At 51.2% G+C, this 70,394-nt stretch overlaps 1 protein-coding gene and 1 long non-coding RNA gene across 4 annotated transcripts in view; both read left to right on the plus strand.

Annotated features, from left to right (window-relative positions):
* The first annotated feature begins 30,482 nt into the window (after nt 1–30,482).
* Nucleotides 30,483–50,104, plus strand: LOC134162808 (uncharacterized). Its single transcript, XR_009964454.1, has 3 exons — nt 30,483–30,705; nt 49,154–49,295; nt 49,888–50,104. It is a non-coding gene; the product is annotated as an uncharacterized LOC134162808 (long non-coding RNA).
* Nucleotides 50,105–51,749: 1,645 nt separating this feature from the next.
* Nucleotides 51,750–70,394, plus strand: part of LOC134162807 (uncharacterized) — a 26,052-nt gene continuing 7,407 nt past the window's right edge. For 2 of the 3 annotated variants that reach the window (XM_062617044.1, XM_062617043.1), the window contains exons 1-2: nt 51,750–52,775; nt 61,090–61,260. In XM_062617044.1, coding sequence (XP_062473028.1) covers nt 52,647–52,775; nt 61,090–61,260 — 300 coding nt within the window. In that variant the 5' untranslated portion in view covers nt 51,750–52,646. The remainder of the gene's footprint in view (nt 52,776–61,089; nt 61,261–70,394) is intronic. The other variant, XM_062617045.1, reaches the window with a different exon arrangement.

Raw genomic sequence — 70,394 nt, forward strand, 5'->3', positions numbered from 1 at the left:
ACCTATGGGCTTCTCCAGCCTTGGCCCCAAACTAAAGGATCAGCTCAACTCCGGGAGCACGTTGCCTCTTGCCTCCCTCATCTTTGTCCTGCTCCTCCAAGGCAAAGCAAGCCAGACAATGGCATAATTAAACCTTCTCCTCACTTCAAGTACTGTTCAGAGCATTTGATTCCCAGCCACTATTTATGGCTATTGATTTCTGCACTACTTATTACCGCAGCAAGTGACCTGTAACCAGAGCGGCGATGGCGGGTTTATCAATCTCTTTCAGGGAATTAGTAACACAGGAAGCTGGAGAAGGAAATAAATGGTGTGGTTGAGGGAAGTTTGCTCGCCCCTCAACGGGGGCTACCACAGCCAGCAGAAGAGGCAATGAAGACCTGCATGTCATCGTGCCCAGCCTGGAGGAGCCAGCTTTAGATGCTGCTCCCAGTGCCCGGTCAGGATTTGGGCAGTGGAGGAGACAGTAGCTGTCCCAGCCTCTTGTCCCATCAGGAGCAGATGTCAGCTCCTGCCTTACAAAGGTCTCCCTGTCTTGGGTGAACCCACCCCCTGATGAAAACCCCCATGCAAATGCTCCATCCCTGGCAGTGTTCAAGGCCGGCTTGGACAGAGCCTTGTGTGACGTGGTCTAGGGTCTAGGTCTAGGTGTATGGTCTAGGGCATCCCTGCCCATGGCAAGAGTTTGGAACTGGATGGGTCCTTTCCAACCCAAACCGTCTCTGATTCTATGCACAGGATTCTAGCCCTGGGATGGAAGGGTTGGGTGAGCGGAGCAAGCACCAGCATCTGTGTGACCATTGGTGGGGAAAGGATGCGATCAATCCCTTTCAGGCAGATCCTGTGTGTTATTCCCTGGAGGCCAAAGCAGCCCTGTTCCAGCGGCCTGCCGAGGCAAGGGCTGGTTGATATGCTCAGAACCAGGGCCAGAGGGATAATTATCTTCTTGGCCTCCTTCCTATTGAAACCTTGCCTGCAATTAACTCCTACCGGAGGAGCCAGGCAGACCCTGGCCCTCATTCAGAGTCACTTGGATCGAGCTGCAGGGCAGGACTGGGTGCAGGGGTGGTTTGGGATCAGGCTGCTTGTGAGTGAATGCCTGCTGTTAGTTACATTGATCTCACACTATTTGTTGTTAAATTGCTGTAAGCAAAGCTGGTAATCTGAAGGTGATTAAATGAACTGGTCCTGCCAGAATAACCCAGGGCTTTTATTGGCAGGATGGAGCAGCGGGTTATCTGCAGGTATGTTTAAAGCCCTCGGCATGGCATACCCTTTATCATTAGAGCTGGGGACAAAGAGATTTCAAGGGTACAGAGGGTGGCTGGAAATGGAGAGTTAAACATGAGAATTAAACCCAGGTCTCCTGGAAGCTGGGGCAGGGCCTTACCCCCAAATAATCGGTTTGCTGCTCCGAGCTGACCTCTTTCCCATGCAAATAGCTTTTCAGTGGAAGGCTAATTCATTCTCGCAGCTAAAAATGATCATTGCGGTGAGAAAGTGTTCTGGGCGTGAATCCTTTTTGCAGCAAATAGCAGCATTAACAGGTTCATTTTCTCCCAGCAATGCTATCAAAATCTCTTTGAGCTGCTTCCAGAGCATACCACAGATGCACTAAACCAAGCCTGCAAAATGGGTGGGAGACGTGATTGCAGTCAGACCTCCTGCCTCAGCCTCCGAACCCGACTCAACCCCATGCTGAGCAGCATCCGTGCCTGTTGGATGCAGGAGCCCGCATTCCCTCCTGAGATGCCCCAGGAGCATGTCCTAGAGGTGGCTCTGCTTCTGAGGAAACGTGCAGAGCATCCCTGCTCTTCTGCAGATGGACATGCAGATCTGCTTGGGACTGGAGCAGTTTCCCCGTGCATTAGAGCTTCATCCTCCTGCCCCAGATGGCTTCAGTTCCTGGATTTCTGGGCATTGGGGCTTCTCTGTGTTCAGTTGCCACTGCTGCTAATTCGTGTGACTTGTCCCACGTGCCCCAGCACACCAGCCTCTGGCTGCTGTGTCTAAACTGCACATCCCACCTCTGTATCCCAAGCTGCATGTGGAGGCCGGGTGTAAGCCTTTATCTCCTGCAGTTTTCCCAGAAACTGAAGGAATAAGTAGTTAAAGCCCTGAAATCATCGCGTGGATCATTGCCAAAACTGGGGAAGACTCATGAGCTGTTGATCCTCTGCTTTATCCATCAAGCAAAGCACGGATCACTGCTGCAGTTACAGGAGCACAGGCTCGTGAGTGTAAGTGCTCCAGCTCAGTTACAGTTTAGGAACCATTTTATAGGCTGTTACAAACTTGATCTGGGGCAAATTCCAGTTGCTTGTTAGACTTCTTGTTCAAATGGGTGTTTTTCCAGGGGCTCAGACACTCCAGCCCCAGCTCTTGAGGGTGATAGAATCCTAGAATCCCAGGCTGGTTTGGGTTGGAAGGCACCTTAAAGCTCATCCAGTTCCAAACCCTACTGCAGGCAGGGACCCCTTCCACTAGAGCAGCTTGCTCCAAGCCCCTGTGTCCAACCTGGCCTTGAACACTGCCAGGGATGGGGCAGCCACAGCTTCTCTGGGCACCCTGTGCCAGCGCCTCAGCACCCTCACAGGGAAGAACTTGTGCCTAAGATCAAATCTGAATCTACCCCATTTAGTTTAAAACCATTACCCCCTGCAATGGCACAGTATGTTATAGTACAGGATGGCATATTGGAGGTTTCTTCTGGCATGGAGATGCAGATCTGAGTCAGGTTTTGAAGCAAGAGGGAGGACAGGGCTGAGCAGCATTTCTCTCAAAGCTGTGGATTCGGGAAGCTCAGGGATGTGCTGAACACAGCAGCTGCCTCCAAGCAAACACTCTCCAAAGGTCATCAGCACTGCTCCCTTTGCAAAAAAGCCCCCACACCTTCCCCATGACAACCTGTTACATGCTCCAAAGGAAAACAATATTGCTCTTTTCTTCTATTTACATTGAGACCGACTTGCCAAAGCTGCTGCTTCTGCCTCCTGAATCCAAACAGTGACTTTTCGGGGTGATGTGAGTCACTCCCTCCCTGGGCTGAACTGGTCCTTTTTATTGACCCTGGGGTGCTCTGCCAGCGTGTGCAGGGGGGAACTGACTTGAGTTTCCTTGACCAGCAAGGGGGGAAATGGAAACAATGGGACCAGACAACCCTCCTCATGCTCCAGTTTCATATCACAGTGATGCAAACCTGCAGTAACATGGTGAGGAAGCAGGAGGTGCAGTTTATATCTATGGGAAAAAAAGAGTGAATGAAGGTGAGATCCTGTCTTTAGAAAGGGATAGCACTCATGGAGCCCTGGAAGAGACTGTGTTTTGCCATGGCTGTGCTCTAAGTGGGGAGAGCCAAAACTACCAGGAGAATCAGGATAACTTAAAATAATGACAAAAGGGCAGAATCCGAGCCAGAATTACAGCACAAAGACTTTGAAGGGGGGGTGATAAGGATGTCACTGTCTCCAGCAGCATCCACCTGGCACCAAAAGCAGCTCTGAGGCAGCGAATAGGAGCTTGAGCACCAGACCGATGCTGCTGTGTGGGACAGCCAGTGCCCAAACCCTTACGGGACTAAACATGGCCCAAGAGGATATTTTATTGCCCCTGATTCCAGAGCATGCCAAGGAAGGGGGGAGAGACCCAGGTCTTATTTCTGGATCCATCACACACTCCCTCAACTACCTTGGGCAAATTGCTCATGCTCTCCTTGCAGCAGAATAGCATTAACATTACTGCAGTGATGTTTCAAAGACAGATTTGTATTTCCCTGGGGAGAGGGACTAGAGGAAAACCTGTTCACCAACCAAAGCAGGGTTTAGCCACCCGGTTTCTAAGTGGCATGCTAAGGAGCCTCAGACTGCCGTCTCCTGGGAGAAGCTTGCTTTCTTTCCCCTTCCTTTCTTTCCCATAGAGGAAAAACTACCGAGCTAAATTCATGGATATAAAATCAGAAGATCTTGGGTAACCTCTTTGACTGTTAAAGCAAAATAATGACAATAATGAGCAGTGCAGGTTCACGCATCTTGGAAGATAACAACAAATAAGCCAGGCCAATTTCTCTTTGCTTGCCAGGAGAGAAGAGCCTGACCCAGACTGGCAGAGCCCTTCTTGGGGGAAGTTTAGTTCTGGCTGTCAGACCCTGAACCTGGAGGTTGCAAACCGCAGGAAGAGCTGCCCGTCACTTGGGGTGGAAGGAGGTGAGGGTGCTGGGGCTGCTTCCCGATGGGGAGCATCACACTTTGCTCTGCCCCGTATCGTGCAGCTGTATGTTTCTGCTCATGTGCCCATCAGGCTCCAGTGAGCTGCTGGGTTCTGAACACACAATCTGGCAATTTATTCAGGTGACGAAAGAAAAGGGAAGGGAGAAAACCCTGCTCAAAGTTGTGAGCGCTGCGCCCTTGGGAATCCAGCCCGAGCTAGAGAGAAAGAGCAGCTAGATGCAGTGGAGGACAGTGTTTGTGCGTCCCTCCTGCAGACACAATGCCTTTGCATTAATTACATTCAGAAGTAATTTCTGCCAAGCCTTATAGTTTAGTATTATAAAAACTTCCTTTTGTTACTTCTTGCCTTTTCTTTCTTGCACTGCAGTGAGTGGCAAGGTCGATGGAACAGGCTAAAATGCGGCGATCCCATTGAAGAGTGAACAAAGATTCATGAATTTTTGCAAACTTAAATGATTACGTGGTAATTGCTTTAATAATATAGAATTATTTTCTGCTACAAACTGTGATTTATGATAGCAGCTGAGGTGTAAATCGTGTACCTTGTTTTCTGTAAATTCTGTGATTTAATAACTCATATAACAGTTGCTGTAGGCAGCGATCATCAGCTCATTGATTCGGACACAAAGGTTGGGCAAACCTATAGATTTATGTATCAAAACTCTTAGTCACTTCTTGACTCCTCAGCAACAAAATGAACAGGAGCAATAGCTGCTTCTCCCCATCATGAACCTGGTCATATTTTAAGGGTAGTGGGTTATCGGTGAGATGTGTAATGGTCCTCATGCTGGGAGCAGAGCGGGGCTCTGATACTAGGATGAGATGGAGAAAGACTGAGCAGTGCCCCATCTCAAACCTGAGGGCCAGGGAAGGGAGGAAGAAGAAAAAGGGATGGTTTTCCCCCATTCTGGGGGGAATCAGTCCCATTTTCTAGATGTTCCATCTCACAAGACCTTCCAGGGCAAGGGGACCTCACCACCTCACATCTCACTTTGGGGCCCCGTTTCAACTATTGGTCTCTTTGGAAGCAGAGACAGATAAATAAGCTGTGGCCACCCCCCCTCTGCAGGATGTTAATGAAGCATTTAATCATTTGGTGTTTCTTTTGCATTGGCTTCTTTTTATTTCAGTTTGCAGGAATCAGAGAAACACTCAAGCATGGAGGAAGGCAGCTATTGAGCGTCTATATCTGGTATTTGCCCCCATGATGAGGAATTAATTGCCTTTTGATTAATGAGCCCTTCAGAGATGTGCCTGAGCTGGGACTGAGGGGAAGGAGGAGAGAGAAAGGAGGAGGAAATCGGCTTCTGTGCTCTACCTGTGGTTGTTTCCTGGGAGGCCAAGAGGAGTTTAAAGAGCCCCGAAGCCGCTGGTGCCATGGGGTGGTGGTGATGGTGGGAAGGCAGAGGGGGAAATGACAGTCTTGGTGTGTATCAGAGGGGAGAGAGAGAGAGAAATGGAAGCAGCAGTTTAATTTGACGAGTGCTTTCACGCCCCTTGAATGGAGAAGGGGAAAATTATTTAATTAAAAAATATATTTACTTTTAATGCAACCATCAATATTTCCATCGGCGCTGATTGTTAAGAGGGTTTGTGTGTTTGCATGTTTAAACACTTCTAGGCTCTGCCTCTCCCTCTCCAGCAGCAGCTGCTCGTGCATGCTCACCCGCATCCCCGTGCACACTCATCCAGCCCCTCTGTGCCTCCCCACCTTTGGGCCTTGGGTAGGTTTCTGGTGGTTCCCCAAAAGGGGAATCTTCGTAGTCTCCCATTTCCCAGATCTCTGACAGCTCTGGATTTCAGGCCCCCTCTGCATTCGCTTTCCTCTGTGATCAGTGCATTTTGCTGTGCAAGACCTTGCTGGGTTTCTTTTGGAGGCCTCAGCCAACACCAAGGTCCCCAATGCATCCCAAACTGCAGATCGTGGGGTGACTGGGGTGTCTGCAGCAGAAGGGGGCTATGGGGCTGCCTGGGTCCCCTGCCAAGGGGAGGTTCTTGCAGAGGCCAAATGAGCAGGTGGGAATGAGGATGCTGGAGCCAGGAGCTGCCCCTATTGCTGTTTCCTAGAGAATTTAGTCAACAGAAAACGGCAGGATTGAGGGATTTTGACAACACCACACCTAGAGTTGTACAGTAAAGCTCCAGCAGCCCTTCTGATTTATATTCCTTCCCAGTGTCAAAACGCTTCCCAGTTACCCATTTGCCTTTCTCTTGTTCCTGCGCTACACGGATGGATTTAAAGGATTTCTCCACAATAGGCTGTTGAAATCTCCTTGCGGGGTGCTGCTGAATGGCAGCCCAGATTGATGCTGTGCTGCTCTCTGGGTCCTCCCCACGTTGCACTGCAGCTGATGGCACAAGGACGTGGCTTTGTGTGAAATATGGCCTGGAGGAAGGTGCGGTTGGGAGACAAAAAGTTTGGCTTCTGAGTGAAACAAATGGCCTTTGTCAGCTTGACCTTGAAGCTCAGCCACCACACCACTAGAAATGGCAGTGCTTGCTCCCTTATCATCTTTCTTCCTCTCTCCAAAGAAGCTTCTGTCTCCCAAGACTGGCAGCATCATTCCTTATTTCCAAGGCTGCATTGGTTTAGTTGGTCTTATTTTGTTATTTGTTGGGTTTATGTGTTATTTGCAAGGCCACCAGGAGCAGGCCTTTCCACAGGGATGAATGGGTTGGTCTGACCATTTTCAGCCCCGTTTTTCCTTTTCCATGGCTGTCGCAGCCTGGGATGAGGCTCTGGGTGCAAGGCCGAGCTATGGCATGGGGTGCACAGGCGACGCCAGCAGGCTCCGAGCTCCCACCAGAGCCAAAGGCAAAGCAGCAGCTCTGCTTCTCTTTAGTGATGCAGCTCACAGCTTCGTTTCCACTCTCATATTTCAAGTGGAAAATTTGGTGAAAACAAAAAATTAGCAGGACATTCTTAGTAGAGTAGCAACAAGCCATCCAATCTATTAGCAACAGCCTGCAGTTAGTGCTCAGAGTGTGTTTACAGCAGAGCTGGTAAAAGATAGAGCCATCAGGGAGATCTGAGAGACCCTGAATCTTCCTTCTGCTGGCAGGTTTGTGGTCACAGCCCATTGGAGTGGCCCCATCACTCTGTGTCTCCCTGAAGGAGAAGCCTGCTCTGGAGCCTGCATCCTCCAGTGAGATGTGAATGCAGGTTGCTGATTTTTCGGAGGATGCTGTTGAAATGATATTAATCCTTGGCTCCACATGAAGGATCAGGGAGGCAGTGTCAGGCGTGGAATGGGAATCATGCTCTGCAGAAAGAAGAAAGGGAATTGGAAACTTCCTGGTGGAAATGGCCATGTATTTAACCCAAACCCAATGGCAGCCAAAGTTGTCTCTGCTGGACCCAAACCACTGAACAGAAACGAGGACAGAAAGCCCCAGAGGGTTTCTGTGTTTCACTCCCCTGTCTGGAGAAGGCTCTTTCTGAGCTATTTCTAGACAAGGCTGCAGTCACCCCTTTGCCTTTATTGCCACGGTCTGTTCCACTTCTCCTCAAATACAGCCCTGCATCTTTCTCCATGAAGCTGCTTCCCAGCCCGTTGGAGCCCACCTGGTGTTTGTGTGAGCTGTGTGCTGGTCCTCTCGGAATGTCGTCAGTTTTATAGGGTATCTCTATTACAGGCCCCTTGTCCAGTTTCCCATCACTCCCAGGGTCTCAAGTCTGGTCTGAATTTGGTTTTGTGTCCCCCAAAGTGTCCATAGCCTTTCCTGGGATGAGCCCTCTGCAGATGTCATAAGCATCTCCCCTCTTCCATCATCCGGGAGGGTAATTGAAATATTGAATCCTACCACGTCAAGAGAGACCCCCTTGGATGCATCCCTCTTTTCTGACAGGGGCCCATTGATAACCCCTCTCTAGGTACAGCCAAATTGCAGTGCGGGGCCATTTCCCAGCGCGCTGATGAGAATGTCATGGGGGACAGCTTGAAAAGCCTTCCTGCAGGAAAGACAGATGACATCTCCTGCATCTTCCCCCAGCACCCGCCCTGTCACTGGAGGGAATTACATTGGTTTGACCCAATTTGGTCTTCCCAGATTCATGTTGGCTGTTATTCCTTTGCCTGTGCTCTCGCAGGTGCTTGCACGGGCTTTGTTTGCTCTCAGCGTGCTTCTGGAAATTGGAAGTAACTCATTCTCCTCCCTCCCCATTGAAAAGGCGGGTGTTGCATCTGCCCTTTTCTACATTTGTGCCTTGTCATATCCTCAGATATCGCTGGGTTGGCTCCAAAATCACTAAGAAATAGCTAAGTACGCTCAAAACTCTTCTGTCCCTTCCTGGCTGGTATCTTACTCCTCAGTGTTAATTGTGTCAGGCACCAGCTCGCAGCTGATCTGTTTAGTAAAGACTAAACTGAAAGAGGCTTTAGCCTTTCTGGCACCCTCTGTTGATGGTTTTCCCTCTTCTGTCATTCTGACATTTTCAAATGGGTTTATTTTATCATTTTTTGGAAATACAAAGTGACTTTTTCTGCTGTTTTAAAATGTAAATAATGTCTTCTACAAAAAACATAGAAGCATTTTAATAGCGAGGCTGCAGAGGTCGAAAAATAATGCGTACAAATAGCTGGAGCAAAATGCTTCTTGTTACTTGAGATCAATTCTTTTTTGAGATCAATCCCAACTATTAATGGCTGGGATGGAAATTGGGGGGTTTGTCCCCATTTAAGAAAGGGAAAGGTTTCAACCCCTAGATTCCCCCCTAATTTTGTTCCTCAGTAACCAGGCACACCACACTCCCCCTCCTATATGTGTTGGCTCAACCAGAGCACTCAAAACCACTGCAGCTATTTCCCTGTTAGATGAGTCTGGGCCAGAAATCTCTGGAATCTCACGCAACTCCATCTGTATCAATAGCAATCGGGGCCGCCAGCATGAATCCACAACAGGGAAAATTGGATGGGTATTGAGCAGAAATGTGTCTTGTCCCACGCACAGCATCTGAAGGCTGGTTTTAAATGCAAATAGGATGGGGAAGACTATGGAGATTCGATAGCAAGTGTTCTTTAAGTTTCTTTCCATACAGAACAGATCATTAGGTAGAGCTGTAGCTGCCCAGAGACCTCTGGTGTGAAACAAAGAGGAAATCAGACCTTTCTGCTTTGCTCAAGTCGAAGTGAGCGCCGTGGTGTGCGATGCTGTGCGAACCCACTCCCCTGTTTCAGCTCTGTCTTAGGAAAGGGTCATATTTCTTACCTCCTGATGCCATCAGATCACCAGGAGCCCACCACTGTGTTTAAACCCTTCTCCTGACTTCCAGTGTGAATTGATTTGTGGCCCAGCTCCTCTTATGCAAACATTGTCCTTTAACTTAAGTAGCTCTTCTCTCCTTGTGCCTGGGTGATGGATTGAACAGGAGCGTGTTTGCCATTTCAGCTGTCTCCCACAACAGCTGCTGCTTCCAGTGAGGGAAGGATGGTGGATATCTGTATAAACAGCTTTCTTTAAGAAGTGATTGTTTCCAAAAAGCAATGATCAACCTTCTAAAAACCAACATTTAAGTGTTTCAGTGGGTTGGAGATTTCAGTGGGGTTCAGTGCAAAGCAAATGGTGACTTTTCCTCCAGAAGTCAGATTCCTTTTTCTTCCCCTTTAGTTTTTGCTGACAAACCATCTGAGACAGAGAATGTTTCATAGGAGAAATCTCCAGTCTGTGCAGCCTAGCTGGGATCTAAAACTCAGCTTCGGGGTCCTGGAGTCAATTCCTGCATCTACCACCAGTTGTCGATAGATGACTTTGAGCAAGTCCTTTGCCCCCTGCCTACATATCCCCATCTGTAAAGCAGTTCAGGGAATTCAAGCAGTTCAGGGAAAGGGGTTAAAATAGACTGTGGGCTTATTTGAACAACCATCAGAAAGCCAAAGGTTGGAATAACACCCACAGGAAGTCCTGTGCAGAGGGTGGGGATGAAGATGAAGCGGAACAAGCCCCAGCGCTGTTCAGGGCAGGGGATGGGAAGGTGCAGGGACCGTGAGATGGGCAACCTGGATGTGCTGTCCCATAACTGGACACCGTTTATCTGGACTCAGATTTGAGTGCAGTGGTTGCTGTTGGGTCAGGTGAATGTGGAGCACTGTGTGACAGACACAGCCACTGATGTTCACGACTCTTTGGCTGCTGCTCTTCCCCCCTCTCCAGCTCTGCTTTGTGCACTGAGAGGGCTCAGCACCATTCCAGAGGTGACACACACCTGCTGCTGCATCGTGCTGATGTGCCAGAGACGGGGAAGAGCAGGGTAAGGACATGCTTCTCCTCTATAACTGCAGCATAGCCATTTCCCAAGAGCACAGAGAGAGCGAAGTCTGTTGTGGAGGGTACTTACATCACTAAGTAAAGCTCTTACCCTCTGCATGACATGAGTACGGCCTCTTCTGAACCTGCTCAGAGGCTGGGGAGAGTGGAAGAGATGGATCATTGTCTTGGTTCTCTGTCTTGTGCCCTTCCACGCTGCCCAGGATTCTCTCCTTTATCCTTAGGCACGTCTCCCCCAGCTCCCATGGTTTCAAATGAAGATAATATTGATCGGAAGGGTTTGGAGGAACTGCAGGTCATTTGCATTCTCCCGTCCCTCTTCATTTCTTCGCCCAAGCCTGAAGTTTGGCGGCTGGAGCACAGGAGGCCTGGTTGCTATAGCTACCAGCACTGCCTTCCTCCCGGCGAGGAGGAGGAGACCAAAGCCATTTTGCACCAACTTCTGCCTTTGAAAGTCAGCCAGAGGCTCAGTGGCACCCTTGGGTCACGCTTCTCCTCAGTCCTCCCCTCTGGCAGCAGCTTGGTGCCAGGGAGGACGAACCACCACCCGCTCCCTATGGACAAGGAGGACTTGGCTGCAAAGAGGCAATGGGCAGCATCTCCAGTCCATCTCACACCAAGCACCTAATGCAGAGGCCACTTCTGTCCTCCTGGAGGACAGGTTTACCACGCTGGAGAAGGGCACAGGGGTAGTTCATAGCTACACAGAGCCCTTCAGGACCTTCTTGGGGCTGGCAGGTGCAGCCTGGCTCTCTGGGGTGGCCAGGGGTTGTGCAGCATCTCAGATGGCTTTAAATACCTACATAGTCTTGGGTGACATGGTTTAGTGTGGGGTGTCCCTGCCCATGGCAGGGGGGTTGGAACTGGATGGTCTTAAAGTCCTTTCCAACCCAAACCATTCTATGATATGTGGGGGCTGATCCCTCTTTCTGGCTTTTCCTACTTCATCCCCCAAATCAGCACAAAGGACTGAGCACTGCACTAACCCCCCACACCCCAGACCCTGTGCTTTCATCTCCCTTTACCCTGCGGACGGTATGGGGCCCGTGCAGAGGAATGGACTGAGTAGGTCTTGTATAACACGGACTCCCTTTGTTTCCAGGTTAGTCTGGATTGTCTGTAATTACGTCTAGGGATGCATGCCACGATAATTGTTGATTATTTGCAGCTCCTGGGGGACTGCTTCCTTGTGAAAGGAAGGCAAAGAGCCCGCACGTAGCACAGGCGAGAAATTCCGATCAGCAGCGTATTGCTGGAACAGGCTCAAGAACGGAGTCAATCCGTGAATAAATGAAATAAATAAGAGGTGTGTGAGAGCAGGCGAGATGGCCTTGCTGTGTCAAGAGAACTGTACCTTGTCCTCCTGCTCTTCAAACTCTGCTGAGCAGATTTATTAGTTTTAATTAACAGGAGTTGGGGAGAGGGGGCAGGGAAAGGAGCTGGGAATACATCCAAATTCCGACTCACAAAATCACTGCTTCTTCCTCAAGATTGAGAGGGAAAGAGGGTGAATGACCAGAATAATAATCAGAAAGGAGATGTGCATGCCAAGAAAGCCATTTCTCCGCTCAGCCTTTGAGCTGCTTCCTAGGATGAGGAGGAACTTGTTCAGAACTGAATGGGAAGTCCTGGTAGGGTGAGAGTTTGGGGCTGGAGCCTGTATAGAGTTTGGAGTGGGGCAGGTAGAAAGCTAGAGCTGGGTTTAAGCTTATGTCTGTTTGTAAAGTACTGCTTTTCACAGGAAGTGTGATTTATCTCGTTGTAAGTCCTCCTCCTCAAAAAGGAAGGTTTGGGGTCAGTCAGTTCCTGATGTGCCCCCTGTGGGCAGGGTAGAAATCAGTGTTGCTGGCAGCTCCCCTGCCCCTTGCCACCGCATCCCCCTGACATCATGGCCAGCCCCTATCACAGGGTCGTGTCCCCATACTGCTCTGGGCACTGGGGATGTGGGTTTTGTGCCAAAGCAATAGCAATTGCTACCCATGGGGTGTACCCATGGGTACTGGTAGGAAGGTAATTAATGGGGGTGTTGCTTAGTCCCAGTAGCAGAAGAGTTGAAAAGTAACAAAAGCCTCAACTTTCAGCCCAGAAAACATGGGCAATTCAAACCATCCGAAAGCAAACAGCACTTCCTTTTATTTATTAGGGTTTTTTTCCTGTTGGCATCAAGTCAGTGTTTCCTGCCAAGGATTTCATGAGGGTGAAATCCATTTTCTCCCCGTCAAAACGGTCTGTGAGGGAGCCCTGGTCTGTAAGTGCCTCCCTCCCTCGTGCGCTGTGTGGCACAGGGCAGAGCCCCCTGAGATCCTGCTCGCTCCAGGACCAGCAAGAGTGCAGCTTCCTTAGCCCAGCTTGTGGCTTGTTAGCCGTGATGAATAACCCAGAGCTGCTTCTGCAGATAGTATTGTTTCCTTGCATGCTAGGTCCTGATACAGGGAACTTGCCCCTTGCCTGGGGTAGAAATCACCTTTACAGCTTCTGCACCATCAGCCTGTCCCTTGATGAGGCTGAACCTTCACTGTTGCCCCATGAAGGCCCTGAGGTGTGCAGGGAGCTGGAAGACAGCCACAAAGCACAGACTTGGGAAGGAAAACGGGCTCTGGTTTTTCTCCCATGTTGGAATTGTTCCCTTCCAAATTTTCTTTCAGCCCATCAGGAACCGTTTTGGAAGAGGAGCTGCAAAGAATGGACTTGAACATAGCTGCCAGCATCTCCAGAGGTCAGAGGTACTTAGACCACAGATTGCGCCTTGGTCCCATCTCTGCCCCTTACAGATGTTCATTAAAGTTGTTTCACCAGAAAACACAGCATCGCTCTCCAGGAACCAGCAGCCAGAACATTTTCTCTTTGACTTTCACAGCTCCAACAAATCCCTCAGGAAAAGCACAGGCAAGTTCTATTAAAAATAAAAAACCCTCGTGGAGACAACTAACACTTTGTCTTCTGGATGTAACAGGAGCTGACGGAGGTAGCAAAGACACTGCGGGAAGGCTCGGGGGGCAGAGCAGGGCATACAGAAACACTCTAATAACATCTGGAGCGACCCAGCGCAGTGATGAACGCACACGGGATCTTAAAGGCACAGCCAGGTTTGATCCGAGTTGTGACCAGAGCTCTGGGAGCACCGAGAGTTCTTGGGAAGAGCACATCATGGCGTAGCATCACTGGGAAAAGTGGTCCCATAGGAAAAGAATCCAGCTGAGCTTTGGACCTCCAGTATTCTGGCCCTGGGATGAAGGTCAGTCACTGTCTTCATCCTCATTTCATAGCGCTTCCAAGGCCGCCATGAAAGAAGACACACATGGCAAGTGACCATGGGAAATGCTGTCCCGAGAGTCACTGCATGGATGCAGCAGGCAGAGCACTTTAGATGAGGCAGGAGAATGGGGTTGCTCCTGCTCAAAGTGCATCTGAGCACATTGGTTTGCTTGCAGGCCAGAAAGGGGCAAACTCCAACTGATGGGCGCCCACCAGCTGGGAAATAGTGAGGGTGTTTGTGCACTTTCCTGTCTAGTAAGAGCCAAACCCCTGTTAGCGCCTTTTCTTCACTTAGAAAACCAGCTATAAGTGAGCCTGGACTGTGAGTTTTGAGAAGTTTGTCACAACCCAATTATCTCCAAGATCTCATCCCATCTGTGCTCGAGATCTGCCCAGGTATGCCAAAGCTGGATGGTGGAAAGGTGACAAACAGAGAGAAGGTGTGATTTTACAGCCTCCTTTCCCCAGGGAAGCAGTCCAACAAGGGCTACTGGAAGAGGTCAGATCTTGGGTCTGATGGCATATGTTCAGATTACTTCATCAGGGGCCTGTTTGAAACATTTCCACGGATGCTGCTGGCAGAAAAATGGACTTTTTTTTCCCTTTTAAATTAAACTATGTTGGGTTTTTTCCCACTTGAGAAATGTTGACACCGTGTCAAAAAAAAACCCACAACGAAAAATACAGGCCAACGAGGAATGTTGATCAAACAGAGGCATTTTCACTTTGGAACCAAGAATCAAAATAGATCTGTTGAAAACACAAATAATTCCATGCTAATGGCACTGCTTGCAACTTATGCTCCCATCAATTGCTAATTACACAGCCAGGCCACTGGCACAGTGCTTGACAGGTTGCTTTGGACCAGATCTCAAACAAGCAGCTAAACCACGTTGCTCCCTCCATGTGTGGCATCTAGTTTAGGTTTGTTGCTGCACAAAATGGTTGTTGAGGTGCATTCAGGAGTACATTGGGCTTTCTGGACACCAAATTTACCCTTTGTTTCAGGGCACTGATTTACTGACCACATTAGAGGACAATCCATAAAGTCAGGGAGATGCCAGTTCTGAGCCTAATGCTCATGTTGCTCCTCTCCATTGTCCGGCTCTGAAAGTCGTGCTGGCCAAAGAGGCCATACATGCTTACGTGTGTCATGACACATAGTAGCTTAGGAGGAGCAGGATTCCTGCTTCCAGGTTTGGGATCAGCAGAGCTGGCAGGCTCAGCACCATCGGGTTCTTCCCTTCCTTTTTCTCCTTGTTGGTGCATTTTGGCAACTGGTTCTGGGGGGAGTGGGTGAAGGATGGGAATCCCAGCTCCACCAAGAGCGTGGATGGGAATCCCAGCTCCATCGAGAGCCCTGGGGCAGTGGGTCTTACCAGCTCCAAAGCCTCCTGCACCCCATGTCCAAGTCAGCTGGGAAAGAGCTGAATTGTTTGCACATAAACATCCTGGCACAAAGCCACCTCCAGAAGGGAAAGGGGAGGGGGGAGGAAACCAAATCAAAACAGAAAGAACATGAAAAATTAATTGGGTTTTAGCACTATTACATTTTCCAGGACTTGCTGGATTGTGGCTTTCAGTCCTCAATCAATCACACTTCAATTGAACTGATTAATTCCCCAGAATACTTCTTTGGCTGGCTTGGCTGTGCGCTTCCATCCCCAGGGAGCAAAGCCAAGCCCAGGGCTGGCAGTGGGGCGCTCATGCAGGGACCAGGCAAGTGGAGACTTCCCACTTTTTGCTCCGGGACAGGGACACATCCCTAAGATGCACTAACAGTGTGTGCTGAGCTGGTGCCTGTGTGCCAGTGGATGCTGCTCCCAGCCCTTCCCTTCATCCTTGCCCTGATTGTCCCTGCTGGTGGCCTGGGGTTAAGCGGAGAGCACTTCATTGTGCCTAACAAGGCGCGTTGCCCATCCAGCCGCAGAGCAGCTGGCTCAGCCCTGGATTGGTTTTCCCTTTTTATTGCCCAGCAAGAGGAGCACGGGAAAGGTCTTTATGTGATTTTAGAGGAAGACAAAATGCCTTAATAGCGCTGGCACTGCCTCTCTGCGATCCAGGGAACCCTGCAGCAGCCCGTAATCATCATCGTAAGTAAAAGGGGATGTATGTAGTGTGCAGCTTGGGCTGTTAAAACAAGCCCTAGGGTGGAAGGGTTGTCTTAAAAACAGCCTTTAGAGGATGGTTCTCTCTCTTTCTCTCCTTGTTGCCTCTCTAGTTCTGCTTCCCTGCATGGTGGAGCAGCGGAAGGCTGGCACGGCTCTCCGTTCCCATGGCCTCGATTGGCTTGACAAGCTCATATATATCTCTTTACTTTCTGCTCCTGTGCCTTAGGGGGGGGAGACTCCCACGTACTTGGGCTCACGCCTGGCCAAGTAAAACTGAATAAAGGGTGAGTTTAGGCCTCTCAGTTGTCTTCCTGAGACAACCCAACGTTGTCTCCTGTGGCAGCTTTGCCATAAGTCTTTTTGTAGCTTAGGTGTCCCAAGTGCACTTCTCCGGGTGTCACGGGGCTCTGTGGCTATCCCTGACTTGTGTGAGATGAGAAATCCCCTTTCCAGCCCTGTGGTGTGGGGTGAAAGGTAGAAATCATCAACTTCCCCAAAAGAAAAGAAGAGGTAAATGGGGAAGGAGGCAGATTTTACTAAGAGGGAAGATGCCCCATCCCTGGCAGTGTTCAAGGCCAGGCTGCACAGGGCTTGGAGCAACCTGCTCCAGTGGAAGGTGTCCCTGCCTGTGGCAGGGGGTTGGAACTGGATGAGCTTGAACATCCCTTCCAACACAAGCCATTCTATGATCCTGTGATTCTTTAATAGCTCGGAGCATGTTAGGGACATGGGAGGTCTCAGGACGGAAGGGTCCTAGAAAGACTTTTCCGCATGGAGAATGCACAAAATGCTTTTCCTTATCTATAACACACGCTCGTCTCTCTCCAGGTGCTTTCATGGCTTTGCAAGCAACAGATTGGCAGCTAAAACTGTTTTTCTCTCTTTTCTTTCGTCTCTTTTTCCCTCTGCAAATGTTTGTCAGGAAGAAGAACCTGCAAGAAAAAAAAGGAGTTGATTAAAAGCCCTGAGCCCTCGCTGCGAAAATGTTTTGAAGCAACTGTAACTGCCTTTATTTCCTACATAATGCCTCCGTTCCCTTGCATTCTCACCCTTCACAGCTTTGCCACGCTGATGTCTGGAACTGCTGCTGAGGTGTGGTGCTCAGAGGAGATGCTCTTGCACATGCAGGGAACCGCTGCCCTGGATCTCCATTGCCCCCTCCAACCTGTTAATGGCTATAGGAGATCTGCTGGGAGAAGCTCACAGGGGTTTTCCCACATGTGTGCAGCATTCCCCATCCATCAACCTTCCAGCAGCAGGGATTGAGGTGTCCCTGCCTCTGTGGCACTGGTGTGAAGCTGGTGAGGGCTGTGAAGGTGATGGCAGCTTTGGGAGGGTGCACACATCCCCAGTCGCCATCCTGCTGCCTGACAAACTCAGCTCCATCCCAGGCTCCCCCTCCTTTTATCCCGTGTGTGTTAAGCTTTCTTTTCTCCCCTATGTCTAACAGGGCATCACCTCATCCAGAGCTTAATAGAATCACCTGTGTGATCCTCATCGGGATTGGTTTGTGCTGCCATAGCCCCTGTGGGGCTGTAGCATAGAAAAAGGGAGCTCAGCCCTGGTTGTCACCACATAGTAACTCCCATCTGAGTCCTCCTGGTGTGAGGAAACCATGAGCAAACCCAAGCAGCTTGGCTCTTCTAGGAAGGGCTGACAAGGGTAACTACAGTGTTTCAGTGTGCAGGTAAGAGGCCTCTTGTGTTTGTCCCCCCTTGACATCTGCTCCACAGCACAGACTGTGTGTGGTGACAAACACATCTCTGGGATGTGGCTGCTTCCCAGGCATGCTGTGCAACAGGAGCCCATCAAGCAATTAACATCCTGTGCTATAAAAGCACTTCCCTTCCTCCTGCCACCTCTCCTATTAAGTCTTCTCCCTCCCCCTGCAAGGAACATTTTGACTTTGGAAACACAGCCTCTTTGGGAGAGCGTTGATGAGGGCTGGAGCGGAGCTGAGCCCTTCCTGACCATCCGCCCAGGTAGCAGAGTAAATCAGGGGCTTTTCCACCGCACCCAAACAGCTCCCTATAGCCCTGGAAAGGTAAAGAGAGCAGGAAGGAGGCTCCTCAAGCAGGATGGGATGGTCCATGTTTAGCTGTGTCAATAAATGGAAGGGCAGAAGGATGGAAAGGAAAGGAAAGGAAAGGAAAGGAAAGGAAAGGAAAGGAAAGGAAAGGAAAGGAAAGGAAAGGAAAGGAAAGGAAAGGAAAGGAAAGGAAAGGAAAGGAAAGGAAAGGAAAGGAAAGGAAAGGAAAGGAAAGGAAAGGAAAGGAAAGGAAAGGAAAGGAAAGGAAAGGAAAGGAAAGGAAAGGAAAGGAAAGGAAAGGAAAGGAAAGGAAAGGAAAGGAAAGGAAAGGAAAGGAAAGGAAAGGAAAGGAAAAGGGAAGGAAGCATTTAAATGGGATGGGGATTCAGGAGGGGGTCCTGTGGGCATCTCCAGACCTGCAAGAGCTGATGGAATGGGGCAGGCAGTGGTGGTAGAGCAGGGTTTGTTCCTTGCTTTCCTTTTTAGCTTCCCAGGATTTTGAATCCCTGTGCTACCCTCATCCTCTTCTTCCTCCTTCACATGATTTATCTCCTCCTTGCCTGTAGCTTAGGAAGAGCATAACTGTAAGTGCAGTCATACAGTTTATGGGCTGGGTAGATCTGCTGCTGTCAGCCAACTCAGTAGGGCACTTAGGGCATCAACAGCCCTTTTCCCCCTCCTGTGCCCCTTGTGTCTGCATCAGCAGAATGAGTTGGATGTTCTCAGCTGCCATCAGCTTGATCCTCTCTGCTGCCAAGTTCAGGTCTTATGTTGTGTCCCAGGGCATGAGGCACATACCTGTGCTTCATAACCCACCATGCCCTGCAGCAGCCCTGCACTTGCCTTACATCAGACACTTGCAACTGAAAACACCCCCCCCCCCGAATAATAATTGCAGTGATTTTAAAACCAGTGAATGTGCTACAGGAGCAAAGTACAGTGTGGAGCAGGGAGAGGTGTGGGAACCATGCTGCTACCCCACATAGCCAAGGGAAAGGCAGCCCTGAAATCCCCTGGCCACAGCCGAGCGTGCTACACCTGTGCTTTGGCACCTTCTCCCTTTTGATTTCCCCCTGTTCTTGGCCCAAACCTCCATCCCCAGGCAAGGTGCATGAATAAAACACAGCAGCAGCTTCTTAAAAGCTGAAGAGCCTTAAAAGCAACACCTGAGAGGTCAGCACCGGCGACAGCATCTGCAGCAGCCTGGTTGTATTGTCCCCATCACAAATGATTACGGTCCCACGTGTCAAGGGTGATGACCCCCCTTTGGATTCTACCTGGGTTTAGTAACACAAAGAGCACAAAACCCTTTCCAAGCCCTTGCGCAGCCTTGCAGAGCACTGGCTGGTCCCTGTGCTCCTGCCTGTGTAACTCGGTGACACGCGACAGCCACCATCTGGGAAACAGGATGGGGCTGACCCTGGGATCTCCAGTGCTGAATAGAACAAGCTGCTTCTGGTGAGCTCGGAGACCTGGAGCTAGGATGGATGCACACGGCACAGGGGCTTGCACACAAGCTGCGTTTTCCATCTCCTGCAGTATCTGGTGGTTTCCAATGGTAAAACAAGCCAAACAGGACTTCCCAGCCGCGGGGCAGAGCAGAGTGGCTATGTGCACTGATGCGCTCAGAGCATTGCAGTTATCAGTGGAAACCACTTGGTTAAAATCTCCAATTTTCCATTGAAAAACAGCTTTATTTTCTCTTTCTTGGGGTGCAGCTGGGGTTTCTGATGGGCACTAAGGACATCTCACTGGTGCTGGTGCTCAGAACCCCCTGGGCTGTCATTCTGCTCCAGCCATGGGTGCATGGCTTGGGCCCCACATGGTGGATGAGCCGCATTTTCCTACAGCAGCAGGTTAAAGGGGATTTATCACCCTCACTCCCAAATACACGGGATTCCCCACAGGATATTCCCCACATTCCCAAGGAGCCATGGAAATGGTCTGTACCACCAGACCCCCGTGGGTCCCAGCACCCCAGCACAGCTCCCGTGTATTTAAGGCTGCCCTTCAGCAGGATGTGACCCAGAGGTCATGGGCTAGTGTTGGGGTGCAGGGGACAGCACCTGAAAAGGGCCACTGAAAAGGGCACAATCCAGCCACAGTCACCTTAGAAAGCGAGCATGGAAAGCCATGGAGGCTCCAAATCATAAATTTAATTGCGTTGAAAAACACAGTAGTGCTAAACTAGGGTTTATTTTAGGATTTGCATCTGGAGATCCCTCTCTCCACTGCTGCAGAGCCAGTGCTGAGGAGAGGTTTTAATGGCAAAGTTCAGCTTTGTGCATCTCAGAGCTGTGTTTTGGGAAGGGATGCTGGGCTGCTTTGGGATGAGGGCTGTGCAGGGCAGTGACTTGGGAAGGGGATGCAGACGGGACATGGCAAGGCAATTGATTCCTCCGCCCTATGGAATCGGCTCCGATGAGCTCATTCCCAGAGCAGCTTTTACTTGGCAGGAGGATTGGGAGGATGACTGCAAATTGCAAACAAACACAAGAGAGCCAAGAATCATGCATTTAGAGAACATTCTGCAGGTTTTGTTGAGGGTCTGGTTTGAGCCTGGCACTTGTGGGTTGTATTTGCACTGGAAATAAGATAAACGTGACACCTGCTCCATTTAATCTTTCTCTCCCTTTTTCCTTCTCCCCCCCCCCTTGCCTTCTTTGAAGAACTTACCAAAAGAGGTTGAGAAGGAGCGAGAGATATTAGATCATGTGCCTGATTAATGATTCTCCGGGGGGAAAGGAAATCATTTAACCACAATATAGAGCGCTTTTGATTGAAAAGAACTTTAAATTCCATGTTGGAGCCAGGAGCGACAATTGGAATAACAAAGTAAAGAGAGCACGTGGCTGCTGGGTTTATCACCACCGGCCACAGGGACTTTGTATCACTGTTAAAGCAATCGAATGAGTAAATACACAAACAGGCTCCCAAATACAAAAGCAAACAGGGAGAGAGATGATGGAGAGCTGCTGATGAAGGGAGGGTTCAAGGAGCGAAAGAAGGAGGAGATTGGCTTTAGTCTTGGCACGTGGCAAGCTTTGACATGAGGATGCTTTGGTCTGTGTTGTGCTTCTTTGAAGCATGCTGCTTCCCCATTAGCGCTGCAGGGTCCATCCCACACATCTCGGAGCTGCTGATCCCACCAACACCCCAGCTCCCAGGGATTCCCTCTTCACCTCCCTTGCCAAGGTGGGAGCTGCAGTTCCAGCTAGGAGCATCTTCCCTGGCAACACGGCTTGGCAGGTTGGGGAAGGAACTTGGCCCTGAGCAAAGAGCGCAGCCAGGACCGAGTCCTACCAGTGCTGTGCTGGGGACACCTCTGATGGATTTATGATGTTCCTCCCATCACTCCTGTAACAAGAGTATTAAAACCACTAATGCAAAACTGTGGATTATTTTTCCCCATCCTTGCACATGCTCTTTTAACACCCAAAGAAACAAACCAGCAATCTGCAGTTTCCTGTAAGTGATCCATCAGGAATGAGTGAAGAAAGTATTGTCACAATCGTATTAATTCTGCTGAGGATATCCTAATGAGCTATTGCCTTGCTCCGTGATTCTCTGCTTGTTTCTCCCCACCCTCCTCTTCCTCCTGATGCTGCGGCATCGGGGACTTGGAGTGTAGGTGAACATGGGAACATAAAAGGAGAAAGGGAATGGTGTGTGCAGAATAAGCTGTTTGCTTTCCTCTGATTGTTGCTATTAATAAAACATTGCATTAAATCAGTGCTGGAAGAATATAATTGGGACCATCCATCACATGTCTAGAGGAGAAGGGCTCCTGTTCATCAGCCGAATGGAGCGGCTGCTGTTACCTACCCCAGCAGTGAGCATGAGGAAGAGATGGTCTCATGTCCCCATGTTTTGGACCAATCCTCTCCCCATGATCAGCACCATTTTTGTCCATTTTATGCCTTTCTTTTGTATTGACAAAGGCAAGAGCTGGGGGCAGAAGGAGGCATTAACTGGGGACCCCATGCCTGGACAGGAGATGGCCGGGATTTGGGATTTGCTATTGGGGTTTTGTGTTTGAGGGTGGTTTTTCTCCATGGCCGGCTCCTCACTCCACACAGGGATGAAGGCTTCTCCATCGCTTCTGCCGACGAAACCAGCAGGAAACACCCCTCGCATTCACAGCAATAAACTCCCTTGCAATAGGGAGCAGAACAGCCATCATTTCATCCACTTTTCAGGGCAGCTGAAGCCATGACATGAAGGAGTTGATTCATTCAACACCAACAGGAGGTTTTTTCCCCAGCCCAGTAATTTGTGTTGGGCTAATGCACCTCTTCATAGCATCCCATTATATAAAGCGGCAAATAACGCAGCGTGTGCTCCCAGCTGAGCACAACGACAGGGATGGACTCAGTGCTGCTGGGCTGCTGAGGAGGAAGCTTCCATTACCAACCCCTTAGCCCTGCACTATGGGATCTAGGGAGGAAATCGTGCCAGTGGATGCAGGGCTCCGGGTCTTCCAGCATCAGTCCTTGGTCTGATCTCTATTAAAACCCTGTGCTGGCAGCTTCTGACCTGCAGTGTCCAGACTAAATTTCCAGGTGGTAGCATTGTTTGGTCTGTGAGATTTAATAAACCCTTTCATATTTCCTCCTGGTGAGGGTATTTGTCCCTTTCACTTTCAGCTTTTGATGTTCTTTGATGAATCAAACAGGTCAAATCCCTTTAGTCTGTCGCTGCACAGCATCTTCCCCAGGTTCATTCCTGTAACTCTCTCCTGAATCCTCAGTGCATTCCCTTAGACCTCTAACACTGGCTGGACATAATGATGCCCCAGCAAAGCCATTCGTTATGAAAGTTCTCTATTAAAACATCAACAGACCATTCCCCCAGGTTCATGTTTTATCTTCCCATTCCTTGTTATGCAAAGAACAGCAAATAAATGATGTCATATACATACATCAGACTTCTAACTAGCACTAATGATTCTACAATAAAACCAGACTGATAACTGGTGAGACAGAGATTCAGCAAAATAAGACAAATGCATGTGGTACAATATTTTAAAAACATGTTCCTAATTTCAGAGCATCAAGGCATGATCACAGCTAAAAATAATGCCAATCCATCACACGGAGGCTTTGGGACTCATTTTAGACAATGAAGAGCTAAAAGAAACGTCGGCTTTCTTTCAGTATTAATACATAACTAAGCAATCCAAGAGGAGGATATCACATTAATGGCATAAATGGATCATAATAAAAGACCATTTTGACATGTCACTACTATTACTCAGTTGTATTAGAGAAATCAGAAATGGAAGAGGCCTTTTAACGAGAGATGGTGCCTCCATCTCTGACGCAGACCCCACGGTGTTCAGCCTGGGGAGCGGATCCAGCTGGGAAAGCACCAGCTTCGGGGGGACATTGTGCTCCAGCTCCCAGACAGCTTATTTGAACCTGAGCCTCAGTTCAGTCCCCAGCTCAGGATTGCCTCTCCTTGTCCACCGCCCCTTGCCCTTGCCCTACTCCTAGGTAAGAGCAGGGGATGCAGCAGAACCATCCCCATCCCGGCTGGGTGTCGGGCACACCAGCATCCCCTACAGCCATTTGCTGGTGCCCCTATCCCAAATCCAGCGTGTTGCCTGTGTCTCTCACATGTATAATTGGTTATCTGAGCACTGAAGATTAATTACTGGCACTTAATCTCCCTGGAGAGCACTTAAGCCACCACCATGCATTAGTCTAGCTTGTGCTGCAAGGCAGACACAGGGTGCCATACTCAGCCCCTGCTCCCTGCTTTGGGGGCTGCTAGGTTTGGGGTGCCTGCATGGCACTGCCAGGGTACAGCCCCATCAGTGCCTCTGTGCTGCGATGGCACCAGCCCTGACACCACAAGCGATGGCTCCACTGCACCGTGTAGCACCACATCCCACCCCAGCACCACGCTCCTACGCCGGGCAGTGGGAATTGGCCATGCAGGAAGGAAATGGGCTCTTGTGAGCAGAGGGCATGCTGCTGTGTCTCCAGTTGCATGTTACTGCCCACTTGACAATCAGTTCATATTGTTTCTAGAAACCCTGTGTGAGCAGCACAGATCTGGGGACACCAAGAGCTGCTTTATGTGCCGGGCTGGAAAGTTGTCAGCGATGTTATTTGCTCGTGTTCAGTTTTGCACAGCAGCTGATTCCTTCAAGTGATGGGAACTGGGTTTGGAATGAATTGGTGATTTGAAGGTCTGGGGAATAGGAGCCAAAGGGAAATGAGAAACTGTGGTGTGGGGCTGATCCTGCTGCTTGGAGTTTGCTGATCGCTTTGTGAAATGCATCCAAGCCTAAACTGTATCTTGAGTCTCTTCGAAAGAGAGAAGGACCAATTTGCTTGGAGATGAATGGGACTGAAGGGCTTTTCCCTCTGCCTTTAATTAAAAGGGATTCCCAGTTAAGATGAAATAAAACTGAACAGAGAAGCTGCAGGAAAGTCTCCTATGGAGAGCAAGAGAAAATAACAGAATATATTAGCAAAAATGAGACCAGACAGAAAATGTTCATTTGTGGGAAGGTTTTGATGAAGAGAATGGTGTTTTTCTTGTTTTCCAGCCAGGCTTAGCAGACAGAGGGAAAAGGAAAGAGGAGAAACAAATGTCCCGGTGCAGGTGATGGTCCCAGGAGACCAGGAGAATGCTGCTGTCTTCTCCTAAATTCCCCATGACCTCCTGCCATGGACTGCCCAGGGATGCTGAAGGCTGGGGCTCTTTCACCTGGACAAATCCCACCAAGCACAGGCTGTTGATGGGGCACAAGGAAGGGGGGAAAGTTTGGGTCCCATGGTTGTCATTTCCAGAGTGGAAACATCTCAAAGCAGGACAGGATGCAGGCAAGTATGTTTGGGGCTGGTTTGGGCTCTGCCATCTGTGGAGGAGCGAGCAGCAAGCAGGAATCCCCAACGAAACTCAGTGCGTGCCCAGTGCTTGACAATGGGTCTCCTCTTGGAAAGGTCACCATTACCTTGTGTCACTGTCCCCTTCAGGTGCTGGCAGCTCACGCTGTGGGGTTTCCTACCCCATAGGGTCCCTGGGAGCCCCCTCATGTACTAGTTCCATCCCATCCCTGGTCCCCTTCCCTCTGGCCTCACAGCCCATCACTCCAAGGCTGCAGATCTCCTGCGCTCTCCCTGCACCCAGGGCAGTGGTTCTTGGTCTTGGCTGGGTGGCTGCAGGAACAAGGGGGTGACAGCGTGGGGGTGACAGCGCTGCCACCCTCAATCTGGGATGCATCACTTGAGTGTGAACTGCAGCCTTGCACCTCCCTGGGGCTGGAAGTGGGGGGAACTGATTGGAGCTGGGGGAGCAGCAAGGGGACGCTGAGCATCGCACCAGGGCAGAGCTGTGCCACAGCCTCCCTGGACCACTCTCCATGCTCCTGAAGGCACCCTAGCCAGGGATGAGATATCCCCAGTGCACCCAGCCTCTTTTCCCCCTTTTCTTTCCTAAAACACATCAACACTGGCAGTCAGAGTGGTTCCTCATCACAAAGTGCTGCAAGCAAGGAGGATGTTTGCACCAGCATTAAAAAGGAGAGAGGAAGCAAAGATGAGGGGCATGAAAGGACTGCAAAAACTCCTCTGACCCTAACAAGCCATTTTCCTGAAGGACTTGGACTTGTGGGATTGAGCAGCATTTCTGTCTTCAGGTGTTTGTATTGGAGCATCCTCAACCAACAATAGTTTCTCACTTCAGACTGAGCCCGGCACCTACCCCAGCCATGCTGAGCTCTGTGGATGGTACCAGAAAGCAGGCCCTGCACATAAGCATCACCAGCACTGTGCAAGAGCTCCTTTTCAGGACCTGCTCCACAGCCCTCCTCTGTTTTCCAGGAAATCTGCCTGGAGCATTTCCCAGCCCAGCGCTGTCTGTCAGTTCTCCTTGACTAAAGATCAGCTCAGAGGGATCCTGCCAGTTCAAGTCATGCTGCAGAGTGGACTCTGGGCAAAACCACCCCTTCCTTAGGTAAGATACTTCCCATGCCCAGGCATGTTGTGACTTCCCCCGGATCCACCTCCCAGCATGGATGTTATCCTGCACTGTGTAATGTAAGTGAGTGATCAGGAACATTAACTGGGGAGAAGGTTATCACAGGCGGGTAAGCCCCAGAATGAAGAGGTGATTTCTGAGTCAGGATTTCCTTCCCCCTGAACACAGAAGCAGGACTGGATGCTTCCCTGTCCTTGTCATCAGTCTCCAGGCATCTGCTCTTGGCCACTGTCACAGCCATGATGTGAAGGATGGATTGGTGTGACCCAAATACAGCCCTTTCCTCTCCCTCCCTGCCTGTGCAGGGACTCCCCACCTTCCCCATGAACCATGGCATGGGCACAGCAGAGGATACGTGGTTCTAGATCTCATACTTCCTGACCCAAGCTCTTCACTCCCTGTTTGGGAAATGGAAACATGAATGATCTGAGCCACTGCAGACACATTAGTCCAGCCCCTCGAGTATGCAAGGCTTTAGAACAAGGTTGGAGGGAGTCATTAAAACCACAGAGCTAGTTAGAAGATGACATGAAGCGCAGTAAAGGAGATGTCAGGCTCATCTCACGTTAGGTGCTGGACAGAGGGGATGCTGTAGGTCTCTCCCTGCTCCGGTAAGGTACCTGATACAGTGCCTGGTGGGAAATTATTCATGAGGACAGGGATTAATGGGAGAGTGGAAAGTGCACGAGGAGCTTGCTGAAGAGGAGCTGACAGCTTGGTGTGCTGTGTGCCGTGGTGCCTGGCTTACAGGAGATCAGTCCTGAGGACAACAGAGTAACTTGGTTCCTGACCTCAGCTCAGTGCGTGAGTGACAGCACGGGGAAGCACCATCAGTGTAGAGAAGGGAGAATGGATGCCTCTGATTGATGGAATCACTGGAGGGATTCATCTGCAATACTCCTTACTCTTCTGCTGTTTTCCTGAAGGCAAACAGACAAACAGAGGGAGGGCAGGAAAGGACTCTGCTGCTGCTGTAGGGAGTGGAGTATCTGTTTGATGAGAGGAAGCACAGAGAACGGGTTCCTTGGCCTGTTACAAAGGGGGTTAAGAACATGTCAGGAAAGGAGAAGAGCTCTTCAGGTTAAAGGACTGTCTTTGCAGTGGAAAACTCAGTAGAAACTAGGCAGTGATACATCTGAGCTCAAATGTAGATGTAAAGGAGGCTCAGGAATTAGGGAGGAAAGCAGCCTATGCAGTTTTGAGACAGAGGCTGATACATCAATGTAATAGATGATCGTAAAACCTGCTTGCCTTCAACAGCAGGCAACTGGCGTGATCCAGGACATCCTTTCCAAGGAGTGGGTGTAAGTGATCCCTTTATGGTCCCTGTGCCTCCCTGGGGCAGTGTCAGCGGGGATCAAGCAGTTCAGTGTTGCTATATGATGCTCCAGCGACAGCTCTCCAGCCACTCATCCTGCTCTGCAGCATGACTCGCCACGGGGCACCTTGTACAGCCAGCCAAGATGCTCCTTCCAGCCACGTAGAAGAGAACACGTCCTCCCAGCATGTCCCCAGCAAGAGCCCCCAGCAGGGCCCATCCACCCTGCAGCAGCCTCGCATGTGTCAGGCTCAGGCCTATGAATAAATCCTCTTCCCAAGAACCTCAGTTTTCCACTGGCTGAACCGAAATCTCTGATGGATGTCACCGGTTCGTATGTTCAGCAAGCTCTACCAGAACAGAGTAGGGAACAGGAAGCAGATCAAGGCTGAAGGACACCCATAAGGGAAGGAAACAAAGCAAGGAGGAAGCTCATGTCTCCAACCCCAGCTTTCTCCTCCTCCTTTTACTTGAGTTTCTGGTCCTGCAGAGGAATTTATACTGGGGCTCCCGTGGTCTGGCTTCTTCTTAGGAAAAGCAAACTTGCCATATCCCAGTGGGCTCTTGGTGTGGTGCAAAACAGAACTCAGTAAAGCTTTTGATGTCGGGGAAAGTTGGGGAGCTCAGCAGCCCTGTTTGCACAGCTTTGAAGTGTGGCTTTTGCCAAGGCGAGTGGGCAGAAGATGCTGCTGGTGGGAGAGAGGAGCTGAGCCTGGTGTGTGAGCAGGGGCCCGATGGGTTGGGACTGATTGGGGTGGTAAGGGGTCTCAGTGTTGTGTGTTGTCCTCATTGGCACCCAGAGTGGGGGGAGCAGGGAGAAGAGGCTGGGAGGGTAGTAGGGACTTGGGAGAGAGCCGGGGATTGTCCTGGGTATGGGAAGGTGCCTTTGCCCATATTCTCCATCCCCAGTATGGTCATGAGCTGCTTTCCAGACCCTCCTGGTGTCATTCCTGATTCGGAGCGACATAGGCTGAAGTGAGGGTCATGCACACATGGAGTGCAGGGATGCAGAAGGGTGGTCCTGTTGGAGTGTGGTTCATGATTAGGGATACAGCTAGAGATCCCACAGCAAACGGTGAGAGAGGAAGAACAAGCAGAAGGGAAGGGCAAGCGCACTCCCAGGTTCCAGCCTGGTTTGTGGTCTCCCACTTGGCTTTGGGTCCCCTCTCTCATGTCATGGAGAGAAACCACCATCTGGTTTTCATTCTGCTGAGGGTCCCTCCCCTGCCGGGGCTGCTCAGGACTCGCTGGCCTGTGGGACCTCGTGTCATGTCCCCCCCAACCCCAATCAATAGGGAGTAACCGCTCTGCGACTGCGTGTATGGGGACTGCTTGCAAGGAGAGCTTAGGGGGTCTGCACGCATCCTAAGCCATCACTGCTAGGAGCCACTGTGAGATCAGGCTGCATGGAATGCACTGTCAGCTGATCCTTCCAGCCCTGGGAAAGCCAAAGTAGACTAGGAAATCCTAATAAAGCCATTTACATGCAGGTAAGCAGCCACGATGAGGAAGGGAACAAACCAGAGGAGATGAACACCACAGCAGCTCCCATTTGGCTCAGTTTCCCACAGTTGAACGTGGCAGCACCTCTTCATGTTTTCCAGCTCCCAAGTGTGTCACTCAGTGTTTGACATCCCTATGGATCACTCAGGTACGTAAAATGCTGCCTAGGAGCGGGCCCAGGGAGGGAGCTGCAGCCCAGAGCTGAGCTGGGTTTAGTTGTTCTGGGTCTTGAATCGTGTCCTTGGTAAGAAGCAAAGCTTCATCTGCCTCCTAAGTGTGCATTGAAGGGAGTGATGGCTTTCTGCTGGGTATTGATGCTCATGGTGGTATTCCCTCCACAGCTCTATCCATCACGCTGTCTGTCAGATACCTGCAGGGGAGGGAGAGATGCAGGCACAGATCCGGCTGGTGGAGAAAGCTCCAGAGGAGAGACCAGCATCGAGGGCTGCAAGGGGAAGGCCTTGCAGCCACAGGTGGGTACCCACAGTCTCCTTTGAAGCTGCTCCACTTAGTCTGAACAACTCAATTTTCACTAGAGTTGGGATTTGAACCCAAATACAATGCAGAGCTGGGGAGCTTTTCCTCACCACTGCTCTGTTTGATCCGTGTTGTTTATGTCTCTATATGTCTCCTGCAGGAAAGCCTGAGGCAGGGAAGGGACCCCGAGAGCCCATCAGCCTCCCTTCTTCCTCCATTGCACAACTTCTCTCAAGAAGATGATGTTGCTAAATGCACTTGGAGCTCAGCCTTTCCGGGAAGGTCCTGCTCAGGCTGAGGCAGAGCAGCCAGTTCGCACTGTGTTTGTATCCCCGTGGTTTCGGATTGATCGCTAAAGAGCTGCTTTTCTGCCAGTTTTGGGGTTCTTTCCAGGATGCTGCCTCCCATCCCCCTGCTGTAGCTTTCATAACCTGGAGATAGGAGGAGGTAAAACCACTCCGAGCTCTGGCACTGGAGCAAGGACACAGTGGGGAAGGTGCCACTCATGGCCGCAGCCCTGGCACCGCAGCTAGATGCTGCTGTCCAAAAGTGTTTGTATGGTGTGACTGTAACACAAGTGGGGCTGCAGGGTCAAATCCAGCCTTTTGCTTGATGTAAATGGCAGTGCTTGATGATGCCTTCTTCCTCATGTGGACCTCATGAAGGCTGTGTGCTGCTGATCCCAGAGGTAGGAGAAGGAAGCCACCCTTCCGTCCTAGCCGTGCTTTGTACCCCCAGCTCACAGAAGCAGTCTTTGACCTCAGCCCAGTCAGTGACAGGGGGACCAGTGACACCACTGCAAAGCTGCAACGAGGGTGGCCATCATCACCACCATGATGATGACCATGAGGGTCACCAAGGTCCTGTGGAACCACCACAGGTTGACCCAACAGCAAACTTAGCACTGAGACCTCTTGCAAAATGGGGCAGGACAAAGGTCTGGATAAATCTAGACCTCACCTCATCTTTCAAATGGTTTTGCATTAAGAGATGAAGAATAGCTCTTGGTGACATGCTCCAAGGCACCCTCAGCCACCAGCAACACTAGAGGAGTGGCACAAGAAGGGCTGCAGAGGTAATATGGGGCAGGGAGCCCAATGGCTCTACCAGCTGTCAGTCAGGCAGATGATCCACCTTCCTTGCAATGGCTGCTGGGTGGGTGGCTGAGGATAAAAGCCTGGCCAGTGGCAAAGTGAGGTCTGTGGTTGTGGGGCTCTGCTCCTGTGGAGGAAAGGCTGGCAATGGCTTTTTTTGGTTGGGTTTAATTGGGTTTCTTTAGAGTGGCTGCTGTGGGGTGGCTGCTGCTGCTGCAGTGCTCCTGCTTGTGGGGAGAGCTGCACCTCGTGCCATAGGGAAGCCTTTACCCCATGGGTGACTTTAGTGTTTGCTCCTCCCAGAGCTGCTTCACTGAAAGAGCTGTGTGATGTTGTTCCTTGCAAGGAGCCCAGTGCTGGAGCCCATGGTGGTTGGCATGTGGATGGTGTATGGAGGATTTAGGAGGCACCCCAGGAGCCAGCTCTGTCCTACCAGGTAAGGAATGTGTCTGAACCAGCCTACGTTTGGGTGCTGCGTGGGGCAGGGGTAAAGGGTGGTCATGAGTTCAGTTGCCCCAAATACCTAATCCAGATCTGCTGAAGCTGGATGATGGATGGGCAGTGGGAAAGACCTGGTCTTGAGTCTGAGTCTCCTCTTCCTGGGTTTGCCTGGCTCTGCTCCCAAGGCATCGCTTCTGCTGGAGGGCTCATAAAAGGCACCGAGGCAGCCACCAAATCAGTTTTAATTGAGGAATTAATGCCAAGAAGCCAGTTGCAGCCCTGTGTCTCCTTCTGAAATCACCCAGGGGCAATGGCAGGTTCAGATTCTGTGAGGGACCAAAAGCTGTGGGCAAGAGGGGGAACTATCTGCATCTCTGGCACACGTGGCTGGTGGTGCCGGAGCTGCAGTCAGGGCTTGGGCAGCTGCTCAATATCTCCTCTGTGGTCTTGCCATGCAATAAAACCCTAAAGTGATGGTAGATCACAACAATATTATGCAAACTGCCATTTGCATAAGCATTATGCAAATTGAGATGGATAACCAGCTTTAACCAGGCTCAGGTTGCTTTCAAGTGCCTCTTTCTCAGCTGGTAATTCAATCACTTCAAGAACAAAGAACCCCAAACATCAAATTTGTTAACTTTCTTCTCTTGGCGAAGCACTTCCCTGGGGCAGGGAGGGAGCGGAGAGGCCATGTGCAGGCACTGCAGTACCCAAGCGGCCTGGTGGGGTCACTGGTGGCTTTCACATCCCAGGTGTCCCAGGAAGGGCTTACAGAGCTTTCGGCTTCAAACTGGAGGAGCCCAACGAATGATCTGCTCCATCCCAGCTTCCTTGAGACCTTTGGAAAGCCTTCTTCACCTGAAGGTACTTTGCTGGACTTTGAGGACAGCTCCATAGGAAGTGATGGGACATTCAGGTGATATATTGGAGCGGCTTAGCTACCTATTGCATCTGAGGGGTTGAGAGGTTTGTCTTGCTGGAAAAGGTATCTAAGGTATTAAATACAACTGCATGGGGGAGAGTGAATTGGACAGCTTGTTCGTGCTGCCCCTCCCTTCCTGATGTGGAGGGAGCATCAGTCCTGGAGCATCGCATCCCTCCTGCCATGGGGATGAGGGGGCTGGCCTGGGCTGTGTTCCTCCCCTCCAGGAGGGCTGGTGGGGGCAAGCAGAAGCGTTGCACACTTCCATCTCGAGTGGAACTCTTCTTTCCCCTCCTGCAGTGAAGTGCTTTCACTCACTTACCACTGTCTCTCTGGTTCTGCCTCCTGCCAGCCCTGCCTTGCCTTTTCCTGCTTGCCCATCTCTGATCCCTGCCTGGAATATCTTTTGGATGTGTGGCTGCTTTGCAGCTCTCTCAGCCTCTGTAACAAGAGATGAAGCATTAACCTTTAGGTGCGTCTTCCTTTGCTCTCAGCAAGGAAGCTCAGTGATGGTTGTCACAGACCAGCTCGTGTGTGCCCCATGTTCATGCTAGGCTGGGTCAGGAGCTTGAGTGGCTTCTTGGTGATCTGCAGGTTCCTGGTGGTGCAGCCATGGAAAACCTCAGCTCTTCTCCCTCTCCAGTCCTTGGATGATTCCTAACCAAGCAACTGCTGTGTGGTTAAGAGATATCGCTGAGCATCCCCACAGAGAAGAGGGATTAGGAAGAGCATAAGGTGACCCAGATCAAGTGGAGAAGCATCAGTACATTATGAGGGGACATGAAGACGTCAATAGATCTTGTTAGTGACATTGCCCAGGGCTTGGTGCAAACCTGCCTGACCCTTCCTGGATGTGCTTCAGCATCTCCCAACTCAGCTGACACAATGACTTGGGTTTCCTGCACCCACCTGCAAATTCCCTGTCCTGATGGCAGGGAAATGGGGGCCAAAATGGCTGTGGGGGTCCCCTTAGAGCAGGGCTGGAGCTATAGTGGTAGAGGAACTGGCCTGTGGCCCTCAGGATGGGGCTTGAACAAGTGCCATGGGCACACACCTCTGCAGAGCAGCAGTGGCAAGTAGATAGCCCGACAGTGATCTTTGTGGGTCCTGCACCTTATGGTCTTCCCTGCTGTAGGTCCTAGCTGCAGCCTGCCATGGCTCTGAACAGGCTGGTACCTCAGCCTGTCTTGCAGAGCTGTTAATCTCTGAGCTGGCTAAAGGGGGAGTTTATAGCGAGCAGTCCTATTGACATGCAGATATGAGCCCTTCTCAAGGTCTGGAGGCTGTTAGGAGAACCTCAATTTGCTTAACTGAGGACTGAGGCAATGCAGCATCTGTAGCTCCTCATGTCTGGCCATGAGAAGTGCTGATGAGTTGGCATTGCCTGAGTGTCTCCTATGGTTATCAGTGTGTTAAAAGGAAGCGCTAAAAGCCCTTGGCAGCAAAACTGGTGAGGGTTGAGACCTTGGTAGGTGTGTGGAGGCACAGCCGATGCGATGCTGACCTATGGGAATCCAGGGATCTAAGAAGCTGGAAAATGGGTGAGAGCCTGCTTAAATGCTATCAGGTTTTATTGCCAAAGAGGATAAGTTGCTGAACCATCTGTTTGTGAGCTTTAGGGAGATGATTCAAGAGCCGGGGGTAGAATGAGGGGCGACTCCAGGAACACTTTGTGTCTTGAAGAGCAAACCAGCCCTCAACCAACCCAAAACAATGGATGACTTCATAGCGCAGCGCCTGCGTGTACCACAGGCCAACCTGGGAGCAAACCTCATCCCCACTGACAGAGAACAGCGATTGCTGGCTGGGAAAAACAGGCAATGAAAAGAAAACCTGTGCTTGCCTGAAGTAGGAGCAAATGTAACTTGATTACAGCTCCTGCCTACTGTGTGGGTCTGCCAGGACGGCAGTGAGCAATGTGTTATATTCCAGGTGTTGTGAAACGGGGCTCTTGTTGCATCCTCAGTAGTGCACAGGTATAAGGAGAAAACAGACAAAAGTCTTGGCAAAGGCTAAAAGAAGGAATGAGTTGCCTAAAAATACAGGTAGCAGTTGGAAGAGATTGGAAACTAATGGACTATGAATGATCAGAAGGGTGAAAGGCAACGAGAAAGCACTTCAATAGAGCAGGGGATTTATTTCTGTGTCAAAAATGGGGCTGTTGTTAGAGACAGATGGTAAAATTGTAAATAGAGTGGAAAAGGAAGGAATGCTCCATAGATCTTCCAAATGCAGAAGGAAGGAGGCAGGAGGGTGTGTTTGCCACAGACAGTGCTGTGGTTGGCATATAAACCCCATAACAGAGGAGGCTGTGGTAGCCTGGAGAGCATCTGATGTTCATCAGCCTGTGTAGGGCATGCTACAGTACTTAGCCAGGCGGTCCCCCCAAATTGCTGCTTCTTCCACCCAGATCAAGAGCTGGGTGATTCCTGGGGGCTGGAGGGGTCCCAACACTACTGCAGCTCTTGGGCAAGAAATGAAGTCACCCTGAGGCAAAGTAACAGGGAAATCCATTCCAGATGTTACTGGGGAAAGAGGAAGCACTGGGAATATCTTGGTATGTCCGCATGGCTTGGTGAAGGGTAGGTCAAACTGAAGTGGGGTCTTTATGGCAGGTCTCAGGTGGAGGCATCTGCATAGCTACAGGCATTAAGATTAGGGTGTATTAAGATTTTCTCAAGACCTTTGGTTTAGCAGCCCATGGCCTCTTGTTTCCTTCAGGTGTATTGTGGAGAATTAGGAGGGCCTTTTTTTGCTGGGTGAGTCATTGAGGGGTTTCAAAATGTAGGTATTAATGGAGGGGTCAATGAATGCTTGTTTCCATTGGGATCTCCTATGGATTCTCTCTTGGTTCAGTATCATTTAATAACTTGGTGAGGAAAAGGTGAAGTTGCTGGTGTGCTGTGAGGGAGGCATGACAAGGGGAGCAAATACGGAGCAGAAAAGGCCCCAGTGGCAGTGATGGGATTAAATGATCCCACCATTCAGTCAGACAGGGCCACACAAAGCTGCCCTTGCAAGTTGCTGGAAACCAAGCAAAGCCACTTTGTTTCTATGTACATGCACAAGGTGAAAGATCATCCTTTGCAATGGTGAGTAATAAGATAACTGCCATGGGGGCTCCTCTCAACACCCAGCAAGCAAAGGGCTGCCTGAGTCCCAGCTGATCCCTTTACCAAAAGGTTGTTGCCCTGGTCTGAGCTGCAGGGGGGGGGTTCCAGGATAAGCCTGTCAGCTGGAATCACTGTTATCTGTCATAACGCCGTTATCATTGTGGCTAATGGCTCATCATCCAGTGCAGTACCAGGTCAAGTGAGTTGTTCCAAGAGCTGCTGAGAAGTCAGGCCTGTGAAAAGCAAGAGGTGAGAATGACGAGGGCTGGTTCTCCATTGTGCCATGTGTAAATGTGGGGTTGAAGGGGGATTTGGGTGGCTTCAGGGAGAAAGCTGGCCTAGGAGACAGCGCTGATGTGCCCATGAACTCAACTCCATCAGCATCCCTGTATGTGCCCAAGGCGATATAAGGATCTGGCGCCAGCTCGCTTTGGATAACATTTCCTACTGGAAGGTGACTAATCATTGAAACAGGCTGCTCCCATTCCCCTGGGATACAACGGGCCTGGTCCCCTGAGCTGCCCATCTCTCATCACAGCCGTGATTCGAAGGGGCTGAGGAGGGACGCGGTTACATGTATTATTCTGTAAGATGAAAATAGGTAAACAACACCCTGAGCCCCCTGCTCCCACACTGGCTGTGAATAATTTATCTTCAGACAATTAATTATTCAGCTTATTTCTTCATTAGTTGGAGAACCTGAATGCGATTAGCTGCTTACCTCCATGGAGAAAATCCCGCTTCTCTTACTCTGAAGCAAGGAAATAAAACACGAGCAGCTCCTCACTGCAAACAAAAACCCACCCTCTGGTGACCCTTTATACCAGGTTCCCTTCCCGAGTGGGGTATTCCCATAGTGCTGCTCACCCGTGGTGCATGAATTGGGTCAAGGCCCAGAGGCAGTCCCTAGAAGGCTGATCTAAGTCAATTGGGATGGGGTTGACAGCTTGCTGGGGAATCTGGTTAACCTCTCCCAGCCCGGCATCCAGAGCTGCTGTATTTAAACTGACACACTCTCACATGGGGGGTTGCTGCCTTCTTGTGCCTTTAAAATGGTTCTGTTGTGGTTGTGTGTCTTTGTGCCCTTCAAAGTTTATTCTTGGGGATGCAAACCCTGCTGGGGATCCACCTGCCTGTATGGCTGCATTGGCAGAGCTGGGTGAGATGGACATCTCTGCTGGCACCGGGAAAGCTGTCCCCATCCATTAGTTGGCATTTCTCATCCCACTGGGGCTTAGTAGAGGGTGGCTTTGGGGGGAAAAAATGGTCTGAATTGGCAACTGTTGCTGCTGTCCTTTCCTTGCCCCTTCTGGTTCAATTCATGTGTCTGTACCTGCCCAAGCAATGTGGAAGGGGAGTCTCCGTGGAAAAACTGCTTGATGGAGTTCTCTGGTTGTCCATGCAGCTGCTTAGTCTTGCTTCTGGCTTGTTTCTGGGAGCAGCAACACCCTGGGCAGGGCCTTCACTGAATGGATGTACACAGCTGGTGTGTTTACCTGCCTTGGATGCTTAGCTGGTCTGTGAGCTACTCCAGTGGCCGATAAGTAATACACTTGCTCTGCGCTGTGTTGTCTTTGCTGGCGTCTGCTCACTGGGATTAGCTCATCAGGGATGTTGTACCTGGAGAGCAGTGTCGTGATGTGACTCACTGCGGTGCTGACCTGTGCTCTGGTTGAAGTCCTACAGGGAAAACATGATGGTAATCATCAGCTCTTCACAGGTTGTGTCCTTGGTGTCAGGGAGCTGCTCTGGGTTACAGAGGAGCAGAGGGTCGCAGCTCTTCTCTCTGGTGTTTCATGTGGATGGGGCCATCTCAATCCTATGTACTTATGCTTGCTTTCTGAGATGCCACACCATCTCTGGTGGTGTTGTATAACATCCAGCCCTTCCAGCTGTGTTATCTGTGGCCTTGCTCTTTCATTCAATATGTGTCTGGTCTCTGGGGTCAATCTTTTCTTCCCCTTTGTTCCATTCTCTTGCAGCTGGAGGAGCTTTGGGTTGTGCAGTTCATCCCGATTGCTTCCTCTGATGAAGTGTCTGTACAGCTTACTGCAGACTTGGAGCACGCATCTCCCTTTTCCCTATTGTTCTGAGGCCTCTCCTCCAAGAGGTTCTACCCCAGGCCTGAGATCCACTTGCAGCGTTTCAGATCAGCTGCAGCAGCCTTGGCAAGGAAGAAGCCGGAGCTGTGTTGTGTGATGCTTCCCTAGGATGGTGATCCCTGATTCCCATCTGTGTGTGCATCCAGGGAGAGGTCAGCCAGGAGAAGCCTCAGCCTGCAGATGCTGGGTGAAGGCAGGTGGCTGGATGTGCCTTTAGCTCCCATGGGAGAAGAAGCTTGGGGAAGGGCCAGAGCTGAATCAAGCTTGCCAGTTGTCTGGCCAGTAATTCCAGCTCTTCACAGCAGATTTGGGAATACTCAGCAGTCCATGGCTTACAATAGCAGCTGCTCACTGTCAGCCATGGGCTATCCAGACCCAGCTTTCAGTAGCTGGAGGAAACACCCCAGCTTCAGTGATTTGTGGACTGTGTGGCCGTAGTGAGCTGCTGCAGCTCAGCCCTGGTGCCCTAGGATGCCCTTGGCCATAAGGCAATGCCAGGGTCCCAGCCAGCTCCCATATACCTGTTGGGTCCCTGTGTGCTGCAGTAACCCCATGTGCAGGCCATGCTGGCTCCTTGGCACTCCCATTGGTGGGCCAGAAACGAGGTGGCTTCAGCTAACGCTTTTCGGGATGTGCCTCCCATCAGACTCTTACTTTCTTCCACTGCAAAATATCTTTATGATTTCCCTGCTGCCATCAGGGTTTTGATCCCCTCGAGTGATCCCCAGACTTGCTGCCACAGTGTTTTGGTTGTGCTGCTGTGCTTATTGCCATATCAAACCTCCCATCACCGGCATTTAACCCTGCTTTCATCTCCCGCTGCCTGTGATGGCAGCTCCTCTTTTTCTCTCCATGTTCTGTTTGAGGTGCAGTTTTGCTTGAGCTCTGTCAGCTCCACGTGTCCCTGCGTTTCTGCTGACCCTGGTAAGAGCTCTGTGTGCTTTATCACACTCATTTGTGTTCCTTTGCCTTGTACCAGAGCCAAAAGGGCTTCATAGTGAGCGCTGCGAAGTTCTGCAGCTGCTTGCTCTGTACACCCTGTACCATTGTGCATGTTCATGCAAAATCAGTGTGTCCCACTTTGGGCTGTATCCCCAGCTGTCATCTAGCTGTGTATGATGCAACTTGCACCTATGGCAAAGCCTCTGCTAGGGGCTGCAGTGGTTTTCTGTGCATGACTGCAGCTGTATCTTTGGTTTTATCACACACACCTTGGCAGGTTGTAATGACTGCTTTTATCTGTTCTCTTGGCAATCTCAGATAGTCTGGTTCTTCAGACAGCTTTTGCAAATGCCAGCTTCTTACCTTGGTGATCTTCCTTCTTGTATTTCAGCTGTTCAAGATTAGACTGTGTGCTGAAGGATATGCACCGTGCAATTGCCTTCATTATCAGATGTAATGGGGTTGCTCACTGCCTCATTTTTCCAGGGCTCTGCATTTTCTCATGGAAAACTTTGCTGTGCCTTGTGGACCTGAGGGTTCCCTGAAAAAAGTTGTACTTATGAGACCATGGGAGGAGGAGGAAGGGGGAAGGCTGTTGTGCATCCTATCTCTAGCTGTCTGGGTACAAACAGAACCCAAAGCATCAGCAGGGTTACTTTAGGGGGCTGTTGAAGTCATTATGTGACTGCATTGATGCAACCAGCTCCCCACTGCCCACCAGAGGAGCTGTTCCCAGGCCTGGGGAGGGATCAGCTCTGATCCTAGGTGGACCAGGGCATCCCTGGAGACATGCTACTACAGCACCAGTGGGAGCCACTTATTCCATCACCTCTTGGGGCTGGGACTGCTCTCCCACCAGCCCCTTCACAGGGAGGAGCATCACTACCAGCACCAAAGCTGTACCTGGGGTCAGCAGCATGGTCCAGCTGGGTGTTCGTGTTGCCAAGCAACCTGTCTCCCACTGCTGGGTTTCCATGGCAATGGAGTAGGATTGCAGAACTGGGGGGGGGGGGGGGGGTTAGAAGCAGAGCAGATACTGCTTCTCATTGAGCTGCACCCCTGCCCAAAAGCTTTACATGGGTCTGTGGGTGCAGGGATGCAAAGGGTGCAGGAGTTCACTCTGCCATAGGTGCAGCTGGGTGCACAGAGGTAAGCAGGAAGCCGGTGGCCTTGGTGGACCATGAGACCTGTGCACAAGGGGTTCAGGAAAGCCAGCCTGAAAGCTCAGTGCTTGGCAAGCATCATTGGGTGCCTTTGCCCATGTAGCAGGGAGTCACTGAAGGCTAAAACAGCAGAAGTCAGGCAGAAAAGGAGCCTGTGAGACAGGCCTGTGTCTGACCACTGCCCTCTCCGCAGGTTATCAACTGCTCAGGCTTCCAGGTCCTCTGTGGCCAGTCTTTCTTATTCACAATCACTGGCCTGCTTGGCACACAGTGTTCCCCTGCTCTGGCTGCTGGATACGGAGTGAGCACTGGTCAGCATGGAGGAGAAACAGCCCCTTACTTTTTCTTCCAGTTGGCTGAAATCTCAGTTGACAGCACCCTATATCTAGAGTGCTGTGTCAGCTGCAGATGTGGTCCTGGGCAGCCTCCACCACCAGGTAACCCTGGGCTTAGAGCATCATCCAAAAGCACGTGACACTTTGGGGTGTTCTGGCTGAAGTCAGCTTTTCTCAGATCATGAAAGCCACTTTGGTGCAGGGCTGTTGGCAGTGTGGCTCTGTGGGGATCAGATCAGAGCAGACACAAGGAAAGATGAAGTCCCAGGTGGGCGGTAAGGGTTAGAACAGGAGAGAAAGGAGGAACTTGTGCTCATGCCCTGTGCCAGAAGTATTCAACCTTTTTCAAGAGCAGTCCTGACTCTTCTGGTCCAGGAAGAGCTGGGTTTACCCTCCTAATCCATTAGGAATGGCAGGGGCTGGAAGGACAAGTTTCAGGGCAGTTTGACTCCTGCAGCAGGGCTGGGAGCTTTGCACATGGATGCCACATGGGAGATGGGGGATTTTGCATGACAGCTGCCTGTTCTTGCTGTCCTTCTGCCCCTTTGCATTGGAAAGAGCATCTGCTGACCCCTACCCTGCATGTCACATCTTCTCACCCTTCATCCCCTAGACAGCAGTGCACAAAGACCTCTGAAGAAAGCAGATGCTCTGGTTAGCTTTTGCATGCAGAGCATCTGTGGACAAGGCTTCCAGTATTGCATGGTAACAGGTCTTCCTCTGCCCAGAGGAGACCCCAGAAGCTGGTACCTCCTGTAGGTAAAGAGCTCCTGGGCATGAGGCTGGAGAGGAGCGTGGGACATCTCTTTGGGTCCTGTGCTGCCATGGACACAGTCCCTCCCAGCCCCAGCCATGGCCTGGCTCCTCAGGCAAAGTCTCTGCGACTGCAGTGCCAAAGCTGGATCATGGGAATAATTGGCCATTTCCTTCTGCAGTTATTCACAGCCAGTTTCTGCCTGATTGTCCTGGTGCCAACATTGTCTTCAGGCTTCAACAGCTTTTCTCCCTTCTGTGTATTTAGACCCTGATGTATTTATAGCTGACGGTGATATTCCCTCTTGGCTGTTGTTTTACTAACACAGGCTCCTTTCTCATGCTCTCCCTGTCTCCCAAACATAGGTGGCCAGATTCCTCATTGTCTCCTCCCTACGGCAGCATTACTCCTTACCCTAGCAGTGGGTTGTACTGCTCCCAGCTGTGTACCTGGACTATGTTAGTCTCAGTCCCAGATTTGCCCCATAATCCTCTTCCATTCAATGTGGTCCTTTTTCCGAGGGACTGGCAAAAAAGGCAGAGAAGAAGGATTCTAATCCAAGTCCCTGATTTTACACCCCATGCTGTTATGCTGCGATTTCCTTCTGCTTGTAGGACACTCAGGCCTTGCATTACAATATCCCATCTTCCTATTTTGCAGCCAGTCTCATCTGAATATTCCCTCGGGGAACGAGGGCTCTGTTCAAAGTGCTAAGCAGGCTTGGTCTCGCTGTATGCCTTAGGCAGATTGAGAGTTTCATTTTAATGATCAAATAAAAGGAGGGCTCCTACACGGAGGCAGTGGGCCTCTGGTGCTGCTGTGGTGTCACGGTGCTTCCCATCTGCAGATGTTCTGAAGCTGCCTTTGAGATGCAGTGTCTGATGTCAGGTTGCTGAAGTTTCTCATCTTTTGTGCCTCGCTGTTAGTGCCTCCCTGTCTCTCCTGTGCCCCATGCAAGGTTTCTTCTATGCATTCCTGTAGTCCCATCTCCAGGTGCTTTTAGTTCTATCCAGGTGGATGAGAACAGTTGATCCTGCGGATAAAGGGGATGTGGTAATCCACTTAGCCTGGCGTGCTCTCCCCTTCCTAAGCCTTGGGAACACTGTTTGCTTACTCTCAATTAGCCTTGCTGTGTGAATCTGCTGTGAAGCCTCATCCTCTCTGAGATCAGATTAATGGGCTTGTGTCTCGTGTTTAAATACAGCCCCCACATGTGCTGAATTCTGAACCAATAATACTTTATCTTGATGTAATAAAAATAACTGCCAGCAGAAATGCTTTCCCTTGTGCCTCTTCTTCACCACCCCAGGGAATTGCTTGCTCCTGTCTCCTGCTTCCCTGTTCCACATCCTTACATGTCTCTTACCTCCATGGACAACCTCACCCTGCTTGAAAACAGAGGTCAAGTAGTGCTGGAATGTGCTCCGAGTTATCCTTTAATCTTTCCTCCTATTCTCACATAACAGCCCTTGTTCTTTCTCCCTTTCAGGCAGCCAGATGCTGAGGCTCCGTAACTACCTATTTGTTTCAATACCTTAACTGACTTGATGCAATTTCCACTTCATGAAAACTTGGTGCCCTCCGTGACCTCCATTCCAGGACTCCTCTCTTCCAATCTGTGCAGGGTCCCTGCTTCTTCCTAACACCTTTCTTCAAGTGACTGCTCAGCCCATTACCTTGCAAGCTCTTCCTTGTGAGCTTTTATTTTTAGTGTCTCTTCCTCCTGCTTGGGGTTTCTTGCACTTCTGACACCTTTGCACCTGGTGCAGTTCCAGGCATCCTGCGTGTTTGTGTCCATGACCTCTCTCCAGCTGGCTTCACTAACCAATTCCTTTTTGTTTCTTGATGCCCACTCTGCTTGCAATGAAAATCCTCACTTGCAGGCTTATTTCCGTTTGCTTAATCACAAGTTCATTTAGGTCAAAAATTCAACTCGGGACTCATCTCTGCAATCAGCCATTCCATAATATCTCTCTTTCTCACTAAGGCTAAATAATCATTGCCTCATGGGTTCAGGGGAGCATAAACCTACCAGCTCTCCCATCAGCTTCATCTGCTGTATGGCTGCGAGCAGCTTTTGCTTCCAGACTCCCCCATAGACCAAAGCCATCGAAGTGCCCTAACAAGAATTTCTGCTTCATCTCCCAAAGGGGAGGTTTCCTGCATGAAGAGCTCACAGCTTGGTCCCCTGTAAGGAGGATTACTCCAGCCTTGTTGTTCCAGCACACCTATTCCCTATGTGTGTTTCTCCATGACACTGGTCTCCAGCAGGTCTTTGGGGAAGACCATCACTGCTTGCATTGCACTTGTAACCCAGCATCACCGAGGCAGCTAAAGGGTTGGTCCTTAGCACTTGCCCTGACCTGAGCTACCCCACATCTCCCCATCCAAGTTCTGCCTGCTTGGGCTGCTTCCCCTTGCCAAAGCTGAGCCTGGCCTTGGGGAGGCAATGTTAATTCCTCAATTTTCAGGGCTGCTTATCTCAGCCACAGCATGAGGAGCTGGAGGAGGGCAGGAGGCCAGCAGGCACAGCTCAGCCAGGGGACTGGGATTAGCAGCATTCTTAATCCAACTGAGGTGCCCCTGGTTCAGTGTGAGGTGGTGGAGGTGGCTGGGCTGGGTTCTGCAGATGGAGGCACCAGACTGCTGACTCTTAGGACACTTGATTATGTTCTGACATGGTCTGCTCCTTCCCCTTCAGGAAACATTGCTGTAATGAAATGTGTCTCTTGGGGGGAACTCATCCAGCAGCCTCTTGCAAGGCTGGGTTAACTGGATCAATCTGACCTCCTGGGTCAGCGTGACATATGATAGAAATGGCCAAAAGAGCAAAATCGAGCTGGGAAGGTTGTCAAGGCTAGGAAGGAAATCTTCTTGTGCTCAGCTTGTGGCTTCTTGTGAGATAAAACTGAACTTTCAGCAGCTCAGGGCAAGATGTAATTTTCTGGTCGGCTCTACTTGCAGTCCACCTGGCTGCTCTGGGTCCTCAATGCCTGCATCCCTGCTTCTGCACTCCAGCTGCCATCCCAGGCCCTTGGAGGGTGGCAGTCACCACCCCACCATGGGACTGGATGCAGCTGGTACCCAGGCACAGAGCACCCTGGGAGCTGCTGCACGGAGCCCTGTGTGCTAGCATGAGGTTTGCTGGGGAGGTGGGTGGAAAGGAGGGGTGAGGAGATCAGGGCAAATAGGAGCTGACTGCCCAATAATTGTGGACAACGAGGCTTTTCAGCAGGGCCATAAATCAATGGCAGATGGAGACACAATGGGTGGTGGGTATCGATTTCTTTTCTCTTTACTTTCTGTTCCCCCTGTTTGCTGCCTGGCAGAGTGGAAAGGCTCCAGAGGCAGCACTGCAGGGGCTTTCTCTCTGCTCAGCAGCTCGACCACCTTCCCTCCCTGCTCCTGGCTGCCGTGTGGGAGAGCAGTGCTCCTGAGTGGCAGCACCAGTGACATCCATCCATGGAGCCCGCCTGCGTTGCGGTGCCTGAGCTGGGCTCAGCATCCCAGGAGCGGCTTTTGAGCCTCAGGGGAAATCAAGGCTGGAGGCTAAAAAAGGGCAGACCATAGCTCTGGATGAAGTCCCATGTCAGCGTGTCCAGCAAGCCACCTCCACTCTGCCACCATCCATCTCACCCAGGCAGCAGCTTTCCCTCTGCCATGCTGTTCGTCTCTGACTCATCATGTTCTGATGAATGCATCAGTCCCTTTCTTCTCTTCTTTCTCTCTCTGTCACTTGCAGTTCTCAGATGTGGCTTAAGGGGCCTGCCAGGTCCCTCTGTGGTGCCTCTGCTGCTCTGAGCAGGGACAGCACAGCACAAACCTTGCACTACGCAGGGCTGACCTGAGGGATGCTCTCCACTGTTGGAGTTAGCAGCAGTGCCAGGGGGAGCACAGGGTGTCCCATGAACAAACAAGATGCTGCTAAAGGAAAACCAGCCCACAGGAGTGGGCAAAGCCATGGGTTTGTGGCTGGACCAGAGTGCTAAGAAATGGGACTTTTCTCCTTGCTTAACTTTTTCTTAAGACCTTCCCTTCACTTCCCACATTCTTGGATGGCTCGGCTCTTCAAGGAGAATCTTTGCACATCTTTGTGGCACTTTGGTCAGCGAGGAGCTCCATGCCTTGAGCTTAGTTGGTACTTCTGGGCACTACAGTGACAGAGGGTGCTGCTGTCCTCTGTTTTGTGCAGGCAGTGTTATCTGCACGGGGAGGGAGAGGGTATCATTGTAATAGTGGCAGAGATTTTCATCCTGGAAAGCAATGCATTAGAGCTGGGCTGTATTTTTATCCTTTCCCTTTTGTTCAGGGTTGCACAGAGCACTTTGGAATTCATAAACTGGTAATTTATTAAACAAGCCTTTGAAGAAGGGAAGTAATAGAAACTGCCATATAAATTATGGGAGCCTTTGGGATCCTATTGCTGGCAGGAGCACAGTGGCTCTGTAACCTCCAGTGCAGCTGGTGTCTGCATCGAGACACACTGAGGAGCTTCACAAAGCCACGAGGGTGGAAATGGCACCCGGGCTGCCAAAATCAAGCCAGCAGTGATGTCTTGGGAGATGGAGCCATGCTCACTGCAGAGCATCTCCTGCAGAAACAGTGTTTGCATGTCCTGAAATGGGAGGGGGGGATTCATTGGCCCTTGTAGCATCAACAGCCCCTGGCACAGAGAGGCTGTGTGGGCCTTTTTGTGGAGCCAGACCCTTTTGTTACCCCTCTTCTGCATCTTTTGCCCTGGGCAGGCAGAACTCCCACTGCTCCCAGGCTCAGCCTTGTCCTTCCCAGTGTGTGCTCTGTGGTGATGGAGCATGTGGCTGTGATGTTCTTGGACTAAGGAGGAATTACAGAATGTTTATGCATGCAGGAATCATCACGTGTGATGTGCGATCCATGGGCTGGATTTGAACCTCTCTGAAGCTCTGGGTTCAATCTCCCAGCACGAGGCTGTGCCGCAGAGCTCCAGAGGCAACAAGTGGATATATGGTGCTGGTAGGAGGTAACATTCCCTCTGTGGGACACCACCACCGGGTTGTGACCTCGCTGCTGCTCTCCATGTCCACCTGGTGAGATGTAGGTGACAGCCACACAAGGCAGCCTGTCTGTGCCCTCCTAGGCTGGGAGCAGATCCTTGCAACGCACTGCTGCAGCTCAGCTGCCTGTGCTGAGCCTGCCCGAGGTGGCATGGTAGGATCCATGGTGATGGAAGAGGAGGTTTTGGTGTCTGAAAGCCTGACCCTGCTTAACCTTCTGTGCACGATTGCTGCAGAGCAGAAACCTGTATCAGAGATGCTTTTGGAGGACCTGGGATGCAGGAGGAAGTGAAGCATCGGTGTTGTGGCCATGTGAGGGGCTGTGGAAAGCAAGAGGTAAGGGTGGTGAGGGCTGGATCCATGTGTAAGTCAGGGTCAGAGGGAGCAGCTCTCCCTGGTGGGATGGGACCATGGGCACTGCTCGGGGCTGTCCTGAGGGCCACTGCTGTGTTGGTTGCCTGTTTTTATGGCTACTGGAAACTCCTGTCTGGTTCCTCTAGCCCAGAGTACTCCATGCCCACAGATGCATGAGCTCGCTCCACATCAGCAGGGACATCCTTAACGAGAGGGAGCCACATCAATTAATACAGGATCACTGGGATTTTCCTCCTGCTGTGCAAAGGCAAAGCCAGTTTTCTGGCTCATCTGATCCAGAGTGCTGTTAGGAGGCCCAGTAGATGTGGTGGTCACCACTGAGCCCGCCATACCTCTTTACATGTGTCTTTGGTCCGGGGCAGGAGGGATGTTCATTCAAGTGCTTCCAAGCCAGAGCTCCCGGAGGGCCCTGCATGATGCTGAGCATAACTCTTGACAGGGAGCTGTGCCCTGAGCCAGCGCTCAGGTCCGCATGGAAACTGGTTTGGGGTTAAAAACAGCATTTCAGTGGATCCCGGGAGAGATGCAAGGTTTGTACCTGAGCAGCATAAATAAATGAATTAATGAATGGATTAAATGTAAATTGTGGCAGCTTTAAAATGAAAGTCATAGTTTCCAAAAGTGCTTTTAACCGGCACTTATTTCTGCGGCAATATAACTGCCAGCAAGAGCTTAATTCATTATCACCAGAAGAAAATGAAGACCCTGTAAATTTGAAGTCCAATTTAATTTCCCCAGAAAGAGCTTTTCTTTCTTTCCCTTCCCTCTCTCACTGCCTGAGGAAGGAGGATTTCCATCACTTAGAGCTGTTGTGTGCCTCCTTCAGACAGGATTTTCTCAGCCTGCCCAGCCACAGACACCCACTTGTCTGTGTATTGGGGCTTTGCACTGTGCATCAGCCCTGCAAAAGGCCAGCATTGCTTTGGAGAGTGCAGGCTGTGAATCAGAACTGGATGGGGAGGGAAGCAGAACCTCAGAGGGGAAAAAGCAGCTTGGCCCAGGTTGTCTGGAGTTCCTGGCAAAAGATAGGCAGGGACCCGAGTGCCCAAGTCCTAACCTACTGCCCACCCCACGGACATCAGCGTGGTCCCATTGAAGCAAAATCATTCAGGTTTGGGGACCTGCTGCTGTGAAGATGATGGCTTCTGGTGAGTGCTTGTTGTGGTTTAACCCAGGTCAGTACCCCAGGAGGGCAGGGATGGAGGTGATCATCTAAAAACCAGCCCCGACTCTCCATCGCCTGCAACCAGCCACCTCCTGGGCTTGGCTGATGAGTGGAGCGAGAGGAGCAGCTCAACTCTCTCTGCTCCATTAACAGTGCAGATGGCCTGTACCCAAAGCTGGGATGTGTGTGCATGTGTGTGCCTCCTTCCAGTGCTATACAAACCCAGTAATAGCATGTTTCTGCCCTCAGATGTAAAGACTGATGGAGCAAAGGGGGCAAAGGGCCTGGTACAGAGGGAAGAGCATGATGAAGCCTCTGGTCTCCATGGAGTCTTTGTTTATACTCCTCTCATCTCCCTGTCTTTTTTCCCTTCTTTTTCTGTTCTATTTTCTTTCTATGGAGTATTTTTAGCATGTAGGAAGGAGCAGTGCCCTGCTTCGCTGGATGCAGGGCATCAGGAGCAGATGGCATAGAAGCTTCTCACGCTGTGCTCCCTGTAAAAACACCTCTGTCTCAAGTCACCTTGAGGTTACTGCGGTCCTGGACTCCCCATCCTCCTCCTTCTCATCAGCCCAGACCTTCCTGGGTTCACTGCCTTATCCTCAGCTCCTGGGGCAGCTCTCAGCAGTGTGAGGCTGATGGTGGCGCCTGAACAGCGCCTTGTGCAGGTGGGTTAGATGCATTCAGAAGAGCAAAGGACAAGGCTAGTGTGCAGGAGAGATGCAGTGGCCACCACCATCCCCTTGCTCCTGCATCTCTATCCCCTCCCTGCACCCAGTAACCTCATGGTGTTACTTTGGGTAGACTAGGACACCCTGTTGAAGCTGGCATCACCACGGTGGTGGCTCCCACCTCAGTGCTGCACCAGCAAACCTCCTCACTCCTTCCCCGAAACCTTGGCAACAAAGGGAATCCCTCCGGGTATCCCAAATGGAGCAGCTGCCCCTGCTCAGCTCCTCACACGCTTTTGTTAGCCCATCCCTGTTGTGTTTAATTATAGATATTACACACTATTCTCCTGCAAAGAACGACTGCTCCTGGAGTTCATTTGAAACATGAAATCACTGGTGCAGCTTGCAGACGGGAAGCATCGCTGCTCTGACCGGTGGGGAATTAATGAGGCAGTGCAGGGCCACAGTAATTAGCGGCAGCAATAAGTGTTCTCTTGGAGCCCCACTTGCCAAGGTGCGTGTCTCTGCCACAGCAGCAGCCCCATTGTGGTGCTGAGGGTGGATGCGGCCACGGGGGCATCATGGTGTTGTGGAAACGGGTCTGTGGGACTCGGGAGGTGGATGCGTGAGAGACACCAGGGTGAAAGCTCACTGCAGGAGCCCCAGACCTGCTGTTCTTCAGCCCTCTGCATGAAAATGCAGAAAGAAGAAGGAAAAGCGTGAATGAAATAAATTGGGGCTGTTGGGATGGTACCTATGGGTCAAATCAGTTGGGGTCTGCCCAGCGTGGCTGAAATGTTCCCTTCCACCAGCAGCTCTTCTGCCCCATGAATCAACTATTCAGCGTAATATTTAAATACAATTAATTCATGCAATTTCAGCTTTTATGCTACAGTAAAATATTCATTTTCAGATACTATAAAGGTTGAGGCTACACCCATCAAAAGTTACAAAAAAAGGATAAAACTTAAAGCATTTCCTCCCGTGTACAACGCTGGATGTTGGAGAGGTGAAATGGGAGCCACGGTGATTTACTGCAGTTTGCTCCTTGCAGGCTTAGCCCCTCCACTGGATAGCAAAGGACCAGCACAGCAGAACTCCTTGTGCAGCACTGCAGGAGAGGGAGGTCCCTGGAGCAGCACCGGGATGCTCCCAGTGCCAGGATTGGGTCTCAGCACCTCTGGGAAGTCACTGGGGTAAGAGAGCTCTTTTTTCACTGGTGTGACCATCACATACAGATGAAGCTGTTTTTGTTAATACACAAAATAAAACAAGCTCCAAACCAGCCTAGAGGAGAGCTTCCCCACTCACATAACCCCCAGGCTGTTAAAAAACACTGCTTGGGTTTTGGGATCCAGGATACAAGATGCCCAGGAAAAGGCATTCCCATGCAACACCTCCCACCATGGCCCAGTGCTGCAGTGGGGATTTGCTGGGGTATTCAGCCTGTTGATTCCCATGGTCAGTGCAGGCTCACAGGGCTTAAAAAGCAAGGGCTTGATGTACACCCAGACCCATCCCGGTGCTGCCCACGGCTGGTACCCTACTCGGATGCAGTGGTGCAGGTGTGATTTAGGTGACCTGGAGACCTGAGGTACCAGCTGACCCCAGCAGGACCATGCTGTGAGCTCCTGCTGGAAGGTTTACATGGAGCACAGTCCTGGCTCACCACTAAAAAGCACTTGTTGAAGAGAAGTGGAGAGGGGAGAGTAATGATTCCAGCCCGAAGGGCAGCACAAGCTATCTCTAGACTGAACCTGGGACAATTAATACCTCTAAGATGGGCTTAATGGATTGTTTGAGATTTGGGGCTGTGAAGTACAATCGAAAGCAAAGTCTTTGACTATTGTTATAATTGTTAACAGGCTCCTTTTGAAGCCCTGTGCAAAGAAATGGATAGACTTCAGCCATCAATAATATCGCTGGAGGAGAAAATTGAAGGGATATCTGCCCAATTAAATAACCTGCAGGGCTGGAATTGAGAATCAATGTGGCATGAACGATGAGGTTTGGACTACCAACGCTGAACACTAAATCCATTGCAGCCTCTGCTTTAACAAAGAGAGAGGGATGGGGAGGAATACTGCAGCTGGGATTTCCTGGGCTGCACACACTGTGTTGAGAGGCAGGAGGTGGCTGGGGGATGGCTCAGCATCACTGTCCTGTGTGCTGGGACCCAGCCAAGGCATATGGGATCTTCAGAGATCTTCGCTGCTCAGGTGGGAACAAGGGCAGGGGCAGGGCTGGTGGTGTGGGAGGGATGCATGGGGACTGCTGGGAGACCCGTAAGTTGTTTTCCAGGTAGCTTCCTCCTTCCACTTTTGGGTGATGTGGGGAAATGGAAGCAAATTTGCTGGGAGAGGTTTGAGCATTTAAAGTGGACTTGTTGAATATGGGCAGGGTGATGAGGGGTGGAGGTGGCAAGTGGCTCTGGGGATGGGGCAGGGCATCTGCTGAGGACGAAGAGCATCTGATGTCCTATTTGCAGCAAAAAAAGTGGAGAATAGGAATAAGGTTTGGGGGAAGAACTATGGATCTTTGTATCCTCCCCCTGAGGAAAACCCACACTGGATCAATGGTGTCTGTGTGCATTTTGCAGGATGTATCACTTGCTGGCAACGCTGGGACCACCCTACTCAAGAGAGCCACCAAGGCAGAGTGGGCCTTCTGTGGAAGTACAATCCCATCATCTGGGCCCTTTCCAGCAGTGATTAAGGGTAAGAAACATCTGCTCTGTGTGGCTCATTCCTCCTCCTTTTCCTCCCATTGTCACCAAGCCATTCCCCAGCGTGATGTGGACACAGACCTCTGCCCACAGTGGGCAGGGGCACTGCTGAATCCACACTCTGCCCCTTTAATGCCTTTTGGAAGCTAAATGAATTTTGCCTTTGCCTAAGTACCCGTCACTTTAAATTAAGGTCTCTGATAGTGAAAATGATGAAGCAGCCAGGTCATTAGGCAAATTTTAATTAAAGGCTCAGATGGCCTTTACTAATAGGATGCTGCAGTTCCTTCCCAGCGTTCTCACTTTCCATCCAGAGGGTCTTTCCAAGCCCACCTGAGGATGCGTGTCCACATCGGTCCTCTTCTCAGCACCCATATGCTCCTCTGCATGGGCATCCAGCATTGAGTAGAAGCTTGGGTTATTAAGACCTTATGCAGAGAACGAAGCTGCTCCCACGTGTGTGTTCCTTTCCTCTATCCATTTGCAGTTGTTAAAAGGGGTAAGAAATTACCCCCACTTTTTCTCTGTCTGAACAGGCGCGGGTTCAACGTAGAGAGAGCATCCCTGGGCTTCTTGTAAATACAGCTTCCTGCCTAGCGTAATAAAAGGCTCAATCGACTCCTGGGTGAGCCAGGTTGGTCTCCTGCTTCCTTATGGCACAGCCAGGGAGGAGAAATACAGCCAGCAAGCAGTCCCTGGGACAGCACATGGCCCTGGCCACAGGAAAGGGGAAAACAGGAGGGAGGAGGAGAGGAAACAGGCTCTTTTCTTCCATTCTTCGCGGGTGATGGGATCAAATCTCCTCTCTTCCTGGTGTGACCAAGCCTCTCTGCCCTGCAGGTACATATGTTTTTGTGCTGGGTAATTTCACAAGTGAGATCCATCCATTAAGCTGCCGGTTCCAGTCACTCCACCCGGTGCAAAATAGCTGACAAATGGGGCTCTGACCTACTTATATGGTTTTTTCCCATCAGTGCAACACGGCTGCGGCCGGGCAGAGAACAAGGCGCGGATGCAGGAAGGTGTCTGCAGTGGGTCTGTGTCTGGAGCCTGCTTCCTTGGGGATCAGAAGAAGAGGGGACAGCTGGGCTCCTCTTCACTTTAGCTGATCCCGTGCTGCCTGCACAGAGTTACAGCACCTACTGCAATTCCTCACCCTCACCAAAATGCTGCTGGGAGGGATCCAGGACAAAAGCAGCACAAATCATCCACTTCCATGGCAGAACTTGCTGTATCCAGTCTGGAGGTGAATGATTTTCTGCAGCTGCAAGAGCATCCCTCTCAGCCCTGCAGCCCAAGGCTGCTCCAGGTGCTACTGGTTGCTCTACTGGGCTCTCCAGGGGCAGCAGGGCTGGATGGACCCATCCCTTCCCAGCCTGGGGACACAGGTTTGTGACCATGTGTGCCTCTGCTATGCTGAATTGGTTATTCCCAGCACTTGACCATTCCGTGGAGTCACACGCTGCTTGGAAATCCTCAGCAGGAGCAGTTTTATTGACAGGAAAGGCGGTTTTCTCAAGATGGAAACTTCCCACAAGAAAGTGGAGCTTTCAATCAAATGTTGCTTGGGAGGGGGGAGGGAAAGGAAAAATGTGTCACTGGGGGGGTTGGTGAAGTGAAAACATCATTGTTTCCACACGTTTGGAATGGAAAGCTTCCATTTTTCACTTCCAAGTGATTTTCATGCTGACATTTCTTTTATTCCATATCGCCAGGCAGCTCTAAGTGTTAGAAACACTTTGAGCGCCATCTCCCACCTTTCCCACCTTCCCTTCCTTTTCCTCCCTTTAAGCAATTAGAAATAGTGGAATTTCCTTCAGGCACTAGTTATTTCACTGCCTCCTTGCCTCCAGCACAGGCTAAGGGCACGTTAAGCTTTCTTTGCATCCCAAATTGCCACCAAACCTTGCCCCTTATCTACTCCTCCCACCCTTGGAAGCACAACAGCGCTGAGCTGAACCCAGCTCTTGTCCCTTTTAAGCAGCAGCATGTGAGGGTGTTCGATGGCTGGAGACTCGGTGGTGGTGACCAGCAAACAGGGGAAAGAATGAGATTTATAGAGATGATTATGCAAAGGAAGTAGTGGCCCTTTTTTCCCCCCTTTCTCCTCATCTTGTGCAAATTACCCTATTATTCTGCTCCCTTAGGATGCCTGAGTGTCCTTATTTCTTCTTTTGAGCTAAAGTCATCCATGCATTAAATTAGTTCTCTGCCTAGAAATAGCTTGATTACCTTCTCCAAGCTACAGTTAATGTGGTGTTCTCTGAGAGTTTGAAAAAGGGGGCAAAAATGGGAGTGCAAGGAAGGAGCAGGGGCAGGATGGAGCCTGGTAGAAGATGGATTTGCCTCCAGTATGAGGTGCTGTGGGGCAGGAGAGGGGACACTGGCTGTCACCTGCATAGTGTGACCGGAGGGATCAGTCCCCTATTCCCTGGAAGCAGTCACCTTTCACAAGGACCTGTGGAATGGTGGGGCTGGACTTGGTGGCCCACTCGATCCTGTCCATCTCTTCCCACAGCACTGGGTGGATAATGGTATTTAAACTCCTGGCTCGCTCCGAATTGTGTCTCGATTTCTTGTCTCTTCCATGTTGATGCTGTGTGGAGCTCTAACCAAAGGGAAGGAGGAAGACCATGGTGGGATGCCCCATCCCAGCGTCGAGGGTCAGTCAAGAAAACTGCCAGAGCTCAGGATGTCCCAGGATCCCTCAAGATCCCCGATTTTCTTCCTTACCAGAAGTTGACCCCCCTCCTGCTTCCGAGGTGGGAATCCATTGCAGAGCTCAGCATATTTGAATAGTAAAACCTCACTTCTCTTAATGCATTTGCTGTAATAACACCCTGCAGGAGCAGGCGCGCATCCCTACCCCAGCCAGGAGCAGCTCTTCAACCGAGTGTGCAGGACCACAAAATGCATTCCCTCCTCTCCTCCTTCCTCTGAGAGTGTTCCCCCATTGCTGGGGACAGCCAAGCTCCTATTCCCTTCTCCACCTACAAGCCACAGCAGATTATCTCCCTCTCATCCCTCCTTTTTAGCCTGTAAGCAGCAGGAAAGGTGAGCGCTCAGCCCTGCTCCCCTCCAAGCCCGGTGCCTCTGGGCTGGCTGCAGCCCGCACCAGCTCCTGCTGGCCATCAGGATCGTCTCTGGCTTGCACTCCCTGCTGTAACATGCTCCCTGGTCCCCTGTTAACTGCGGCTGCTTTGCTTCTCTTCTCCCTCGTTCCCTTGCTGCAAAGCTTTTCCAAAGAGGCAGCGGGGGCTGAGCCCATGGCCCAGGAGGGGTTGTGCATCTCAGATAATGCCTTAGAAGGTGTCTCCTGCTATTTTGTGCTCATTCCTTTGTACCGCCTTGACATTTGTGCTAGGGTTTGGGGGGGGGTATTACTTTTTCCCTTAATTCCCCTGACTCTCGGGCAGGTGTCTGCTCCTGGCTGTTTGCAGGAGCCCCAAGAGCTGGTCTTGGATGTCAGCTGCTCATTCAGGGCCAATTATCCCTCCTTTCCCGCTGTGTTTCCCTGTATCCTCTGCCGAGCTACATCTACAGACACGGGGCTTCATTCTTCCTCTCCTTCCCAGTTACTTTGCTTCCCACAGGCCCCTCTAAAACCCCCTTCACTGCTTTTACTGACTGCTGGAAGTCATTTGAGCAAACCCACAGTGAAGGTGCGCGGTTGCTGTGTTCTCCCAAGACCTGCACCGCATCTCATTGATGCTCTTCCCCCTCTCTGGGAGCAGACCAGTTCTCCCAGTAGCCTGGGAGAGATCCCAGTATGTGATTCTCCCATGTAGAGCTGCTAAAGGAATCACTTGCAGTTACCCAGAGCCCAGGCTGCCTGCCCAGCCCGGCTGCCATCCAAGCAATCAATTCCCATTCAGCACCGTGCCCTCCCGTCCTGCTCTCCCAAATGATGACAAATGGAGCACCACATCGATGTGGATGGAGCAGCAAGCATCCACAGGAGGAATAATCACCCATTTGCCAGACAGGACAAGGCAGGGAGAGGCTCCTCAATGCAGATCCTGGTGGAGAGGCATTAGCAGGTGATGCTCTGGGGGTCCTTGGGGCTGCCATGTCTCCAGTGTGGTTGAGGAAAGGCTCCTCAGCCAGCAGTGGGGACAGTGTAGCATTGCTGGGTTCCAAACAGTGCCTCTTCAGCTTCCAGAGCAGCAGTGGGATGAGCTGCCACAAAGCCTCCAGGTGTTTGGAGGGGATGAGGTGAGCCTGAGGTCTTCTCCATGGTCTCTGTGGGAGAAAAGCCACAACTGGAGTGGGTTTTTGCACCATCCAGCCTGCCTTCTCCATATGAATTTGCACTCGGTGTTTCTCCTGGTGTTAAAGTTTGCTCACTGTCTCACTTCAACCAAGGCACAGAAGAGCTCCTTGCCATGGATGAGGAGGCGGAAGGATTAACTCTCCAAACAGGGGTACATCAGCACAGAAAACATCTCCAGGCTGGTCCCAGCCCCTTCCTGAATTACTGGAATTGAGATAAGCAGCTTTGGGAGAATCCAGTCCATGCCAAGAGGTGGGATGATGCCTGCATGTGGCTTCAGCTTCCCTCTTTTCTTCCTTTAATTAAGAAGAAAATGTCTCCCTCCAAAGTCATTAATTCCTAATGACACAATTAGAGCCACTAAAGAGGGGTAGAGAAAACAAGATGAAAAAGGAGGGGGGGGGGGAAGAAAAGGCACAAACCAAACCCAAATCCCCAAAAAACCCTCTGGCAATTTGAGACATTTGAAGCTTGAGAGAAATTAAGGAAATAATTGCTTGGTTTGAACTTCATTCTCATTCCTGCTGAGCCCACACAAGGGGGGCAGAGTGTGGATGGAAACTGCCTTTCCAGTGCTCCTCCTTTCCATCAGAGGAAGGAGCTCAGTCTGGCTCTCATGTAATCTGATGTTCCTGCTTAGAGGCAGACCCTGAGGCAGTGTTGCACATCAGGCTCCTTTTCTGCAGGCTGCCAACTTTCCATGCAGGAAACCTGGGTTTACCACCATGATCCCATAGTCCCATTTTTCCACATCTACTTTGCCAGCTCTGGCATCTCTTATGGCCTCACCCTTACTTCTCCATCTCCCAACCATCCCATCTCCCTAGATAAGAAATCACAGCTCTTCCCTGCTGCCCTGTCCCCTGTTCTGCTGGTGCCCAGCGATGGAGCGCTGCTGCCGGCTGAGGACAAGCAGGGACAACTCTTGGTGTTCAAAGCTAAAGCTCCTTGGTTCTGAAAGGCTGGCTTAAATTGCTTGAAGACTCTCTGAGAGATAGATTAAGGGCGTAGGAAGAGGGAAGCCCAGCAGAGCTGCTGGCTGCCTGCTGAGTGCTTATTATTTCTGTCAAGTGAGTGCTTTAACTGCGTAATCTCAGATTGAAATGGATTTCAGGAAGCGGGGGAGCAGGGCCTGCTCCTGCAGAGTCTGGATTGGGCAAAGAGCAAGTTTCAGCCTCTGTTGACAGTGAAAAGCAATCTCTGACCTGGAGGTGGGATGGAGCCAGAGCCCTGGGTTTGGTAGAGGAATGGGTGAAACAGGTCACCTCAGGATGGATCTCCAAGCTCCCTACCTCATTCTCCATCCCGGCTATCGCTGGTCCTCAGGAAGTGAAGGTACCTAAAGGTGAGCTTCTGCCCACTGGTAGGCATGAGGATTTGGTAGGTAGTTCCTCTCCTCTGGGGCCCATGAAGGACAATGGGGTTTCTGTAGATCCTGCACAATCCAGCAGTGCTTTAAGCTGTGTTGCAGAGGGGAGGCTTTTCTGCTTGCTAAGAGCTTGGGCACAAGTATGCCTGCGTGGTCTCAAAGGTGGTTAGTGTTCTTGATGGGTATGCAAGAAGGGTGACCCTGCTCCTCCATGCACAGCAAGGGACTGTGTCCTGCAGCCAGCCTGGTTTCCTTGTTCCCATTTCAGTGCAGAGCAGTTTCTAGGCAGGACATGCTGGAAATATCCCGGGGAAGGACTGAGACATGTCCACCTTGCCTATGACTCCGGCCTCTTAGCAAGAGCAGGTTCCTTTCAGCATGCAGGGGGAGATGGATCCTACCCACTCACTACATCTCTGTCTCACCTCCTCACCAAGACTTCACGGCCCCAGTGCCCAATGGTGATAGAGGAGGAAGCTTCATCCTTACTGTTCTCTGGGTGACCTGTCTTGCAGGCCACAAAACTGGTGGGCAGTCTCACTCCATCTCATCAGGAGGCTGCAAAGGCATCACCCTTGTCTTGCTCCCGATTGCAGCAGTCTTAGTGCAAAGCCAAGCCCTTTGCTCTGTGCTGAGTGGCCCTTGGATAGCCAACCTTATAAATGTGGCCAGTATTTGTCATGGAGGTTCCAGTGAAGGTCTATGTGTCCAGCCGAAGGCCAAATGTTCTCCTACTGGGACATGCTCTCAGCTCCGGTTCTTACCAGCTTTCTCCTTCTGGATCTCTAAGGGGTGTGCAAAAGAAGCAGGGAAAGACAAAAAGAGGGAAGGAAAATCCAAGTTCTTATTGACTGCTTGGTCCCTGCAGAGACTATGGCGAGTGGGGATTGGGAGGGGGAAAAGCTCCTACTGCATCGCTTTGTCTTCAAGCAATTATGTGCAAGTGAGTTAATCACAGGGTCACAGAAGCCATAACCATTAATTAATTCCCAGCATGAGCTGCAAAGATGAATTATTTCCTGCAGCAAACAGACGTGGATACCAGTGTGGCGAGGAACCCAGCTCCCACCAGCTGAGCAAGGGCAGTGCCAGCAGCTCCACCACAGATCCATGGGATGGACCCCAGGCCAGCCCCTTGCATCCCTGCCAAGCTCCAGGCTGTGAGGGTAAAAGCTTTCCTGCCAAATCACTGCTTTTGAATGGCTCTGATGGGGGGGGAGAAGGGGAATGGCCACCAAAGCACTCAGTCACTCCTGCAAGTGGTAGAAGGCAAAGGCATGTGGATCTGCTCCTCACAGAGCTGTGAGCAAGGGTAGGGAGCTGGATGGGTATCCATACGGAATGCTGCGGGTATCCCTGCTGTCCGTAATCCAGATGGATTAGGCTTGGTTATAAACCAAGGAGATCATCTCAGCAGCCTTTAGATGGGAAAAGCTGGGAAGCTTGTGCCAGGGGCTGTCTGCCCTCCTGTGCCACCCCAAGTGGATACACTGCCTATGGGATCTGTTCCTGTACTGTTATAATGGGGGAGAGGAAAGAGGTCATGGAGGAGTGGATGGGAGCATCTACATTATCTATTTAATACCTATTTTCACCTGAATTGCTATTTTAATAACTATCTGCTCTTGGAGCTTTGTAGAAAGCTCCTGTTAAATCCCAGATGCAGGCACATCTCCTGGTGAAATGGCTCTAAAGCCAGCCCAGGGCAAATGAAACCGTGCTGTAAATCCTGGCATCTCCTTGAAAACTGACCTTTTTTTCTGGATGCCTTTCCCTTTGGTATTTGCCCTCATTCGCCTGCATGGAGCAGTTATTCATTCACCCTTTTGGAGAGGGTAGGAAACCCTCTGAAAATCCATCTTGGTGCAAACTCTTCCCCGAAACTCAGATCACACCAGTTCAATACAAATTATGATTTGCTTTAGGCTGTGCAAGTTGGCTGCGTGCACACAGTTAAATTAGTTTAAAGCCAGCCTCTATTTATTTAGCTAAATGGGATAGGAATACTGCTAAAACCAAACTGAAATCATCCAGATTCCTCCTGGGCTGTCAGAGACTGTTCAGTGCAGGCACGGAGCTCTCCTCACCATGGCTCATCACCTCTGGGCTTTGTATTCCTTTATTAAGCCCCTGCTCTCCCCAGTGCTGTGGTCAGCTCATCCCAAGAGAGACCGACCCTTAAAGCCTGGTAGTGAATAGACCCAGGGCATCGTGACTGCCAGGAGGATGATCCCTTCCATGGACGTGCTCCCATCATCATAGACTCACAGAAGTTAGGGTTGGAAAGGACCTTAAGGTCCACAGAGAGCTTTACCCACTCCTTGCAGGGTAGGATCAACCCCTGAGATGCTCCTCCTTGGGATGCTGCATGCAAGTGTGGCTTCTCCTGTGTGACTTCCCTGGTGGCATCACACAGGCCCAGGTGCCATCCAGCTGCTGCCCCAGAGGCTGCTGCAGCCTGAGCCCTGTCCATCACCAGGACAAGCTCTGGTCCTGGTCCATTGTCCCCATGGCCAAGCAATATAAAATACGCCACTGCAGCTCAGTGAGAAAGGAGGTTTTTACACGCTCCTTCCAATAAGCATCATTTTAGGGCCTATATAAGGTTTTTTTTTTTCTTTAAAATCAGACAATTTTGGTTGCAAAAAAAAAAAAAGCCATTAAAAAGAAGTCAAAACATTTCACTTGAAAATGATCCAAAGGGAGCTGAGTGTCCTGAAGTGAAATATCTTTATTTGAAGGCATTGGAATGAAGCATTTCAGCTCATTCCAGATGCGTTCCTGGCTGCCTCCAGCCTGCTCAAGCTGAACTCCCCTGGTTCTCCTTTTGCTGGGTGTCCACCAGTTAATGCTGTTTGATACTGGGATGAGTGATTTTCTCATTGACACAAGCATTTGCACTGATTTAACTTGGTTAATTGCAAATCATTGCTGCTGTTACCTCCTGAATGAGCTCTTCAGGAATAAATGTGAAGCCCACACAATGCCTGGCTGTTGGCAGAGCTCATGACCCAAGGCACAGACCCAAAACCCCACCAATGTGTTCATAGCAGCCTCCCAGTGTCTGAAGGGGGCTACAAGGATGCTGGGGAGGGGCTCTTCATCAGGGACTGCAGTGACAGGACAAGGGGTGATGGGTTCAAACTGAAACAGGGGAAGTTCAGGTTGGAGATAAGGCAGAAGCTCTTCCCTGTGAGGGTGCTGGGGCGCTGGCACAGGGTGCCCAGAGAAGCTGTGGCTGCCCCATCCCTGGCAGTGTTCAAGGCCAGGTTGGACACAGGGGCTTGGAGCAAGCTGCTCTAGTGGAAGGGGTTGGAGCTGGATGAGCTTTAAGGTCCTTTCATCCCAACCCGTTCTGTGATTCTGTATTCAGAGCACAACAATCAACTCCAGACACGACAGACCTAAGATAAGGGAGCCTATTACAGCGCCCATCAAGTCTTGTGCTCAATCAGACACTCCCAAGAAAGCAGGGGCATTTTGCTCTAATTTCTCATCTCCTCTCATGCATTGAGACCTGACCTTTATGAGCCCTGCCCAAGCTCACCCAGCCCAGCATCACTTTGTGGTGTTTATTCTGCTGCAGCCAGCGCCCTGCTCCTAATGATCAGTCTCTTCAGAGCCACACTAACCTCTGCCAAGAGCACTTCATGAGCCTTATTTGCTGCCATCGTACAATGTAAGGAACAGGGGGATCTCACTGTGAAATAGGGAGGTTTGGATAAGAGCTGCCTGCGGTGGTGGCTTGGATGTGAGGAGCTGGGCTGGAAGAAGGAAGGGAGCGTGGGCAGGCTGGGGAAGGAGCTGGTGGCTTTTTAGTGACTTGAAAGAAGGGGGATAAATGAACCTCGAGCCAGAGGCAGTCACATCCCCAAGCCCAGTGACCAAATGGACAGGGAGGGAAGGCTGGTGGTGCTGTGGGGAGCAAAATTCCTCCTTTGCTTGGCTGAGGGGTGAGGATGGGGATGTCCGTTCCCCAGGACTGTTGGGGTGATACCTGGGAAGCTGCAAGGAGGGATGGTTGCGTGCCTTGTGGCTCATAGGAGGGTTTGCACACCCTGTCCACTCTGAACCAGTGCAAGGCTCTGCCTTGTCCTCTGCCCCCAGTGTGCTTGGGGATCAACCCTGAAAACCCATAGAGGCTCCTGGGGCTGCAGCACCCAGGAGCCGTGAAGTCCTAGGGCCATAGGGAGACCACGGGGCAAGGGGGGATCAACCAAACAAGGTGCTGGTCCTGCAAGGAGCAATAATCCCCTGCTGAGAAAGGGGATGGGATGCTCTGAACACTGCCAGCAAGAGAGCAGAAGGGAAGCCAGGCAGCTCCATGCTTTAAAAGAGAGAGAAAATGAGCTTTTGCAATATCCTCACCCATTTACACACATAAAACTTTCTAAATGCTAAGCCAAATAAAGTCCTCTTTATCGGTGTATGACCACTTAAGGCTCTTTCAGGCAGATTTAGAATGAATTAGTGCTTTTTCTAACTACAAATAGGAGCAGAGTGAAATGTCTTACTCCCATCAACCCACATGGCTCCTGCCTTAACCCTTGCAGGGGAGGGGAGGACCCAGCATGGCCCAAGGTGCCTCCCGGTACAAGGTCTGGTGTGAAAGCTGCTGCTTCCCACGGATCCTGTTGGTTCTGGGCCAGGTTTTGCTATGGTGAATCAGCTCCGTAGCATCCCGATGCTCCCCTTAAGTACTATGCAGAGTCATGCCGCTTTTTGGAGCGTGGGGGAGCCTTCCCTGTCTCACTTTGCCATCGCCAGGACACTCGCTCCAGCGGTGAGAAAAGGCCACTGTGCCTTGTTGTAATTGCAAATTGGCCACTTGGTCAGGATGGTGCTGGGCTCTGAGCCCCAGTCCATGCCCACGGCCAGTGTGGCCCCTCCTGCTGAATTGAGATGGTGACTTGAGGACCTGGAACAAATCCAGCCGGGCAGGTTTGGGACACAGGGACAGGAGCCGTAACTCCAACACAGCACCTTTCTCCTTGTCACAGCCTGCACAAGAGGAATGATGGAGCCAGGAGAAGGCAGCTGGGAAGCGATGGGGTGATGCATGCCCTCACCTCAGGAGGTGACGTGCAGCTCCATGCACAGGTGTAGTTCTGGGTGCTTTGGGTCTTTGGTTTGGGGGCCCAAGTTTGCATCTGAGCTCTGGGAAGCTGGAGCACATCCATCGTGCTTGCACAGGATCGGTGTGGTCACGTCTCCAGGTCACCATCCCCACCATGTCCACTGTTCCCACATAGGGCAGAAAACCTCTGGGGCTGAACCCCAGGGGAGCACCCAGCCCATCAGACAGCTCAGGACCCCTGTCCCCCCCTTGTTAGCAATTAGTTGCCTGATTTAATTGCTCTCCAGTCTCGAGTCTGGGTCGGGCTGTTTGAGGAATGCTGATGTTTCACAAAGCTTTTCTGCTGTTGTTTTGCAGGGAATGGGGAAGCGGCCGTTGGAGGCTTCATGGCTAAAGTTATTTATAGAGATTAATGGCTGTGGCTCTGGGTGCCTCCAGGAACGGAGTCACCATATGCTCCTGCTTCTCAGCACACACATGTTCACCTTGCACGCACCTACGCGCTGCTGCTCACTGCTGCTTGTGGAGGTGGGTTTGGGGTGCCCAGTGAGGATAAAGTGGGGCACGGGGGCTCCAGGGGGGACCCCACTGCATGGGAAGGGTGCTGGGAGGAGAGGGGCTCCCATTGGGATGCTCCGACCTGGTCCAGTCTGGGGGTGTTTGCTTTAGGGATGCTCTCACATCTCTCCCTGTCTGATGGGGCTTGTAGGAGGGGTGACCAAGCCCCCGGTGTCGGTCCAGCCACCCTTCCTTCTTCCCCTGCCTTGCCAGGTAGTCCTGTGAGCCCTGGGAGTGTCCTCCTGACATACTCCAAACATCCCCAAGGATCCCCAAAATCCCAAGCTCACAGGTCACTATGGGGTGCCTTCCCAAACCTCATTCCCTGAATACACAGGCTGCAATGAACCTGGGCTCTCCGGGGCTTGCTGGGCACAGCACTGGTGCTTTTCAGTTGGGATCTGCTGAGATCAGCAGGAAACCAGCTTTGTGAATGGTCCCTTAGACCACTCTGCAATGGTTTCTCTCTGCTCCTTTCACTGGGACCCATCACCCATGCAATTCCTGGACAGCTGGATTCCCCATCCCAGGTTCTGTCGTTAACAGCTCTGCAAGCTGCCCAAGGAGGGAAGGGGTTTGGGTGAGCTGGCCCATGAGCCAAAAGCTCAGGGAAGCAAACAGCCTCTCCAGTTTGCATCCCATGCTTTCTCCCAGCAGGTGATGTGGGATGGTGGTGGTGAAGAAGCCACTCAGATGTTATTCCTCTTGGAGGCCATCCTTGTTGAGGCTACCTGCAGTTTCTGTGGGATGCTGGCACCCCGGATGTACGAGGCCCAGAAAGGCTGGGAAATGACACACCAGTGGCCATTAACTGCCAGGCATTCAGCACGCATCAAGCGATGGCACCCAAACCACCGCTGCCGATGGTGGAGGTGATCTGGGCTGTTTGAGAAGGTGAAGATCTGAAGCCAAATCCATCCCTGACAGGTTCACCTTCAAAAGAGGCATCACTGCTGCCCTTCTAGAGTCCTGCTGTTAATAAGGGGCCATTAGCAGAGCAGCTGCTGGAAAGGGCCTCCTGAGTCCCACCATGTGAGAGCCATATGGAGCGGGATGGGTGGGTGGAAGAGGGATGTGAGGAGCCTGTCAGCATCTGCCGAGCTGGGGTGATCTGCGAGGCATCCTCTGCCACATGGCAAGTGATAAATGGTGCTAGGAGCAGGGCTGACATCTCTGTTTGCTCCTCTTCGTTGTGTAGCTCTTGGGAATCATCATGCATTGGGCTGGGGCCTTGAGCCTCTCCCACATGTGTGTGCTCCCATGGAGCCAGTGGGAAGTTTGCCTTGAAGCATTGCTTCAGTTGGGGATTTTCAGGATGCTCTTTTGCACTAGGTTAATCTTCCACACTCGAGCAGACTCCAGTTCCCAGCGCTGACTGAGAGGAGAGCTTTCCCATTGGTGAGGAATGGATTCCTTCCCAAGTTCCTCCTCAGTACCCACCAGGATGAGAGGAGAAATGCACTGCATCTCCAGCTGGGTATGGAGGACCCTCTTCGACCCTTCACAACCCACTTGGCAGTCTGTTAACACCAACTCCACTCTCCTATGTTCATTGATTTTTGAGAGCTCCTCCTGGACCATCCTACAGGATTCAGAAGCTGTCCAGGTCTCTTTATTTATTTAATGCATTTTCTTATTAAAGACCACTCTCTTCCCAAGGCCAAAGCCAACTCTTCGAGCATTTCCTTTTCACTCAAGGCAAATGGAGCTCAGTTGGAAAGAGCCCCCAAGGCAGGAGGGAATCCCACATTCCCTGATCCCAGCTTTCCTCTGCTGCACAGTACAAAGCAATTTGCAAGTCCTCATTCACAACAAAGGGAAAGAAAGTCCAAGAGCTGAGTTTAGATTCACTTTCTCCTTGATAGAAGGCAGTGGCTTGTGGCTTTTGTTCATCTTCAGCCCCTGTTTCAATGAACAAAACACCACACATGAGCTGGTTGAATTCCATCAAGCAGGAAAGCAGCAGTGGTAGGAGACCAGTCAGATGCCTTTTTGTGCCCATCAAAGGGAGATTGGTGCATAAACAACAGGTAGGGATGTCTTAGCATCACCTTCTCTTGTTGCTCTTTCACATGCTCCTCTGAGCATCATGCCGGTCCCCACTGCTCCAAGAGCATGAGGCCCCATGCCTCAGCTCCAAGTTGAGACCTGGCTGCTGGGAGCTGTCCCAGACCCTTCCATGCTGCAGGAGCTCCATTTTCTCCCAGGAAAAACAGAACTCCCAAAGAGGTTTTGTGCAAAACAAGAATCTTTTCTTCCCTCTCCTAACAAGAGCCACAAGTTTGGGTTTTACTGGTGGGTCTGGAGAGGCTTTCTGTGGAAAGGGGTGAATGGAGACCTTTAACTCACCTCCCACTTCCATCCCTATTTTCCTGATGTTAAAATAACCCAGTTCTGGTCTCCATGCAAGCCTCATCCTGCATCGCATTGCTGCTAACAACAGGATCCAGCTATTGTCACCTTGCCCTGGGATGGCTTCCATGGGCTCAGCATGATGTTGAAGGCAAGGAATTGGGAGGCTTATGGGGAATGGGAGGAGTGCGGAGGGTAAGAGAGGAGCCCAAATGAAGTCCAGCCCCACTCGGTCCCTCCACAGCTGCTTGGACCATCTGGAGGGCGGCAGTGTCCTCTCACTGATGGGGCATCAGTGCAGCGATGGCATCCCTGCAGTGTGCAAATGAAGGGTGCAATTGGGTGCATCAGTCATCAGTGCAACACAAAGGGACTCGGGCCATGGCTAGCTGCCTCCCTCCATAGACGTGGGGCACAGCTCTGTTCATGCTCCCAAAGAGCCCAAACTCTTGAGGTCACTTAGTGAGGAATGGTCCTGGCTCCCAGCCTGTCCCGGTGACCTTGTGCCTTGTCCCAGTGCTCCAGGCTGTCTGCAGCATCCCAGCTCCCTGTGAGCCAGCCCAGCCATGGCAACCAGCAAAGATCTCAGCTGCTCTCTGCTCCCCGACCCCACCACAGCCCCGGGACATTGTGCTCATGGGGACTCGCCACCCCGCAGTGACCCTTTCTCCATCCATCACCCCTGCGTTTCCTGCTCCCCTTCTCATCCCCCGCCACATCTGAGCCATCAGAACAATTTCTCTGTGCTTTATCTTCGCAGCCCTGGGAGGCAAAATGCCTGAAACCCCATGACTGCATCTCAACTGATGTGTTTCTCACTGGTGGTTGAGGAAAAAGGGCTGGGGCTTGTAGCTGTGATGAGTAAGTAGCGGTGAAGGATCCAATAACAACGAGCAAAAAGGGGATCTAAGGGAGGTGATGGATCAAGACTTTGCCTTGGCTGACTGCTCATGCAAACTGCACCAAGTGCTGTGTGCCATGGTATGGCAGGAGATGGGACTTTTGTGCCCAAACCCTGGGCAGAGACAGCTTTCCTTGGGGAAACAATCCTTTTTACACAGCTCAGAGGAAAAGCAGATTCCCACCAGCCTCATTGACTGCTTTTTCCCGTCTCCAATACATTATTCCTTCTGAAAAGCCATTCTTTTTCCACTTCATCCACCAAGCTTTGTTTGCTGTTACAGGGCGATAGTCCCTTCAGTTTTGCTTTTTAACCAATTTCTCCTCTGAAACTTAAACATATGATTTTTAGCTCATGGAGCCATGACACCTGGTACCAGACACCAATCTGTGCTTGCGTGGCTCGTGGCCAGCAGCTCTCTTCCTTGCCAAGGGTTACATCTGCATCCAAGGAATCGCACCCCCGGATGACAGCTCAGGATGCTCTTTGCCTCTTGTAGTCCTGCACGGGGTAGTCTGGTGCTGGCACCAAGGTGTAATGGGAACAGCACCCCAGAAGTTGCTCTGGGAGATGGGGTGTCCTTCTTTATCCCTTTGCACTGAGCTTGTAGCTGCAGATGGGCCCAGCTCAGAGGACTGATGGACTCACAGCTCCTGGGCTAACATAAGCCCGTATGCCTGAGCTAACACAAGCCCAGTCCCTCACTTTCCCAGCCACACCAGAAAGTTTCCTCCTTGCGGTGTTTTGCCTTTCTAGAACTGATGCAACCTGAGTCACCATTCCTATCTTCTCGTGGTCCTAATTCTGCATCCTCATGTGATGCGGGGATGAGCTCTTCCTCTGTACTGACTGCCTGAGAGCCAGATCTGGTGGGAGATGAACAGTTTTCTGTCCCCAAATCCCATGTACCTCATAGCTCGTTGTAGGAACGAGCCTCAGATCCTCTCCCTGCTGCTGGTACCAGAGCAGAATCCCTGCCCTGAGCACCAGCAGCCTGCTTGCTCAGCTGGGGAGCTGGGGACCAGCTCAGCCACAGGGGCAGACCCTGGGCTCCTGTGGCTGAAATCAGAGTCCTCCTCTGTGCCATGCGCATCCTTGGGGAGTGTCTTTGCTTCTCCCACCTTGGAACAGGGCTCAGAAATTGGGTGCCCCAGGATGAGAACACCTCCTGCAGGAGCCCAGGGCAAGGGATGGAGCCGATGAAGCACTCGGGTGTGCTCAGGAGCCTTTTCCCTTTCCTTTGCCCTAAACCCCAGGCTGGGTCATCACAAGATTTATCAAAGCTCCCAGTGATCTCCTCCAGGGCTTTGGAGGGTGCTCACTGGAGCAGATGCTCTGGATTCAGGGATGTTTCTGCCTCATCTCCATTGCTAAGCCCCACAGAAACCCTTCCTCTGATTTATTGTCGCACTGTCACCGCTTGTCCCCGCTCCAGATCAGAGATCAGAGGCTGAAGCCAGAGACCACCAGTTCCTCCCTGAGCCGGGCTTCATATTCCCCAAACCACAGGAAGGGTTTCTCCTCTCCCTAAGTCTAGTGCAAAGCCAGGACATGCCATAATATAAAGGGAGAAGCAAAGGCAGTTGTTAAAATCACTGCACTCATGAGGAAAACCGGTCCTGTAAGAACAGGGCTGGGCTGAGCCTCACCTGCAGCCTACCTGGTGATGGGCTGGGGCAGGATCAGGCCCTGCTGGCAGCTCCCTATAAGAGGGTTCCTTGGATTCTTAGTGGGCTTTTGGCTCCTGGGTGCTGGTGAGTATGTTTGGCACTGCAGTAACAGACCTATTTCTGGTGCTGCCTTCTGGTGCTGCCAACAGGACAGGCTTTTCTGGGGGATGCTGGGGATGCTTCGCTCTCGTTGCAGCCGAAGGGGATGAAGCCAATTGCATGACTCAGGGTGGTCTAAGGAAAAGTGCAATGCAAACAGGAGGATGTTGGCTCCCACCTCCTGTCTTTCCTGCTGCCAGAGTTCATCCAGCCGCTTCCTTGAGCTCAAAACCTGATGCTAAAAATGCTTCAGGAAACTTGGAGGTGCTGGTCTCAAATTGCCTTATTCTGAGCTTTTTCCATGCTTTTTTTGTTTCCACTTGGTTGCTTTCTCCCTGTACAGTGAGGCTGCAGGAGCTTCCCTGCTCTCTAACAGGGATTTCCATCCATCCACCTCCATGTGTGGATGGATGGGGCTGGTGGGGAGAGCAGTGATGAGCAGCACGCAGTGGGTCAGAGCTGGGCAATGACCCCTGGGAGCAGCCACATTTCCACCAGCCCTGGGCTGTGCTTGGTCCAGCAGGGAAATACTCCTCTTTTCTCATCCATTTCCTCCTCTCTTCCCATTCATCTCATCCTCTCCACTGGCTGTGATGCAGGATCCATCCTGAGCTGCCAACAAGGACATTTGCCCTGGGCAGCTGGAGCATCCCCATCCTGGTGCCAAAGATACTGATCCTGGGAAGCAGCACGATGCTCTCCTGCTGTATTTATCCTCTTGGCTGCTGGGCATGGTCAGAAGCAGAATATAGGGAAAGGCTGGATTTTGGGATGGCCTGTTGGGGTAGTTCTGTTTCACCAGCTGATACAGATCAGTAGGAAAGACAAGTAGGAATGTGGTGGCCTTTCCTCCATGTCATCCCTGGGGGAAACTGAGGCATCGCATCATATCCTACTGCTTCCCAATCATCTCCTCTTGCTTCCCACCCTGAAAAGAGAGGACCCAGGTGGCTGTGATGCAGAGAAAGACCCTCAGGAAAATCCACCCTGTCTGGTGACTTTGTTCCTTTCCTCCACCCACCCCCTGCCTGTTCTCTCCCATCCCTGGGGTACTTCCCCCTGGCACAGTGGGCACTGAGCTGCAGCCCCTGGTTCTGCTCTTCCGAGCAGCCCTTGTAACTGATTGGAATGCTTTCTGGATGCTGAGATACCCAGGTGCTATCGGACTTTATCTGCAATCAGTTGCATGTCTCAAAGAAGGGGAAGCAGGAAGCACCAGTGCTGGGTTTCATTCACCCACAGTGATGTGTGAGGGGGTGGTTGGCGTTTCAGCGGCCACTCAGAGCAGGCTGTTGGGGTTTTACCTATTCCAGCCTTTTTTGGCCCCCAAATAGCCCCACAGATCCATGGTAAATGCACAGCTCCATCCTTCTCTGGTGAAAACCACTTGTTGGAGCAAAATCCCAACAGCCCCTTGGTCCTTCACCCCGTTAAAGGGGGAATTTGGCCTCAAAACGGAGCCTTTGGAGCTGCCTGGGGACCGCCAGCAGCATCAGCAAGTTATTTCCTATATAACTTGGAAGGAAATGGAAAGGAGACAGGATGCATCACTGCAGAGCAGCGTTGTTCCCAGCTACTGAAATAAGGGGCATGAAGGGAAAGAAAGGGAATTTGTAATCTTGGAGGCAAAGAAAGCCTTTCCCTCCAGCTGATGCAGGTGAGATGGCAGGAGGGAGGCAGCAGATGGGACAATTTGCTACTGCTTTTCAAATGCCTTTCAGCTGCTCACCAGCCTGCTGTGCCCCAAGGCGACCTCATGTAGGTTGTAAGGATAAAGAAAGCCAAATTCCTTCTGGGAGATGATGCTGAATCCCAACACGGTCCAGCTAAGCCCTCAAATGGGGCGGGGGGACACGACCCACTTTGCTATAAACTCGGCAGAAACAGGAGCTCTTGCATTTGCTGTTTAAGACAATTTAATAAGGAACAAAAGATGTCAGGAAGATTCAAGCTTAGGTTTGAAACAAGCCTTTATTAAATCTCCTGAGCATTCACACCCGTGTTTCCTCGGCTGCAGCAGCAACGTTCAGTCGGATTCTGGGTGTAACAAGTGATATCTTAAGATTAAAGATATGTACAGTGCTTGGACAGAGCTAAGTGGAGACGGCAGGACAAGGACATTGGTCCTCCAAGCACACGTAGATGGTCTCTGTGCTGGAGCAGTGCAGGGCGGCACATACAGGGCTGCCTTGATGGAGGGTGTGGATGGAGGGAAGGATTCAGGTCTGTGCTTGTCCAGACCTTGTGTCTGGCCCCAGCCATAAGCATGGGACAGGAGGTGACCGGGTGGGTGAGAACGCTGCCCAGTGGCACAACCATGTAGCAGACCCCAGAGAATCCACAAGGGGAGAGCAATGGTGTGATGTCCCACAAGGGGAAGAGCTGTCTCTGCCAGGCTGGCCCCAGCAGACCCCAGTGTACTGAGACAAGGAGGCACAAAAGTACAAAATGTAATCAGTTCTAAGTAATGTTAAGGTTGATGGCTTTGTAATGGAAAATAACTGTGGTGCTTGGTTCAGGTCCTCAGGACCTTAGCACAAAAGGTGTGAGAAAAGCAGAACAGAAAAGCAGGAGCTGGGGATGGGAGTATCTGGGACTATCAGATGTCCAGGGTGGGCACAGGTAAGCTAACTGCTAAGGAAAAGGACAGGATGATTGCTCTGTTTGTGGTGTTAATAAACCCATTAAGCTGGTGAATCCACAAAGGGAGAGCGATGGTGTGATGTCCCACAAGGGGAAGAGCTGCCTCTGCCAGGCTGGCCCCAGCAGACCCCAGTGTACCCACTGCAGGCTGGGGTTTCCTTACCTGGGGCTTCCCTGATGCTTAATGCAAAAGCTTTTCCCTTGGGGACTGCTCCTAAATGCCTGTGGAGTCTCTGATGTCTGGTAAGGAAAACACCCCCAAGGTGGCCTTTTCCTCAGCAGAGTCATTACTTCTGTCTCTCACTCCTCTGCCAGGCTGAGGATTCTCATCACCCCTGTCAGGACATAATTCTCTTCCGATTCCTATTATTATGTCAAGTTTGGTTCAGCTCGCCTGCGAAGGTATAAAATGACAAGGGAAGACACGCTGCTTGTGTCGGGCACGGGGCGTGCAATTGCATAAAGCTCTTTTCCTCAGGAAAGCAGGCTTACAGAAGTCAAAATACCCTTTTCCTAGTGTTTCTGGGGAGCTGCGTTCCCTCAGCCCATCGCTGCTGAGCGATGGCAGCTCTCCAGCAGCATCCCCTCTGGGGACGCTTGCCCATGCTCTTGGAACCTCAGAACCCCTCCCAGGAGAAGCCTGCGATGAATGACCCATCCTTGAGTCGCCAAGAAGTCCATTGAGTCACAATGACCAAAGCCAGCCCTAAACTTCTCACCATGTGGTGGAGATGCCCTCACACCAGGGGGTTAAATGGGTTTTAGCAACAGGATAATTCTTCCTCTCCTCCCCTGCCAAATAACCTCTGTGGGGTGCAGAGCTCAGGGCTTTCAGGGCTTGGCAGCATCTCTCTTTTGAGGGCTCACCAGTTCACGGGTATCTCCGTCCCTTCCCGGGATGCACCGATGTCCCTGCTCATGTGCAGCTTGGCACTTGCCACCTGCCAGGCAAGAAGGAAAAGCAGAAGAAGAACTGCTTTAGAGGGTTAACCCCAGGGGAGCAGCGTCCATCCTTTGTCACCCTCCTGTCTCTGTAAGCAAGTGCTGGGGCTGGAGGAGGGATCCTGAGCGCCTGGATCCTTCTTGACTCTGCAACAAACTAGAATGAAATATTAAATGCTTTCTCTCCTTTTTAGCGTGCCTTATGCCTTATTTATGGCTCTCATTGAAGGCAGGGAGCCAGGGCAGGGACGTGGGCAGAATAATGCACTGGCTAAAGGTGAGGCAGGGAAATGATGGGTGAGGATAACTTCTCGTAGCAAAGCCAGGGCCGTGCTGGGGGGAGCAGGACAGGGGCCTGTCAGGGGTGGGGAGCATCATGGCTCAGGGCAAAGCGCACCTTGGGAGTTATAATAGAGAAAGCTTGAAGAAAAAGCAGGGATCTGGTGCTAAGTGAGGGCTGGGAGCTGAGAGCAGGACCCTGGTCAGGCTGTGCCTGG

This window comes from Pezoporus occidentalis, unplaced genomic scaffold (assembly GCF_034315485.1).
Source record: "Pezoporus occidentalis ecotype Australia unplaced genomic scaffold, CSIRO_AGI_Poc_V1 ctg192, whole genome shotgun sequence".
In the NCBI taxonomy this organism is placed as follows: domain Eukaryota; kingdom Metazoa; phylum Chordata; class Aves; order Psittaciformes; family Psittacidae; genus Pezoporus; species Pezoporus occidentalis.